A 72089-nucleotide genomic window follows, 5' to 3' on the forward strand; every position below is an offset into this window, starting at 1 on the left:
TTTTGGAACAAAAAAAACAACAAACAAAACCAACAAATTGAGGTAAATACACCTGTGTTCGAGGCGGTACGCATGAGTTACCCTGAAAGGGTGTGGAGGGGGAAGAGAGAGGCCACATTTCCTCGCCGAGATCCTAATATATTTATAATTCCCACAAATAAATGGAAATAATTGTTCAAAATCATTACTATGCACATACGCCATTATTATTTTGACTATGTCAAAAAGAGAAACCGGAAGAACATGCAAGGCTAAATTAACGCACAAACACACAGAAAAATATAAGCAAAAATCACCCAGATTTAAAATGATTCCGTGAAATAGATAAGATGTAACCATATCACAGCACAAAAGAACACATTGGAATGATAACGACGAGGCTTTTGCCACCCACTGTGTTCATCTGCGCTGTGACATTGTTCTAATTCCTTTCACGGAACTATTTGTGCTGTATTTGCATCTGACATCTGGCTTCGGCTGATTTTTACTGGATTTCTCTGATTTATTTTGTATTCATCTAGCTTTGTATGTTCTTAGATCTTTCTCTGTCATACATTGCCAACTAGCAATGAAGTTTGTCCGAAATAATGATTTGAATAAATCTTTCCCATAGTAAGAATCTTAGATCCTATGATCAAGAATCATAAATAAAGATCGTAATAGGAAATAAATTAAAGGAAAAGCAGGGTTAAAGGATTCTATTCAATCCTGAAATAAAATTATGCTTACGCTCTTGCATTGTTTTATACCCAGCTGGGAGTCTTAAGTTTTATCATTGCGTTATATTTTTATTTTAATGTGTTTGGTTCGTTGGTTATTTCGTACCACCAACGGCCCTCGCTGGGAAAAAAAATGCTGTACTTTAACAAAAGATTCCTTTGGAAAAAAGGTGTCAAGGAATAGTTTGTAAGACTACAAGACAGATATTGTAACTTTGTACAACACATGGCTATGGCTTTTTTTTGTATACATGAAATACGTTTCTCGAGATAATACGGAGCATTTCTTACGAAAATTTGTTCACAATTTAATATTTTAATTGATATTTCAGCTAAGCAACAATTTTTTAACTATGGAAAATATAGTCGAAAATTAAACAAATTTACATTATTTTGTTTTGTTATGCTTATTTGTAAGCTGTTAATCCTGGAAAGCTGTTCAGGGAACGGTTTACAGATAAATTTTACTGTGGAAATTACTGGGACAACGCAATGCATGAAGGTCTGGTTAAGAATCAGAATCTATTATTACTGAAAACACTATTCTTTATTGGTACTCTTGTTTCCATGTAAACGAATGAATCTACAAATATCTGAAACCAAACCAGTTTTTTTTTTCTTGTTGCGTTGACAAAAATAAATTACCTAGTACGATGCGAATTCACATCCTTGTCTCATCTGGGTCTTCAATCCAGACACCCCTCGTTTGGAAATCAGGCATCCATGCTAATGCTCTACAGAGTTCGGAAAACGCGTTAGTATACCCGCAACGTTAAAATGCATTCTTCTGCGAATCAAGAGCGTGTCCAAAGGACTGTGCAAGAAAGGGGGTAGCTGCCGAGTACACTCCACTTGCCCTAAAGTCATTCGACCTAAAATGATTTTCGGCTGAATGCCTGTTAGGGCGAATGACTTTTAGGCCAAGTGACTTTTAGGTCAAGTGACGTTTAGGAAATATGACTTTTAGGTCAAATGACTGAAGGATTATTTTAAAATTTTAGGTCAAGTGACGTTTAGGAGATATGACTTTTAGGTCAAATGACGCGCACCCTAGCTGCCCCCTGTCCAAATATATACATAAAAAAACACAAGAACAAACCACAAATATTTGAAAAAAAAAATAGTTAACATTTACTGGGTCTTTGATACTTTAAAATAAACAAATAGCACAACATAAATATAGTAAATATGTATAATACGAGCTTTGGTTATTTTTACGTATAAAAAATGCGTTTTTTGAAAGAAAAAAAATACTGAATATTCCTTCTCGCGCTTGCGGTAATTGATGCAGAATTAAAAAACATTTTTTGATGTGTTTTAGTAGCATAATTTTTTTAAATCATGAAAAAATATTTTGTTATATTGCTTACTTATGCGCGTAGATAATACTGTAAAGCAATTCAGGGAACGGTTTACAAATAACTTTAACTAAAGCGGGCACTGTGACAAAATATGTAGAGCATGAATTCCCGAGTAAGAATCAGAAACCAGTATTACTGCGAACAATTTTTTTTGCGTGTACGAATGTACAAATTTGATAAATATATGAATTTTACAGAAAAAAAATTGGTTGTGTGTAAAGTCAGTTTACGGACGATAGTTTAACGTGACAACGTCATAACAAAACATTAATGCAATTATTGCATACTTATATGAATAAAATTGAATCATTTTTATTGAATTATCACTATTTTCTATGGATACAAAGAAGGAGTGAAATGAAATCTACAATTTTATTGTTAAATTTATTTTTATTTGCAGTCATTAATTCAAATATGTTTATTAATTTAACGAAGAGATTACTTTAACTATAACTTTTGTACATGTTTGCTATTTAACTTCTTCCAATCTGTGTTATTCTGTTAAGGATAGGACGATGATAGGAAAAGTAGGAAACGAATGGGAGTGTTTCAAGTTTAATGTGCCTCGAAAAAGTCAAATCGATGGTTGTTCCAATCGAGTGGAAGAGAGATAGCTGCGGCGCAAGCGTACAATGAGCGTAACGGGACACAGCGTAACGGGAAACTTTTTTTTGCGTGCAGCCGGCGTTCATCGTTTTATTAGACGTTGTCACGTCAAAAAAAAAACTACAGTGTAAGAAATAAACTTTGCAAGAATAGTTTTAAATAAATATTTTTATTTTAATATATATATTTTTTAAAATGAAATGCAGACGGTGATCCGGAGTGTCGGGTCCCGCTACGCCGGGAACATGACGTCGTACGGAAGAACGGATGAGATGTCCTGGAGGATGTTCACCAACGTCTTCCTCACCACCTCACTTACCACGGGGCTGATCTCCTTGTGCACCTCCTGCCAGTTCTCGTTCAGGAACACGTTCATGTTGTCGCCTGCGATCACCGCGCCGCGTCTCAACCACCGACAGGCGAACACACGACTTGCCACACTGTTCAGAAGTTACAGTAGGTACATTCGACGGAATTTCAAACGAAGGATTTAACTCGAATCAACAAATAGTTTTTCGTAATTTCCAAATAACTGAATCTTCGTATGTATGTCCGGGCTGTCTGTATGTTTCGTTCTGAACGAAGGTGAACACACACTTGGACAAAATAACAGTGTTTTCAATGAAGTCTTAACCAGTTTTTTTTTTAATGTTATGTAAATATACATAATATAATCTTCTGGATTCATGTTCAAAGTAAGTGAACTCAGTTTCCGTGAACTTTCGTAGTAAACCGTAAATTTACGAATATCCCTGGATAAATCGTAACCAGCATTTTTCGTGATTTTAAGGTGAAATTTTTAACGATATATACTGTTAATAATTTTCACATTGAATTTACGAAGAACAATGATTTAAATCTATCTGAGGATCTTCGTAAATTTACCGCTATCTTCGTAAATTTACAGATAATAATTTTGTTGACTTCTTGAGTCTACTAAGGTAATCTTGATGAACTAGCGAAAATTTCAAAAACTTGTTATGATTCCGGAAAAAAATACTCTTTTTTTTTCTTTTAAGTGTGTATTTACCTTAATAAACAGAATTCAAAGACTTCGAGAATGTAGTTTCCTTCATGAGACAACATACAATAAACGAATATGTTAAAACGTTCACACATAGTGAACTTTTCAATGTATTTTTTTTTTTTACTTTTGGCACATAAAATATTTTTTTGGCGTATGTTTTTGATTGTGAAATTATTTTATTGTTTAAGAAGAAACAATTTATCATATGCAATGGTAATCTTTAATTAACTTAATTTTTTTGGTAATAATTGTGGCATTTTACCTTGTCAATTCTCCTATAAAACAAAATTAGAACAGTATTAAAAAAATTGGTTGTTTGTAAAGTCGGTTTACGGACGATAGTTTAACGTGACAACGTCATAAAAAAACATTGATGAAATGATTGCATACTTTTATGAATAAAATTGATTCATTTTTATTTTAATAATAAAAGAATAAATACTTGAAATTATACTAGTAATCAGATTTTTAAAATGCAAAAATGATTTGCCTTTATTGCCGAAATTGTTGATGTAATAAGCAATTAAAACCAGAGATTAAAATCCGTTGAGAATATTTTTGTTTTAATGTCTTCCAGTGCTCAAAATGATATGCAATTGTGGCCTCGGACACGAAATTTTATTTATAATTCATTAATAATAACGCCCCTCGCGATAAACAAAGGAAAATATGTATTAAGGAGTGCCTGGTTCCCGCGATAGCGGATAGATATCGCGATTCATTCGGTTCGCGTCCGTCAACGTAGATGACAGCACGGTAGGGGAATAATATTATTTAGTTTTTATAACATGATTTTAAAACAAATACGCATCCCAAATACACAAAACTTATTTATAATGTGTTACAATGTTTTTTAAAACATTGTGCAAAAGAAACCGGGTGTAATTTGAATTATTATGTGTAACTGTAAAACACCATTGTTGGTTAAAAACGTATTTGAATATTCAACATTACTTTTAAATAACCGTACCGATTGTGCTGAAAATCGGTGGACGATCGTTAAATTACATAATATTTATAATTCAAACGACTAAAATATGATTGAAAAGTCAAATCGATGGTTGTTCCAATCGAGTGGAAAAGAGATGCCACGCATACGTACAATGAGCATAACAGGACACATCCAAAGTGGGACATACGTAGTGGGACAATGTGCGTTACGGGACACTTTTTCGTGCGTGCAGCCGGCGTTCATCGATTTATTAGACGTTGTCACGTCAAAAAAGGGAAAAAAAAATTTCATACGTTTTAAGAAATTTTGAGCTTGAAGAATAAGTGCAAACCACTGTTCGTAAGGCTAAAAGTTTCAATGTTCTGTCTTCTTGGTTATGCAATAGTTCTTGAAAGAAAGAAATGAAGAAAAAAAATGAAGCTGTTACAGTACATTTCTACCTGCATTTATTTCCGTGCTCACCTAAAGCCTTGTCGCCGTTGAAGAGATTCTTGAACTCGAAGTGCGACCTCTTGATGGCGAAGTCGAAGGTGCTGTCCCTGAAGGACATGTGCTCCAAACCGTCGCTCAGTTTCGCCAGATCGAAGGCACTCTTAAATGTTCCATTAAAGGTATCTGGCAACATACGTAAATAAACAACATCAATTCGGCTCAAATGTCACGCCGATCTTGACGCCGCTAGAGACGTCGAGGGGTATATTAGATTATAATGTAGCGTCTACGGAATGAATTGGCGGAGAAAACGGGAGTACCCAGAGATAACCCACTGGCTCGCGGAAACGCCCGCCACGTTTCCCAATTGTGAAAAAAAAATACTGGTTGAACCCTGGCGAGAATTGAGCCTAGATCGCCTTGATGGTAGTGTAGTTAACAGACAACTTATTTAATGCTTGGCACATCGGTAATTTTTATGACCAACGAGTCATCCATCAATTTATTGACTTGTTTTTTTGAAAATATGACATGTCCTTCGACAGTATCATTTTTTGTTAACAATTAAATACATGGAACTTTACCTACATGCATTACCTGGGATTAGAACCCATTAACACTCGGACAGAAAGCAGGCGTTCATATAACTGCGCTACAAAAGGCTGGGTTCCCATCGATAGATTTTTAAAAAAAGTGGTTATTTGTTGCTACAGTCAATAATTCTAAACTGGTGTAGGTATTATTTATCTTCCTCTTGTGCCATCATTTTTTACGCCGTTTAAGGAATAAGACGATTGTGGGTTATAACAGGGCAGATCCCATCATGCATTCAGGAGTCTAAAACAACAACCTGATCCCAATTTATAAACTATGGCTTTCCACGTATGAACACTGTGACTTTTAAGGGGCAGGTAGTTTTCGCTAGTCATGAATGCCATAATTTTATCTGCGCAATGGTCTTACTCGTAAGGCGGCATCAACAATGATGGCACAAGAGGGAGATACTAATATACCATTCTAGCATCGTTGAATCTAGCAACACTTTCTTACTTTTAATAAGTAACAATGTCTGACCATGGAGAACCGACCTTATATGCACGCCTTATTACGGTGCGAAAGGTTCTGTGTTCGAGTCACGGGTAATGCAGAGTTGTAAACTTATGTGTGTTTTAATTGTCACAAAAAATGCCGGATTCAATGAAAACTGCTTGAAGGGACTGTCAATCTGTCAGAAACAAGTCACTCGTGGATCATTGGTGATGATAATCGCCCACCAGCCAAGAATTAAAATAAATAATTAAATTAATAAATAATTTGTAGTCTGAACACTCACATCCAGTCACAAAATGCCAGCTGTCTTTCCAGCGAGAAAGAATTTATGTCTCTGGTGATCTTGAAGAGTGCAAGAGTGAAGATGCGAAGAACGGACGGCTCGCAGCTTTGGGACTAATGGGATGACCTCTCCGGAAACCCTTTGAACCATGATGACATCCCTCACGTTCTCTACACCCAGATCACATTGATAGGACTTAAGGTTTTTCAGTGGGTGTACTGCCATCAGGGCATCTTATCCGAAGATAGATTTTCATCATATAATAAAGTCCTTAGTTACTGCATAAAATAAAACCTTCCCCATCATTATTTCAGTTTCATTGAACCATCTAACTCTCTCTAGAATATTTACTTTGAAAAAAATCTCTTTAGACCTTCGGTTTTTACAATGAAAATCATATACTTTAAAAAATTTTCATGAGTAAACATTAAAATTTCAAAAATATTCCTCTCATTTGGGAAAACTTTCGTAGACACGATGTAAATATTTTTTTTACTGTTGAATTTTTCTAACTGTTTTGATTATCAACGTGACATTTATTTTTCATATCATGAGACCGAGACACCTTAGATGGAAGTTTTTCGATAAATACGTGTTGGTTATATTTTTTATTAGTTTAACTTAAAACCCTACATAAATTGGCGTGGCTACAATGACTTTATCAACCGCGAATGTACGATGCCATATCTTTATTGTTTTTTACCCGAATAAAAAAACTCATTGAAATTTATTTGTGACACAAGCAAAAATCACGGAAAATAATACCGCTATGAAAACAGTATATATATATTTTTTCATTATAAACACTAAAAGATAGAGGATAAGACTATCCTACTTATAAACATTGATGTTCACAATCATAAAAGTAATTTTGTAAATCTTAAAGTTTCTTAAGAATAAGAATCATTGTTTCATGGAAATAGGTGTGGCACCTAATTATAATTTTTTATTTGACTTTTATGCCAGGTTGAAAATACAACACTCGTTTTAGCTTCTGTGTCACTGAATTTTTAAAAAAAGGTTGAACTTCATATTCACCATAATTATAAGTGGTGGTTATGGAGTACTCACCTAGTTTAATAGTCAAGTCACCGTCGCCTTTGATTGGCAGAATAAGAACTTGGCCATCTATTTGGTACTTGGACTTCAGGTACATGGCTTGACCTCTGACGAGAAACCTCGTTTCCAAATTTTTCTTTTCCAAGTCGAAGCTGTAATCATAAAGTTCCGAGAAAAAATAATAAAAAAATACTATTTTTGTTCACACAGAATTATTATAAAAAAAGTTTAAATTACGAAATACTGATTTATGTCACATGGCTTAGCAGAGTTCCGCATACGGCCAGTTCACACGCAACGTTTTGAGAAAAAATCTACCTGCGCAGTTCAAACCGTTAAAATAAAACTGTTATTTTCACTATATTAAAAAAACACAATACGAATGTTGCTTATCGTGGCCACCCTCCAAAGAAAACTACTGCTGCAGGCTTCAACCTTAATCTGGGGCAAAACCAAGGACTTTGCACTCTTCTAGGAGTCTCACCAGACTCGCCACACATAAACATAATTTAAAAAAAAATATTTTCGTCCATCTGTCTGACTAAACTCGACTATATTTTCTTGAAAAGGATGCAGGAAAGTGCAGTGAAAAAGCAACTGCAAAAACATAAACAAGTAGGGAACAACTATGGAGTAGCTAAAATAATAAAATTTAAATTCACTAAATGGCAATTTAATTGCTCTACTAAATATCATTTTTTTTGCAACCTACTATATAATGAATCGTGAGCAAAGGGGATCTAAAAACTAAGGCTCACAAACAAACGTATGACCTTACAAATCGACCAAACAGATTACAAAATAATTATAAAACTACAATTATAAAAAATTTATAAAAATTGGCTTTACCTTTATACCTTGATCAATATAAAATTATCTACAATTTTATAAACCATACTGAGCGAAAGATGGATATTGCAATTACATTAAAAATGATTCATTTATGAATTCTCAAAACAATTCCTAGCCAGGACATAAAAATTTACCAATAAAACTATTTCAACGGAACGGAAAACGGAGTAAGTGTCCATACGCACCAACTTAACTGCACGACGTATCGACTTGGGGTTTGAGCTATTTTGTTCAGTCTTTCACCTGTCTCCATGCTCCCGACTTTTCACAAGACTGTGTAGTTTTCCTGCCCACACGCCACGTCATGCCTGCAACATCGTGAACTGCGCAGGTAGATCTGTTGCCCAGAACGTTGCGCGTGGACCGGCCTTTAAGTAGAGACCGGAAAAATTCGCGAGTTCATTTTACGATAGGCTAAAATACAAATCGTTATACCTTAGTGCTGCCTCTGCTTTTGGCTCACAACTCACCTGGATGACTCTGGACCAATGAGAAACACCCAACCAAAGCTTTATCGAATCACAGGCTGCTTCACGGAACGTCTCACAAGACAACAGCCAATGAGTGGGTGGCATTTGACCGAGTGTACGTAGAACTATTGAGTTCATCCTACAGGTCATTGAACCCGCGAATTTTTCCGGTCCCTACCTTTAAGTAGAGTGGACCTTAAAGACAACTGTGTTATACAAACTACTTCAACACAGACATGGTGCTCACGAGTAGGTAACCGCGAAGAGACTGGTATTCCAAGACATAAAGTAAGGGTTACGGTGCTGAATATGCTACAACTTCTCCTTAACCACATTCCTAATGCAGCAAAGGACACGTCTATCCCCTTATTGTAAGGGAAAATATTTAGGTTTCCTATCGGTTGCCGATCTGTTTCCCGAATTCCGCGCATGCGCAGAGCTCGCTTTTTCGTTGATTTAGACCAGATGGCGGACTCGCTTCTGGCGACATTAACTCGCGTATTATATATTTTTTTGGTTCATCGGGGCACGTACCAAATTTTTGGTATCCCAAATGAAACTATATGATATCGAAACTATCCTGGAATACATTCAGTGCACTTTAATTACTTTAACAAGTAATAACCGCAACTTAAAATGTACTTGAGAAAATGTGGAAGGAGGTTTTTTTTTTGTGCGATGGTGTTGCTATCGCTGGTGTTTTTTCTTCCGTAACAACAGTACCGATGGTTGCGAAACATCCGCTAGAATGCGTTGAAATGAGTTTGTAGCCTCGCGCAGGGCACGATTTATTAAAACTGTTGCCGGTTTGTTTCCTCACTGGGATTCGGTTTGGACACGTTCTGGAATACGGCCCGCGAGTTAGGTTGCTGTTTATTCCCAACAAGGCAGTACTTACTCGCTACCTCACCCGAACGCATTTCCGCCATCTGGATGTATTCAACGAAAAAGTGAGCTCTGTGTAATTTGGGCAACAGAAGGGCAACGGAAAGGATAACAAAATCCGTTCCCTAAAAAATAAGGGGCGGGCCGTGTCCTTTGTTGCATTAGAAATACGTTTAGGGTAAAGGTGTAGCATAGGTATTCAAAACCTAAACTCTTGTTTTTGTGTCTTGTAATACAGGCTAATGCCACAAAACCCAAATTCGTTCAATGAGAACAGTTTAAATAATTTTAAACAGTGCTTAATTTTTTATAAACTTTTTTTAACGCAGAGTATCTGCCTTTTTTACATATCGTAGATCTTAGTGTTGTCTGCCAATAGAAAGAACGGAAAACCATGGTACATTTTGTGGTTAAAAGTGCATTTTGCCCAAAAATGGGCTTTATGTATAATGCCTCCGAAGTACAGATATCCATATCCATACTAATATCATAAATGCGAAAGTGTGTTTGTTGGTTTGCCCCTCTTTCACGCAGCAACGGAGCAAACGGAACGACGTGATTTTTTATTTTGCATGGAGACAGTTAATAGGCCGTTGGTATACATCTGGAGCTTTATTTGTATCTATGATAGAGGACGTTTGCATTGTTGATTGCGGTTATTGTTGAATTGGTCGACTAGTAAATATTTAAACTCAATTTTGATTTTTTTTTTTTTTTTTCGTGTTTAAGTGTTTGAATGCCTCGCAAACCAACCAACTGCTGATAGGCGACTGTTTATTAGTAGTCGCCGGTTGATGTTATTCCTGGTGCTGCAATTGTTTGCACTTTTCTGTCGTTTTATTAATTCTCTTTTAAAATTTGTTACCTTTTTTTTTCCCGTTGTTTTTCCCGTGTTTTTACATTGTTATTTCTTTACTCGTGCATTGTGCTTTTCTTTCAATTTGTTATCATGCAAGAGCGCAAGGGTGAGGCATGTATTTTATGGTTTTGCATTGCTGTATTGCTGTTTTGTATGTGTTACTTGTCCGATAGAGAATTTTTTTTTTGACTGAACTTGGTGACCACGGCGACGGCTGTTGTGTGGTCGATGCCTTCTGCGTCTGCGCAGCGTCGGGCATCACAGACGCGGCAGCGGCTGTGCGAGAGAGTGTTCCGCCTGAGGGACTGCCGTGGCGTCAAACCAGCGTGCGTGCGGGTCGTTACCTACAACGCCGAACGTACAATAACGCCGAATGCCAAATTGAACGCAACGCCGACATGCTAGAAAACACTGCTGTGTACCACAACGCCGAAATACAGTAAAGCCGGAAAATGTACCACAACCTAACCTAACCTAGGCTAGCCTAACATAGCCTAACCTAACCTAACCTAACCTAACCTTACCTTACCTAACCTAACCTTTGTGGCAGTCCTGCGATGACATTTTTTCGGCGTTTAACGTATTTTGGCGTTGTGGTAATTTTCGGCGTTGTGGTAAGCAGCAGTTTTCTAGCTGTCGGCGTTGTGGTCAATTTTGACATTCGGCGTTATGGTTTTCGGCGTTATTGTAGGTTCGGCGTTGTAGTAATTCGGCGTTGTGGTACGCAGCAGTTTTCTAGCTGTCGGCGTTGTAGTCAATTTTGACATTCGGCGTTATGGTTTTCGGCGTTATTTTAGGTTCGGCGTTGTGGTATTTCGGCGTTTCGGTGCGCCCCCCTCGGGGACTCGACTCACTCGACGGCCTGCAGGTCGGCGCTGTCGAGTCCGTGCACGCGCAGGTCCGTGAGGGTCAGGGAGAAGCGGACAGGTCCGGAGCCCTGGTCCACCACGACCCTGTCCAGATGCAGCGGGTTTAGCGGAGGGATGTGCAGCGACGGGTCGCCTGGAACATGGACACCTCCGGCCTGCAACTTCTTGGTTTGTAAATGTAGGCTAACTAAAAATCAATCACGTAAAATTACAGATGAATATAAATTTGTACATTTACATGAACGCAACTGCATTTCTGCACTGTTAAAAAAATTTTAAACTTTAATTTAAGATGATTTCTGGTTATATATTATCCAGGGGGGGGGGGGGGGCGACTGAAATGCTGCAACCTTCGAAGGGTAGCCCTTCAGGATTTTTCTGACAGTGGTTAGTTTGTAAAGTGACCTAACCTAACCTAAACTAAACTAAACTAACCTAACCACTGTCAGAAAAACCCTGAAGGACTGCCCATCCAAGGGGCAACAATTCAGACAACCTTTCAAAAACACCACTGTCAGAAAAATCCTGATGGGCTGCCCTTCCAAGGGGCAACAATTCAGGATTATAAAATTACGAAAATAGACAAATTTTAAGATACTCGAAGGGCTGCCCTTCCAGTCGCTTTACAAACTAACCACATTCAGAAAAATCCTGAAGGGCTGCCTATCCAAGGGGCAACAATTCAGACAACCTTTCAAAAACACTACTGTCAGAAAAATCCTAATGTGCTGCCATCCAAGGGGCAAGTTTTCAGGATTATTTAAACACTTAAAGAAACATGTTTTCAGAAATTGTATGGGCTGCCCTTCCAGTCGCTGTACAAACAAACCATTGCCAGAAAAATCCTGAAGGGCTGCCCTTCCAAGGGGCAACAATTCAGCTTCCCCATCCAAGGACTATCTCTGTAAAAATTTACGGCGGACTCTGATTTCACTTTGTTTTTTTGAATGAATCCAAAAGAATATTCTTGGAATATTAACAAGTCATACAAAAACTGGCTACGTTTTACAGTTTGAAACTTTATTGTTTTGTCCACGTGTGCGTGTTTTTATGTTTATAACGAAACACGCAACTCGGAAGTCGAAATACGATGGAGTTTCTACGAGGATACAGTTATTTCAAACGACGAAGAACAATTCGTTAATATTTAATGTTTGATTCTTCGTTGGTAAGTCTGTAAAATTTAATGAAATTTCTAACAGAGCAGCGCGTCATAGTTGAAGAACCTTTTTCCAGAGTCTCGGTCGACATGTGCAGTCGACTTATTAGAGACTTATTAACAACTATCGATAGTTATACTCATACAAACACAAAGTGTGTGTCATTTATTGTTTGAAAGAAGTAAACTCTGAAACCATTTTTCACTGTTATAAATCTACATTATACAAATTGGAAAAAAATCAGTATATGATTACAACTAAGTCAAACAATTTAAATACTTAAACATAAAAAATGCCAACACTACTGATCGATTTTGAATTTTTTTTTACTTTTATAAAACTACATTCTTTCAGGTATAATTTACGCTAATGAACGCTATAATTCATTTTAAGATTGAGAAATATTTTAAACTCTAACATGAGTTGAACGACGACACTAACGGCTTTCTTGTCTAATTAAAGCGTTACATATTTATATTCATCTTCCCGTACGAAGCTGATGACTGGCTTTAGTTTTAAATAAATACGTTATATAGCTATGAGATATTTTTTACATGGTTTTATTAATTTTATAAATAATAATTTTTTGAGTTTCTAGAAACTTAAATTTTTTTTAACGATATCTTTTATAAAACATTAAAAAAATGAATTTTTTCAGAGAGTCTAGATAGAATTCCGTTAATATGATGGTTTTAGAAGGTGTTTTTTTCGTTTTAATGAAATATGTCCTTAAAAGAACAAAGTGTTTTACAACAAAGAAAACACACAATTAAAATCTTTACGACAAACGATTTAATTATTTTAATTCATGCCAGAATAAAGCTCATTTAAATGTTAATTTAAAACATAATCTATGAACTTGTTTATAATTATAGTTAATAGTCTCAAAATAATTTTGGAAACATCTTAGCAAAAAATTTTAAAGAAGAAATATATAAAAAAAATAGATTTTATAATTAAAATAAGTAAGTCACCCAGCCTAGTAGGGGGTGGGGGTGCGGGGAGAGAACTTAGAAACGGATCTTCTAGTGAGAGACGATGAGACATAAGTCTGGCCATCGTTTTGCTACGAATATTTCCCTTAACAACTAAATAAAAAAAAGAAGGAACATGTACCTATCTGGCAAACAAATTTAATTAAGAACACAAAATGCAATGTTTGCCCATTGGAACGCCCGAAGGAAATGTTATGACTATAGGAACGATGGCATTGCAATGCAGTTAAATAAAAATCGCGACAGAATTCGGGACTTGACAGTTCTTGCCTGAACTTGACTGACGGATGCTACAACACTACCGAAACAACGGAGCGAAAAGGCACAAGCTACCACCGTAGTGTAGTTGGCTGCAATGCGGCTTTCGGCATGAGTGGCTGCGGGTTCGAGTTCAAGTTGCAACGCGGGTGTAAGCATAGAAAATGGAGGAAGATAAATAAGTGCGGCTATTACAGTGGAAACTAAAAAACGGTGTTTATGACCACACGGCCGTCGAGAAATTGACCATACAGTGATGTTATAATGTATACAAAAATAACACACATTCAGACTAGTATTTTATTTTAATTTGAAGGAATATTAGCATCTTCTGTTTGATACCGAGCCATATTTAAATTTCAATACTTTCCCCACCAGGAGCGCTAGTTAACACACATCGCTTACCAGAGGGCATCGCTACCACCATTTTTCAATAATCTATACCATGAGTGTTATCTGTTGGGTGGCCTCATAACTGATAGCGAAAAAAAAACTTGGATATTTGAGTTTATAATGTTAATTTAATAACTTGACGAATAATGAACTGTGTGATAAACACTTAACCCTGTTTTAATAACAAATAAGGTTTTATATAAATAAGTAGGAGATGCAAAATGTATTGTATGCCACACCATAAAATATTTGGGTACAAAAATAAAGCTAACTAAATTTTATTAGTTTGCATGAAAGTAGCTTATGTATTGCTTCTAACAATCAATATAGCTCTATTACTAATATATTATATAAGCTAATTTCTATTGATTGGGCCCAAAAATACTTCAAAAATAGGTCTCAGTCTCGGCAATTAAAGTTTCTCCCCCGTGGGCGTAAGTTTGTGTGGTCTTAGTTCGTACAGAAATTTGTCAATGAAACTGTTCAGAGAAACTATTAATAGTCACAAAAAGTAGCTAAATAAAACAGGCATTGCTGGCTTTTCGGTAGATAGAACACGAACCTCAAGATCCAAGTTTAAAATTGCTCTGGAAATACTTTTTACTTAATTTTGGGACACTTTCTTAGTGTAGGTGATGGCTGATTCTTCCTTAAACGTCTGTTACCGATTTCTGATTAACATGCTGTTGTTAATTATGTTTCATCGTTATCTTAAAATAAATAATTGTTATTTAAAAAGAAAAAAAGATAACACCTTACAAACATTTTCAATAACAGTTACTACACGGGATATATAGATAAATTAACGAAGGAACATCATCATGGGAAAAAAAAAAAATACATCACAAGACAATTCTCTACTACCATATAATTCAGAGCGAGAGTGTACAAATTTATAAAATATTGGCATTTATATGTGTATACATTTATACATAGGAAATACGGTAGTACACATTTCCTTTATGTATACCGTGGTAAAAAGTCTAGACGTGTTGTTAGTTACCACTACTAGGCTATACATTTCCCTCCTCAGTTCTCAATGTAGGTAGCATTAGCAGGTTGATGTTTAACATGGGAAAATCATACTCTATAAAAACAAACTTTCGAATTTAGACATCAAGATATATACCTATACATCTTAATCATTTAATAAATACTCCGCACGATCATAAACAATTTTCTTCGCTACATCATGTTGTTGACAAATTCGTTGAGCTTTCTTGTGTGCTTTTTCTAGGAAGCCTTTAATATGCGAAGGATGTTTCGTGAGACATAATATTTCAAGTGACGCACGAACTGGGATGAAGCTCGAAAGCGTTCTCGGAATGAATCACAAAAAAAAAAGTAACCAAGCGAGCGTGTCATCAAAAGCTTTCCTTGACAGACGTCACTGTGATCTCTGGCGAAAACAAAACACTTATCGCACAACGTTCCCGCCTCGCAGTATGCAAGGGTTAAAATTATCGCCTTAAAGCCATATCGTCACTCGTAACCCTGATGCCAGTTCACACAGGAGTGATTATTTAGTTTTATTACAACGTTTTAAAGAAAGTTAAAAAAAAATGGGCGTGTGTACTTATGTACGCGCGTGAGAAGTTATACTTCCTTGAAATCATTAAAAAGTAGTTTTTAATTGCATGAAAATATTTAATTCCAATAAAATAATTAAAGGGCTGGAAAAAGATAGTCAACACAGAAAATAAAGTTCAGTTCAAATTTGAAAAATTAAATAAATACAATTTATAGAATAATAAATATAGGTATATGACATAATTTGTACTAAATATTATAAGATTTTTAATTTTAAATATTTATTATTTATTATTTAATATTTTAAAAGAAAATAAATAATTGAATAATAAATTCATAAATCTTAATTGAAGTATATTAATTTTTTAAATATTTATTATTTTCTTAATTTATTTTCACTTTTCATTTTGATCAAAAAGTTTTCATTAAATTTGTTAATTTATTTTCAAAATTATTACATATTATATAAATAATTTATAAATAATACATATTAAAAATTAATATTTTGATATGATGGTCGATTTTATTTTTTATCACAATTTTTTTAAATATTTTATTAAATTTATTTCTTTATTTTGTTAATATTAAATAACCAATAATAAACATTTAACATTTATAATTTAATAATTTTTAGTACATATTAATTATAATAAATAATATTTTAATTTATATCAATAAATAATACATACGGACAGTTAACCTCAATTATATTGGAGCATTTGAAAAAGTATAAAGGCACAATTTTTTTTCTAATATTTAGGAATAGTAAATATTATTAATCAAAATATTCAATTAAAATCACAACTGAATATAATTTATCATCACATATATAATTCGCACTTGTATGAAACTAAAACACGTGTTGTGAATGTAGAAACTAGAAACATGTGGATAAATATTATAAATATGAAAACAGAGGCGACGAGCGTGCCAACATGCGCGACTAATAGAGGTTCTATTTCTATTTTGTTGGTAGCTTCTTTTTGAGACATAATGATAGGTTTAGCGGGCAGCTTCACCCTGTTAATTTTGTGTTACAGTGATGCGCGCGCATCTTAAAATTTCACTCTCATCATTTTTTCATATCGCCCCTAAAGAAGTATAACTTCAAAAAGCCTTATTCTAGAGCCACAAATCAAACTTGTACCTAAATAAAAAAAATATTCTGCAAATATGTTTATTATAATTTTCGTTGAAATAAAATATTATTCTTCAGGAAAATCATTATATGTGAATATTTAAAAGATGATAATTTATGTTTTCGACTGTTATATTTGCATATATGTATGAAATATATTTCAGTTACTTGTTTTTAATAATTTTTTTGAGTTGAAATTATTTTTTTTTTCAAATTAAAGCTCAGTTAATATTTTTTATAGTTTTAAGTTTTATCACATTGGAAAGAGGAATACTCGCAATTTTATCATAAGGACACAAATGCTTATTGTGAGTCTTAAACTCTGTTCCTAAGAACTAGAAGTCATGTACGCTGACCCCTAAACCACAGAGGATGTCTCTAGTAATTGTTGATCTTGGAAAAAGAAAGGGAGTGGGAACAGCGAGAACAGAAACAGGTACAAATAGCACAATTAGCACACAGACAAAGGCGCTTTAAAACTTTGTTTCCTATGTGGTTATTAAATACTTGCCGGCCTCTATTAAAGGTGTTTTGAGCTGGCCGTAAAAATATTTATGATTTTGCAGCTAGGTAAGTCACGTAAGATAATCAAGACCTAGTGAGAAAATTATCAATAAAAAGGGTTAAATAATAAAAAAATTAAAGTATATTATTTTAGTCGTACATTTACTTAATGTCATAAATATTAAAATGTAGTTTTACATAAAAAAATTTATTCAAGCCAAATACAGATGTACCTTAATAACCAGTTATGTAAAAATAATTAAATATCTTACAATACTAAAAGAGTAATTTTTTATTAGCATTCCCTGCTGCAAATGGAATATTTTGTAGTATATATATTCTAAATTATGTATTATATATTAGAAACACTTACTCAAACTAGAAATATTTTAAAGCACGAACCTCAGTCACATAGTAAATACTTAATTGGTGATAATAAGTCACATAGTATTTTTGTACTAGGGTAGACCTGTCTTAAAGCACTTTAAAAATATTTTTACTCGTAGAATAATAATTTGCTTGTAGAGTAATATTATTAATTGGCTATTAGATTGAACTCCTACGAAATGCAGATAGGTTTTTTAAATTTAAAATATTCTTGTTTGATATTTTGTAGCAAATGCTTTTTAGGCCTCCAAGTGTCATAAAATGTACCTGATTAATTTATATTTTTAACAATAACTACACTTTTGGTAAAGAAATTTAAATATATATATAGTAATATTCATACAATAATAAATTGTATATTTTTTTATACTTGTGCCATTGAAATAGCACATTTTATTTGAATATACTAAATTAGCTCCTGGTTCATAAAAAAAAGATAAAAAATTTTGTGGCCCAATATTTGCAATGCAGCTACAAGGGAATCTCCATTCTTGGTTTAGAGCCAGTTTGCCGAATTATGCTTAACTGAGTGAATTTGAGTTTTAAGTCAACACATTTGTCAGATAATGATGGACATTGGAAACGCACGTCTTTCATAAATGTGTCATCAAACTTATGCAAAGGACTTTTTTATTAGATTAAAATGCATTAATTTAATTTTAAAAAATCAATTAAATTTCTTAAATTTGTCGAGAAAAATTAACTGTTTTAATAAAATTGAAGTTTCACAATGTTTCAGAAATAAAATCATATAAATTTAGAAATCATTCAGCAAACAAACATAACGTGTACAAATGGTCGTTGTTACATGAACATGCGGGCCTAATTAAGCCTCATCAATGAAACTATCTAAATAATTAAGCAATGAATATATTTATTTTATTTTCTCCCACACAGTTCTTTATCTGACAGATGAACAGTGATCTTAATTGTTACACGAATCAGTCTAATAGCTTATAGGTATGACCGTGGAAATCAAGCTTTGAAATTTAAGACAGTTTACTGATTGATTTATGCGTTACATTTAATTTAGTCTTTAAAATTATTTTACGTTACATTTATTTGCTAAACAAAATCCCGAAAGGTATTAAGTGTCAGAGGTACATACATGAATATGCTTGTTGTATTTAACACGAAATCCATAAATTTTTATAATTTACCGGTGACAGCTGTCGAATGTTGACTGAAAGTAATTCGAATGATTTCTGTGCAGTCCTGAACTATACATTTTTTTTTCGTACAGTGATATCAAATCATACACTGTTAAAAATTTTCACATTATTTTTACGAGGAACGCTGGTCATAAATTATTCAAGGATCTTCGCCAATTTACGGTTATCTTCGTTAATTTACGGATACTAAGTTCAATTACTTTTTACATGATTTCAAAAGAATTTTTATTGATACATTAAAAAAAATTCCAAAACTGGTCAGTCTACGGTAAAACCACTCTTATTTGTCCAGGAGTGAGTTTACATTGGTTTATAACGAAACATTAAAAATTGGAAGTCAATGTACGACGTAGTTTCTACAAATATACAGTTATTTGAAATAACGAACAACTATTTGCTTACCTGAGACAAATAATTTATTGAAAAGTTCCCAAATTTATTGTAATTCCTAACATTGTACTCACAGGAACACACCGTTTTGAAGAATCAACTGGGTTACACGGAGAGTATAATATTAAAGTAATAATGTTACTTACCTTTTGACAGCGTTGGTAATGCATCCCTCGTACTTTTCAATGCACAGGCATTAAGATTCAGGGATTTCTTTGAACAGCCCTTCAGGTACGGAGCTAGAAAAAACGCACACGCACCAACGATGAATATTATTTCTACCACCCACAGTGCAACACAGAAATTTTCCTATAGTAAAAGTAAAAAAAAAAGTTCTAATTGGTACTAAAACACAATTTTAAAATCATTAAAAATATACCCAGTTTAGCTCCGCGCTAGAAATTCATAAACAAATTTTGGAAAAATGAAGTGTGCAGGCACAAAAATATATTCTTGCATAGGAGGTGCCTAGCTGGGCGGATAACATTCTGTAAGCAAGCAGACAATAAGAGTGAAACCGGCTAGCACATCACGTGCCTTTTCACCTCTACGCACAAAGCTACAATACAGTGTTGTTAGAAAAAGTTATTTTGAACGATTCATCGGAGATAAAAAAATTATTCCTGAAATAATTAACTGGACTCTGAAGAAAAAATTTCGAAGAAAAATAAGGCTATTAACTGTTTTAGTGACGCAAATTCAATGTATATTAAAAAATAAACTACAATTTATTTTTGAGTATTTATACTAAAAATAAAATCTTGCATAACCTATCAAAGCTTAATTTAATTAGTATATCGAAGTGTTTACAAGATGTGGTTAAATTTCACAAATCACCAGCTAAGTTAACAGTTTAATTGAATTAAACTACCGACAGGTTTCATTACAATGGCTAAAATTATGCATTTATATCTCACCTGTGAACCAAATTCGCACAAAAGTAGTGCAAGACAGGGATGTCTACTTTTCATTAACCCCGAGTCAAGCGTTCGAATAATATGCAATTGTGCATCTACATTTATTTTGTGTTTTAAAGTAAAGGTAAGGTGTTTCAAAGAAAATTCTTGCAAAAAAAATTCTTGAAATTTTTTTCTATGTTATTATAACTGATTTGAATGGTTACTTAGGTTACGTCAGTAACATTAAAGATACTCTAAAACCATATGGAATGAATTACTTTAGCCAAGTGGGTATTTTCATTACGATCAGAAAAGTTATAAAACTTAGTGAATATATATTAATATATTTAAATGTATTTTTGTTTTTGCTTAAACGACAAAAAACTTAACTTTATTGAGCTAATTAAAGTTTTCAGATTTAACAGTAAAATTTTCATCACGGAATTATTTTATCCAAGATTGCGTCTAATATATGCAGGCTAACAATTTGTTACGTCTCTATTGTATGATGATGTTGGCAATATCTCTACTTTTCAATGATAATCAAGGGTTGTGAAAATTGTAATGCCAGCATTTTAATGCATTTTTGAAGTTGTTATATGTGTTAATGAATATAAATTATAACGTAAAGTATTTGAAGATAGTTGTACTATTTAAAATTTTTATTTGTTTAATGCCAATTTGTGGTGTTTATTCCGTAATGTTCACGAAAACAATATATACGGATGAATCACATGGGTCCGCCATTGTTTATCGCAATTCAGTTTGTTAAAATTCTCCATATGTACTTGCTATATTCTTCGCTACTTCGCCATGCAGTTATCTTTCAAACGAGGTTTATTTTCGTAGTGCACTGTTTTCTGCGCGAAATGAATTTCATTCGATTCGTTTTGGTTAGCGCGTTTTGTGCAGTATCTGCTCTCAAATTAGGTGAGTCACCCATAATCGAACGTCCGAGAAACTCATTTCTACATTATGGAAGCACCGTTTTTACACATTTCCGTTCCAATAGACTTCCGTTCCATTCACGAAGTTACTCCTACCGAATGCCGTAGAAAAAAAATTGGTTATCTGTAAAGTCGGTATACGGACGATAGTTTAAAGTGACGTTATAACAAAACAATGATGAAATAATTGCATACTTTTATGAATACAATTGAATCAATTTTATTTTAATAATAAAAGAATAAATACTTGAAATTATACTACTACCTAATCAGATTTTTAAAATGCAAGAATAATTAACCTTTTGTTGCCGAAATTGTTGTAGTAATAAGCAATGAAAACTACATTAACTTTTTACTTTACTTTATAAACAGTCAACGAAACAGTTCACGTGTAGATGATTTGTAATTAATTTTAAAAACTGGCGTTTAGCTATAAAGTTTAAATATAATTATGAACAAGTTTTCATATAAATAAAGTGTAATCAAATATCTATCATCAATTATATGAATCGTCATAATTTTTTAGTCATTTGTAACATAACCTATTATTACTGCACTCGCCGACAGCGTAACGGAACACAGCCTAACGGGACACAGCGTAACGGAACAATGTGCGTAACGGGACACTTTTTCGTGCGTGCAGCCGGCGTTCATCGATTTATTAGAAGTTGTCACGTCAAAAGAAATCAAAACTCAATTTGAACGTCGTTCAGCTGTCCGACTCACGCAGTTTGTGGACGGATCCCGAAGCGGCGACGTGCAGGGCTGCCAACAAGGCGGCGAGGAGGGACGAGAAGCTGTTCATGTTTGTTCGCGTCGCTGTTCTGCGTGAAATGCTGGCAGCCTCGGTTCGCCCGCGGTATATATATATATACCGCGCGGGGCGGCCTCTAACCCAGCCGCCGGCCTAAAGGCTGCGCGCGAATTACCACTCAGGCTTCCGTCCTCAAAATTTCCGCATCTCTTCACGTGGGGTACGTAACTGGAGACAGGAAACTCATTAATGATGCCAACCTCATAACCCGAATAACCCTGCTGTAAAAAAAGTAAAAGAATTAGCTATTTAAAAAAGTAAATTTATGAACTATTCTTAACTTCATTATTTTCAACCTTCGACGAAGCCTTCTGGCTATTGGATTTTTTTTTTTTTAACTTATTTATTGTGCGTTCCACCAGGAACGAACATTTGTTATTACACTTTCTTAAGTCATTTTTGGCTAATGCGCAAATTACAACCTAACGTAGCTTTTTGTAAAAAAAATTCTTGCAATGAGGAAAAAGACTTAAAATGTTTTCATGAACATAACTGCATTTGTGCTTACAACGGCTCTCATAGAAATCAAAATTTTAAACCTCAAAGTAATAAGCATAGGCCCCCTATTAAAAAATAAAAACAAAGATTTTCGAAAAATAATAAGTACTAAAAACTAATTATCATTAAAATATTCCCAGTTTCGCAAACTTAGATTTCCAAAAAAGGCGAAACATTTTCACAGATTTTTGGTTAATGCTAATCTTTCTGAGATATAAGATTTTTGCGCAATTATAAGCATAGTTATTCGTAAGGAACCTAATAATGATGAATATAACTAATACAGTTTAATTTGATAACTAAGGCGTGTTACACTCATGTAGCTGTACATCAAATGTTACTCTATTGTTACACATCCGTTATCTATTTTATACTAATCTCTATGGAGTAGGCTAATATTTGTGCTTCATGGTACGCTTGTCTCCAAGGTATATATATCTCTTTGGCTTTACATAGTCAGCGAGTCAGTTATGAGCGTACATGTACATTAGGACATTCATGACAAACGCAAGCGATTTCACATGCTGCACATGCGCGAAACTAATTTAATTTGATTAGTTTCGGTTAGCGCGTTTTGTGCAGTATCTGATCTCAAATTGGGTGAGTCACCCAGAATATAACTTTCTAGAAAGTCACCTGTTACAATATAATGGCCCACGTAAAAAAAAAAAAAAAAACATAAATATATGCATGACTCGAATATACTAAGACCGGTTTATATTTTATAACATTTTAAAATCTTTCCTATTTTTGTTGCAAGCCACTTTTCAAACTGACAAGCCGATTTATAAGACGCAATGACGCTAAAAAATAGGCGAATTCATAAACACGCAAAGAACAAGACATCAGTTGTCGTCGAATGTATAGCATGCCTCCGAGGGAGAATTTTAGTAAAAATAATTTCAGCACAGAAAAACACATTGGACTGACAACAACGAGTAGTTAGAGCAAGAACAGGAAAACCAGAAGAACCAAAAGCTTGGATAAAACAGTGATGTACAAACAAAACCTTAATGATAAAAATAAACACAAAATCTGCACAACATAAACAAACAACACAACGATGTACGGGCAAACACAGCATGAACCAGTGTAAACCGGTAATGGCGAATATCTATAAAATTGCTTTTTATCACCAACATATTCTATTTTTTTTTAACCTGACGAACAAATTATTGTGTCACGAATTTTCCTATAGTAACGTAGTCTCGACCGGATGAATAACACTTAGCAAGAGTTAAAGTTCATCAGATTTTTTTTTTCTCTGTCACGTATCTGGTCATTTATTCTTTATTTTTGTTAAGTACCGCTTACTTGTAAGAGGATTTTAGGGCTACCAACTGCTGACGAGCATGCCCGAATTCAACCTCGGTGAAAAAGCCCGGTAAAGGTGCTTTGTCAACAAGCGACATGCTTGACTGCATTTTGCGGAAGGGAGTTTACAGATTTGAGCGGCCCCTTATGCCACCATTCTATTCAGAGACAAAATAAAATGAATTATTGTATGTTTCCAAACTAATGTTACTAACAGACAATTGTATATTAGAAATAAAGTTGGTATTTCTCAAAGATGTATTCCTATTGATTTAAATAAGTTATAAAATAAAAAGAACCCTCAAGTTTTATTTGAAAAAAAATTCAAAATAAACTAACACGAATGAAATTGGAATTATATCAAGAACAGCCGGAAAGATAAAGAATTTTTCTGAATAGTTTTTGCTGTGCAATCTTTTTAATTGACCTAACAGATATATTCCTTCAATGTAAAAAAAAAAATACTCAAATCACTAAACCCCCAAAAATATATAAAACGACTTTATTTGAACGAAATTACATTATTTACACAGTGAACCAGAAGAAAATTACGTAATTATGTGAATAAAAACAATTTTTTTTTAATTCAATATTTTAAAATCATAAATAAACCTGTTTCGATTGTCGTTTAAAGATATTTGTTAAATCTGAGAAAGGGCATACAATATGTAGACTGTAAAATAGTATTTATTACAAATATGATTAAATTATATAATTGATTCATAATTATTGCGCTATTAACTCTTATGATAGATTAAAAAAAATAAAGAATAATTATTTCCAGTGACATGTCGAAATTGTAATAATATACGGTTCCAATTTTATTCACGCTATGAACATTTGAATATAAAATTTTACCCTTAGGTTTAACGTTGGGTGAGCATCTACAGCGTTCGCATGTCTCCAGCGAGGCAGCTACGAGCAAACCTCCTTGGCCAAGGAGGCTGAGGGTGATATCCTTGGCCGAGCTATGGCCGCGCCGGCCACGGGCGCGTCACTGGGTCAAGAGCGACGGCGCTGCGATTTGCGGTCAGTTTCCTCCAGGGGCTACTGGAGTAAGGTCTCCCAGGCGGGAAGCCCGGTTCGCTCGCTCCTCGGTAAGACTAGCTCACACTGTGACGATCTCCAGCAAGGTTGGTTCACAATATGCATATTTCCAGCAAGGTTGGCTCAAAATGTGACGATCTCTGGCGAGGATGGCGCATTTTACACCAAACTCCGGTAATACTGGCTCAAACTGTGACGATCTCCGGCAAGGCTGGTTTACATTACACCGATATCCGGCAAGACTAGCTCAAACTGTGACAATCTCCGGCAAGACTAGCTCAAAATGTGACAATCTCCGGAAAGACTAGCTCAAACTGTGACGATCTCAGGCAAGGCTGGTTCACATGGCGCCGATCTCCTGCAAGTCTAGCTCAAACTGTTGCGTTCTCCAGTAAGTCTGGTTCACAAGACGCCAATTACTAACTAGACTGGCTTACACTGTGACGATCTCCAGCAAGGCTGGGCACATGGCACCGATCTCCGACAAGACTGGCTCACACTGTGACGATCTCCGGCAAGGCTGGTTCACATAGCGCAGATCTCCGGGAAGACCGGCTCACACTGTAATGATCTGCGTCAAGGCTGGGTTCAAACGGCGTCTCCTTTCTAGCAAGATTGATTCACACATGGCGTCACTCTTCAGCCACACTGGTTCACACTGCAACGCTCTTCTGAAAGGCTGGTTTCTCGCGTCACCGTTCCCACTGCGCGGTGCTGCCTTTCCGCTGTGAACGCGTCACTTCCTGTAAAGCCCTGACCCTCGATTGGAAACCAATCGTCATGCTTCCGCTGCATTTTTTGACACGGGAAGCGTAAATCTCTTACGTTTTTGATCCCAACTATGTTTTGTGCAAAATTCTGGCACAAATCTAAATCAAAATGCTCGAACTTTGACTTAAAACACTGTTATCTGGGTCAAAAGTGATGTGTTTGACCATCCGAAAGCACATTCATGACAAGTATTTACGTAACTATGCCACTGAGTGGGTTCCTGTAAGCGGGAGAGGACGGGAAGTTAGCAAGTCAACGTTGGCAACATATCAGCATGTCTTCTTGATTCTTTCGTACGTTTTCCCGTCATTAGCTGTGCATTAATGTACTTCGTACCTATCAGTGTTAATTTTTTACTACATTTTATGATGTTTTTGATCCCCTAGAAACGAAGAAAGAAATTCATCCAATGTATATCTCAAAACAATTAAAATAACATTTTGAACGACCGATGACGTGGTAAAACTAAAGTACTTATAAGTCAATTAGCTAACCACTCGACTATGCACAATCTTTAGGGTTGAAAAAAAAATGCAGTTGAACATTAGTGGCTTCTGCACGCTGAAGCAGTGGAGACGACAGCGTGGGCTACGTCATTAGCAATTCAGTGCCCAACTTGATCATGCACTTCGCCAGGCTGCGATGAATGACATTATTTCCTGCGACACCGCAACCTGCTTTGTTGCGTTCGGAGTCAATAAACAATAGTGTCGCAACCACTGCCGAGAGTCGCTGCGATTATCGCCAAGGTGGCCTGAGGGACATCGTAGAAGCTACACATATAGATCACATTATATAATTGGCTTATTTTCATTAGAACTGTAACGCAAAATGAACACTCGTGTTATTCAATGCGTTATTGTGTAATATTTGAAGTACTTATTCCATCAAGAAATTTACATAAATAGACATATTTCCTTGATTTGTTGAAAATTATATGAGCGAAGTAACTATAGTGCTATATATTTTTTTAACGTGAATAACATTGCTGATGTGATGAATCTAAGTTATTTCTGTAATATTTGTCTAGTTTATTATCTTTATTATTTAACATTATAGTATGTCCAACTATGGTTGTTTAAAATAAAAGATAATTTAATTTAATCAATATTCTTATTTATAGTTCATATTTTTTTAAACTTTGCGAGCTTACCAAAATCAACTTTTAAAGTTATATATATATATAGTTTTGATCTAAGTAGATCCTTACAAGTAGGTCATTAGATTAACTATTCTTTAAAATAATAGTTTTATGTTCCTGAAATTTTCACGTTCAAATATCAAACTTGCAGCCCATAAAAGTATTGCTAAGCATAAAAATGTATAAATGTCAGGACATAATGTACCGGATTACAAAACTCAACGAGAACACAAGAAACATTTTCCTTAGTATTGAAAAGATCTTACTTTTTTGAATTTTCAAGGAAATTTGTGAAATGTGTGAGCAATTAATTAACCAGAAATGTTAATTAACCAAGAAGTTATTAGGATAACATGTTATTTTATTATTTACACTTGCATGTTTAGTTATTAATTTTTTATTTAGATATTAAAAACAACTACTCTAAGTGCAATTTCAAAATTCAACAGGGTTTTCATTTTGTAGTTGGCATAGATGATTTCGTCAGTAATAAAGTGTTACAGATACATCAATGATTTTCCAGGTATGAGTGACACACAGATAATAACTGAGAGAGTAAATATAAATTATTATCCAATTTTAGTCATATGTACGTGTATGGCGATTATTTTGCACAATATCATATCTCTTTAAGTAGAAGTTCATATATTTTAACGTGAAAGTCTGACATTACAAGGTTAAATCATGTCTTACCTACCTTATAATCATAAGAATATGAATATTCAAATGATTCAGCAACCAACTTCATACTTCCAGCTGAACAATAGCTTGTATTCTCAATAACAAGTTTTATTTCAGATGAAAATAACTACGCTTGCAAAATGCCAGAATCTGTGAAACTAGCGACCTAGTGATTCTAAGGTAATGCAAAAAGACATTTTATACAAACGACACAGCCACTGGAGGCCGTTACAAGATGGCAACCGTAACCAAAAGTGCAACATTTGGGGATTGGGGTACAATATTGGAATACAAGATGGTGACTGAGGCCGAATGTTAAGGTCGATCTTATGTGATGAGATAGAGCGATGCTAGCACTCTCTAGGAGTAAACAGAGGAAACAAAGATGTCGGTATCCAAGATGGCGGTATCCAGCAGAATAGAAAAAAAAACATGACGGCTATGACATCATCCAAGTTGGTGGCCTCCAGCAGACAAAAAAAATGGCGGACATGATTTCAGAATAAAGAAGTGTCTATGACATCAGATCCAAGATGTCGGACATTTTATTAGAATTCAATATGGCAGGCTTAACGAAAATTGCAACTTTCTACAATCCAAGATGGCGACCATAACAATAAGTGCACTGTTGTCATACACATACAAGATGGTGTGCGTAACGAAAAGTGTAGTATGAGTGAGTGGAGCACTCGATTTAAATATGGCAGATCCAAAATGTCGGATCCAAGAGGGCGGAAATGACATCACTATTTAAGATGATGACCATTAAGAAATTTCCAAAATTTTGGGATTCGGGCGCTCGATATCAAGATGGAAAAATTAAAGGTCAAAGGTCAAGGTCATACAATATGGACGCCGTGACGTCAGAGGTGGCCTTGAGGTCAGAGGTCGGTCGGCACTGCCACCTAAAACCGAAGCCAGGCGCAGGAAATACATTTGTATACTACTCACTCCCTGCATTTCCAACGTAGATAGCGCTACCTATTATTAATTTAATATTTTGTTCAAAGATTTGGCGTGATCTAAATGGCAGAATTGTTTGAATAAACAGTAATATGCACAGTATTTATTTATGGTGTGAGTATTTCAACAGTGAGTAATAGTTATCGTTAATTAATCATTATTGATCTATAATAATTTATATCCTGATCCGTTATTTTGAAGTAAGTAATAATTTTGATAATTCACATTTATTTAAAAATTATAATTTTTTCTCTTTTTATTTTTTGCCGTATTACCCCTAACGATAGAATTACGAGATGAGGTTTGAATTTCCAAAGAAATTTCACTTATATCATGTGTACTGAGTTAAACGCGCTTTTTTATTATTATATTGGCGATTAATTTCTGCTTTGAATGATAATAATGTGTGCTTGCATATTTTTAAAATTAAGTATAACTTTTTTGAAATGCCTTTTCAGGTTCAGTTCTTTATATTTTTGGTCCAGTCGTCCCCCGCGTGGTTTTTTGCAGCAGTGAGACTACCCTCCGTGGCCTAGAGCGGTCATGACCATCCAGCAAATTTTCATGTTCTGCCTTTTTGCTAACTTTTCCAATAAATCGATCAGAAACGTGAAGACAGAATGATTGAAAAGTAAACTTTTGTCCTGATTATTTATTTTGAACATTGAAGACCCAAAACAATATAACCAATATTCTAATTTAATGGAGGCAGACATAAACAGAATTAATTTTGTTCTCGTCGGATGAACTCCGTCTGCATTTAATATTCTCTAAATTTCTTACCAAGACTGTATCTACCTTTGAATTTGTAGCTAAAAACTATATTTTTTTTCAAAAATAAATAATTGGAAATATAAGCGTGTGGATAATGGTTAATTCAACACTGCTAAGCTGGTCGTTGATGTAACATTATTCTATTTAAACTGAGCGTAACAGAATTATTTTTAATGGATGTAAAATGTGGGCTTTAAAGTAGATTTTAATCTGCATGTTAGAACTAAATTTTACTATAAACAAATGGTTTATTGATAACTTATTTTATATGCTTATACTTCAATTACCATCCTTGCCCCTGATATAAGCAATTTCAGAATACGGGTCGTTGTGAGTGTTGCACACCTGCCAGGCGTTTACATTTTTCGTTCTTAACTAGCTACAAGCGAATTCAGCCCAACGATGGACTAATAACACGCTAAGACAAAAATTTTGATTACGTTTAGTTAAACATCATCCAGACGTTAATTGTTAAAACTTAAATGTTTTTTTTTAATTATATAGAAAAAAAATATCAGTTGCTCAGTTCCAAATTTAAAAATGTGTACCAGCCTTGGGAAACACTTTAAACTTCACTCGTATTTGAGTTTTCAACTTTTTTTCCGCTATGATTCCACAACCAAAGTGTATAGATTAAATTCAGACTCATCCTGTAAAATTACTAATTTTACCTACCTAATTCAATTTCTTAAAAAATATATATATTTTTTTATTTTAATGTAGGTAAGCCCATTAATAATAATATTAATAATAACTCATGATTTGGTTGATCTTTGAGCCCAACAAAACTAAAATTTATTTGCTGTCCATTTAACTTATTTTTATTTGCTAGCCTTTTCCAAAGTATGTTACGTATTAATATTATAAAGAAAGTCCAAGCACTGTAACAAATTTTACTTGTGACATTGCAGCTACTTTGCTTTGTTTGTAAATCACCTTGAACTTCTGGTATCAACGGAAAATATATACCGAATGAGTAGTATATGAATGGGGCTCCGTCAGCTGGTTCCGGTTCGAGGTGAAGGTGGCGGCTTCCACTGCCTCGGGACCTACATATCCGACGACGTCACGGCGGCCATCTTGTATGACGAGGTGAACGTTGATCTTTTCTTTACGATCGCCATATAGGATTGTGACGTTGGGGTGGCCATCTTGGATAACCTTAACATTCGGCCTCATTTGCCATCTTGTATTATACAAACTTGTCATCGAGCGCCCCAATCCCCTAATGTTGCACTTTGTGTTACGGTTGCCTTATTGGATTGTGATGTCACGACGGCCATCTTGGATGACCTTTGACCTAATCCCCGAATGTTGGAATTTGCGTTTGGATCGCCATCTTGAAATCTAATAACATGTTCGCAATCTTAGAGCTGATATCTCAACCACTCTTTTTTAGATTCTGACGACACAGCCACCGTCTTGTTGTCGTCTGCTGGAAGCCGCTATCTTGGTTGAAGACACGACCACCATCTTGTTTTTTTTTGTTTCACTGGAGGCCGCCATCTTTGATACCAATATATTTGTTTCTGCTGTTTGTTCCTCGAGAGTGCCAGCTTCGCTCTTTCTCGTGCACATAAGATCGATCTATTTTCCATTACCTGCTAATATTATTGTGTCCTTACCGACACAATAAATTTAATTTTTTACAAACTTTATTAGCAGTGATGTGATTAGAACCATAACAACTCGGACCTCTAGGTTGGAAAACTTACGCCTTTGACTGCACGGCCATAGAAACATTTACTAGACCTAGAAGTAATAAGGTATATATAATAATAGCATACATGCAGACTTTGTATTTTTTATTTTGAAGGAATATTAGCATCACCTGTTCGATACCAAGCTACATATAATATTTCTACTCGAGTATTTTTTAAGTTTAAATCTATAAAATGTATATGAGAAATCACTGAGATTTGTTGATTCACTGTAAATTTTCTAAATCAAATTTAATTTTTAGCTTCAAAAATGTTTGTCAACTTTGAATTATTGAAATTAACACCAAAACATATAGGATAGTTGTATTTGTAACTATATTTCTGGATGCGAATTACACGTAGTTTCCGCACCCGCCGCTATATTTCGCTGCCGGAGCAGATACTTCCAACTATTAAATCATTTAATTTGCAGAGCGAAATTTGTAAATATATAATAAAACTGCTCCAATAAAAGCAATAAAAAGTTTGAAAAAAATATTAAACCTAGGCTTTTGACCTGATTTTCGATAAGAAATTTTATTAAAATACTGCCCTTCTTGTTAAAATTAAATACACAGCTAATGATGTAAACTATCCCTTTAGATTTGTGAATTTTAGTTTGCGTCATCTACCAGAGATGGTAGTACCGTTGTTACACATTTCGTTCTATGCAACTTCGATTCCAAATCACGAAATTACTACTACCAAACGTATTCCGAGAGCTAAGACGTTACGCAAAAAACATTGTACGTAAGCGTTTATTTTTATATTTATTTTGCGCCGCTTATAAGGGGAATGATCATAATGACGCGATATTTAGCTGTCACGTCGCGTTCTAAGCTGTCACGCTGCTCTGTTTTAATTCCCACATAATATGTGAGTTCAAGTGTGCTTTTATTGCGACTGTAAGTCTATTCGTTTCAGCGGTTACTTATCTTTCTTATTTTATGTTTTTTTTTTAATTTTTTTGGCGAAGATATTTGTCCCGACTTCAAAACACTTATTTTTATCTGAAACAGTTTATGTCAAAAAGTAAAAACATTGGTTTTCTGTAAAGTCGGTTTACGGACGATAGTTTAACGTGGCAACGTCATAACAAAACATTAATGAAATGATTGCATACTTTATGAATAAAATTGAATTATTTTATTTTAATAATAAAAGAATAAATACTTGAAATTATACTAGTAATCAGATTTTTAAAATGCAAGAATAATTAACCTTATTTGCCGAAATTGTTGTTGTAATAAGCAATGAAAACCACATTAACTTTTCACTTCACTTTATAAACAGTCGAGTGGAAGAGAGATAGATGCGGTGCAAGCGTACAATGAGCGTAACGAGACATAGCGTAACGGAACAATGGGCGTATTGGGACACTTTTTAGTGCGTGCAGCCGGCGTTCATCGATTTATTAGACGTTGTCACATCAAAAAAGTATTGTTTAAAGAAGTGATTCTAATATCATTTAAATATTGCCACATAAAATGGAAACTTCAAGTACTTTTTGGGAAAAATATCATTGGATTACTTTGAAAAAAGCAATAAATTAAGTCAGTTTGCAGTTAGTTATGAAGACAAAACAAAAAACTGATTTAAAAAGTTTGAGACGAAAATATTTAAGGTTTTTGGCCCCGAAATTGTGCACATACGCTTAATAACATACGACCTCCAAGATTATAGAGAACTCACAAGCATTTGGTTATTTATTCGGCGCATATAAATTTGAGGAAAGTCAGCATTGAGATTGAACTAGTGACACTTACTTCATAAGTGTAAAGCATTAGGGACCAAGGACGCAAGTCAGCGTTCTTCAATTTTATTCCATCCAAGGACATCAATTACTGAAACCATTTTGTCATTTAATTTTCCAAAAACAATTTAAATGTTTACTCATTTTATGATTGTAAATTATTTATCAGATATCTAATTTACTCTCGACGTAATCACATCAAGTCAAATAACACATTTAAGTTAATTGTGTTTCTGTTTCCAATTGTTTCCTTTCCAACACAATAGAAATACTCAAAATCATAAAGGATTAATGTAGTGTACTAAAAAGGTATACTCTAGTTTCATACCTTACCACATAATATATTTCATTCAATTAAAAATCTCCATATTTTAAGTATCGGTTTATTGTGCACTGCAATTTAAGATAAAAAACCTCTTTTTCTGCTGAATAGCTAAATTTTAATAAAAGCAACTGATTTATATCTGCTGAAACAATGACACACTTTGACTTCTCTGACAAACATAACTTAATTTTTAATAATTTTAACATCTGTTATAACACATATTTAATGGTATATTGTGACACCTATGCCATAATGGCGGAGTAAGGATGCACTGGTGTTCAGGTTAGCATAAAAAAATTGAAAATAACGTATATTGTGTCATGACTTATAACTAAGTACCGTGGCCTAAGTAAGAGTAATTTACGCAGCAAATAATATCACCATTTTAATTCGGAAAAATTAATTCTCAATAAATTAGTAAATATGGCATTAAAAAATATCTTAGAAAATCATTTTTTGTTTCTGAACTGCCATTCTCTAAAACGGCTATAGTGATTTATTTTAAATACACACAATTATATTTTTCAAGGATGAGAAACAGATAGATTTATGTCTCAAATTTAGAAGAAATAAATTTATTATACATTCATATTATTTAAAACACTAAAAAGGAAACAATCATTACACGATTAAATATTTTAATGTATAATGAGTGTGTGTTTTAATGTACAAAAACAAAAGCAAAGAAAATATGACAAAACATAGATATATTGATATTATTATCATGAATGAACCAAATCATTATTTAAATTGAAACATATTACCATATTAATATTGTAATTACAAGTACAATTTTTCCAAGCAAAGCCCTCCTAAGGTCTGTTCCAGTTTAAATGAAAATTTTCTAAAGTTCTTCTCACAAGACCTACTTCTGAACAGTTGTATAACCTTCCACAGGAAGTAAATTTCAAACACTTCCATGTGATTCTTGTGGCTGGAAACATAAACTCGCGCGAATGGAAGCAGTTATGACTTTCAAGTCGCAACTGAAAAATAAGTAATTTTTGTATTTTTATTTAAATGACGTAGAAAAACAACGTTTGATTAAAAGTTACAAAAAATGTTGGCAGCAGATTCCTTGAATAAAAATATATCCAAACAGTCGAGATGGAGCATGTAATAGTGAAAGTAAATCTTAACAAACTGGACCGTTTCAAAGAGACGACTAAAAGTGCTCTTTCTTTTAATTTTTTTTTATTATGACAAAACAGAATGTGAGTGAGTCTTCCAGTACTTCGCCAGTGATGCGCAACATCTTATCTCAGTAACGAGCTAATAAACGCAAAATTGTGCTTTAAACTAAATTTATTTGTACGCGAATCACACGTAGTTTCCGCATCCGCCGCTATAACTCGCTGCTGGAGCAGATACGTATAATATTGAATCATCCGATTTACGGCGAGAAAGATTAAATTGTGCAATGAAACCGCTCCGATAAAAGCGACAAGGGATTTTCACTAGAAAGCTGACCATCTTGTTAAAATTCACTAAAACGTTCTTTCGTGAACGTTGGCTCGCGCCATCATCCCCGCACAGATGGCAGCACCGTGGTTGTTGTTACACGTTTCCGTTCCTTGGTTCCGGCCAAACGCCGTGTACTGATAGCTAAGATGTTACACATTATAAATAAAAAAACAATACGAAGAGACATCAATATGGCGCAACTTTCCTCGCCGGCTTGATGAAACCCCACTGCGGCCCGGAATCAGCGATGACTGGAAAGGCGATATTCGCTTGCGCGGACACCACAGCTAGTGTTCGGCGGGGGAAAGCACACGAGACACAACTTTGGGCTGACGAGGAGAGGGAGAGCCGCCCTTCAAGGGTCGAAGATGACGTCGTAGGCGACCTTGTCGGTCACCTTGGAGATGATTTCCAGTATCAGCGTCTTGAGGACCTCGATCACGGCGTCCTTGACCTCCTTGTACACCTCCTGCCAGTTCTCGTTCAGGAACATGTTCATGTTGTCACCTGCGGGGCAGAGAACACAGTACTCGCCAATGATTTCTCGACGCGAAGCATACGTAGTTTCCGCACCTGCCGCTAGAATTCGCTGCAGGAGCAGATACGTGGAATATCAAATATTAAATCATATAATGAAACGGCTCTGATAAAAGAGAAAAAAAGTCTTAAAAAAAATACTAAATCCCGGTTTTGGACCTGATTAGTTAAAATCCATTAAACTCTGTGAAATTAGGTTCGCGCCACTAGCCACAGATGGCGGCACGCGGTTTCACATTTCCGTACCATGATAGTTCCGTTCTATTCATGAAATTAATTCTTCCAAATGCCGTATACCTAGAGCTTAGATGGTTACAGGTCAAAAATTTCCTTTCCTTTTACAAAAGATTCCTTCGGAAACCAGTTGTCAAGAAATCGTTTGTAATACTGCAAGGAACATAATGTAGGTTTACAGTAGCTTTGCTTCTGGGTTGTAGCCGTATCCTTGGCGAATATTTAACCGACGTTTCGGTCGACATAGCAGTCGCCATCTTCAGGGAGCAGTCATTAGGCAATTGCTCCTTTATGATGGCGACTGCAATGTCGACCGAAACGTTGGTGAATTATTCGCCAAGGACACGGCTACAACCCAGAAGCCAAGCTACTTTAGACAATGGCCGTGAAAGCCTACGAACATTAATATTGTAGGTTTGTTCAACGCATGGCTATGGTTAATTGATTCATATATTGAATAAGTTTTTCCAGATGATAATGGATATTTCTTACGATAATTGGCGCATAAATTTTTATTTGAATTGATAATTCATTCAGGCATATTTTTTTAAACCGTGAAAAAATTAATCCAGTATTCAACAATTTGACTTTATTGTGTTAAACCGTTTTTACTAACATGCGCAGCTAATAATGGAAAACTATCCAATGGCTTACAAATAACTTTAACTATTGGAGGTACTGGGACAACACAAAGCACAAATATTCGGACAAGAATCTGAACCCAGAATTACTGCAAACACTATTTTTTAGTGGTTTACAAGTTAATGTACAAATTTACAAATAGATGTAATTTTACGTGAATATTTTCTTTCCATTTAGAAAAAAAAGCTTGGAACACGTTAAGAGTTTAGAGTTATTCACGATTAGCTAACGCTACTAACAGGGCTTATTCCTGGTGTAATTTGGAGAGGAGTTTGTCACATGAATGTGGATCCTATACTTGACTAAAACCATCATGGCCCTGCCTCAACAATTGGTCAATCATGTCAACATTATTTATAAAGAATGTGCCGTTACTCAAAGTCAAGCAGAGAAGAGAGCTGATAGAACGATTAAATCAAGGTTCTGATTAAAAGATTAAATTAAATATTGTCATTTTTTTCAAGTTATTGCCATTCATTTTTACGTTTAGAAATCAACACCATGCACCAAATAAGTATTTTTTGTGACTACAATTTTTATACGAAATCATAAATAACCCTAGTAGCCTATTTATTGATAACAATTCAAAATAAAAATAAACATACCATACTATTAAAAAATAAATAATTGGGTAACTTTTACTAAGTAAAAACATTTACCCTGCTAAAATGCAATTTTTTTTTTACTTTAATGAGTCTTTTTTTTAATATCTTGTTAAGTTAGCGAAGTAAATTTGATTACAGTAATACTAATAAAATTTAAGCGATGAAATTATTTTTGCCGGATATTTATTTTCTCAAACCTACAGAATGTTTGATTTTATTTTGAAATGTTATCAATAGTTGGGTTATTTAGGATTCCGTTGAAGTATTTGTGATATGGTGAAAATTAAAATATATATATATATATTAAAAAAAGCCGAACTATGACACTTATCAAATTTGGGTTGTTGGGTTCAAAATTGTGATTTACTGGCCTATAAAACGTTATAGGATTGACGTTGAATTATTGGACATTCCGTATAAAGTAAGCATTCACTTGGGAGGGTTCTTTCAGAATTTAACATTTAAAAGAGTATAATAGGATTATAAATCAATATAGAAAAAAAATAATGGCACATCAATCTGCTCGTATTCTCAAGATACTTGTGGTACCAGCCGTCGCACTCAACATCGCTGCGATGATTGATACGTACGTAAGTCGATGTCGCAGGTGATAATTAGACTGCTTGCACTTGTATATAAACTTTCGAACAGTTGTAAATATTTGACTTAAATGAATGTATTAGACAAAGATACGCAATTACTAGTCTACCCCTGTTTAAATATATAAAAAAACACATTACAACCAGTTTAAATAAGCAAAGGCTTGTGTCCAATATACGTTAAATGAATCTTTCCCATTGCAAGTGTAATTCAATAAGCGTAAAGTAAAACTTCAGTGAGATTAGTGTAATCTAGAAGTTTGGAAGTTAAAAAAAGTATTAATAATATCATATGTTTATTTTGCATCAAAATTTATTTCCCCTTTCGTTTACTCCCTCATATTTAACCACAGAAAATTTAGCGTTTGACAAGAATGCATTATGCGAAAACGTCTTACCTACACATTTTCCACAATCCAGCCTTTATATATTTAGATTTATGTACTTTTTGATGATTTCTACTGAAAATGAATATCAGTTTAATGTTAAAAGGTTCATGACTTAAAAGGAATGATAATTTCAAATATAATTTCACAAGCTAAAAAGTCATAAGAAATTTTCACCGATTTGCTGCGTAGGGAATTTTCTTTTTAAACATTTGTGTAAATATGCTGTTAAGTTAATTAATGCTCTCATGTGTGGTAACAATAATTTATTAACGTTAAGGTAAAATAACTTAAACTTTTATACTTAATGTTACCTGAATTTTATGTACAATTAATATTAGTTACAAGTCTGCGGCTAATTACTAGAGCCACATTTACGTGCCTTTTACGAATTCACTTCACTCCAAGCTTACACGTGATAAAGCCTTTTCGGAGTGCTCATTGGTCAGTAATAAGGTCATATCCTTTGGCGGGTCACACGTGATTGGGTAACCACATCTTCTCTGTGTGTACAACCGGCTGTGGGTTGTCAAGGAACTGTCAAGAACACTGTAGTCCAATGATCTACTTGAAGTAAATGTAAAGTGTCTTCAAGTCCACTTTGCTGCCCAATGAATCCGAAAAAAAATTATACGTGGCTCTATCAAATACTTATGAGGCATTCTTTCAATAGAAGTTTTTTATTTTATTATTTTTTTAAAATTTCAAAATATATATATTTTTTTTGCAATGTCATACAAACATCTTTTTTCTTTTATCATGATATTAATTTTTTATTTTTATTTATATTATTTATCTTCATTTTATTTATCTATTTCTATTAATCTTGATATTAATTTTTTTTATTTATTTCATCTAGGGTATTGTTTTCGATTTATTGTGAATATGTTTTTTAGTATAGCATGATTTATACATATTGTTTCATAATCTTACAATAATTTTCGTAATATTTTTATGTTAAATTATAAACATGTTCTTAACCTAGCTATACATATTAATAAGAACGGAGAGTAAAACGCTTATTTCCCTCACAACACAGGCATTGTACTTAATGATTTGATCAGAGTTAGATTGGTAACGTGATAAGGTTATTCACTTTCAACCACGGTGATAATATACGCTAGATCTCTGTTGAGACTTCTGAGTTTTATCAGAGTACTCTCATTTCTTTAACCTATACGTTCCGACACTGCCTCAGAGATAAACAGAAAAATGTGAAGGACTCTACTTCCATAAATTTTGATAATAAGTTGTTTTAACCCAGCCGTCAGGTTTTTTACTCAAACACACACTCACACACTATATTTTTGATGTGTAAACATCTCAGCTCTTGGTATACGGCATTTGGTAGGAGTAATTTTGTGAATGGAACGGAAATCGTATGTAACGGAAATGTGTAACCACGGTGCTGCCATCTGTGGCGGATGTTGCAAAATCAAAATTCACAAAGCCTGTGGGAGACTTCATAGTTTTATCTGTATAATGATGTTTAAAATGATGTGCCCTATTTTATAACATTATTTTTTGAAAATCAGATTCAATGTCGGTGTTTAGTAATTTTTTTCCCCCCAGTCAATTTTGCTTTTATAGGAGCCGTTTTCACTCTGCGAATCGAATGATTTGATAGTCGACATAGATGCTCCAGGAGAGAATTCTAGCGGTGGGTGCAGGAACTTCATGTGGTTTAAATTCAGAAATGCAATTCGAAACGCAATTATGGTTTAAACATTGGGATTATTTTTAAATGATTTAAAGTTAAATTTCATGTTCGAGCAACATTTTACGAGTTTATTTGCAACAATGAGAACACGCGAATTCGCTCGTAACGGAGATAAGATGTTTACACATCCACTGGAAAGTACTGAAAGACGCTCTCACACTTTTATTTCTAGTTAGTTCACAGGTTGTAGTGGTTCGTATCCGAAGTGCAACAATCACGCAACTCACCCAAAGCCTTGTCCCCGTTGAACAAGTTCTGCAAGTCGAAGTACGCCTGGTCTATCTCGAATTGCAGCTCGCTGTCCTTCAGTTTAATGTACTCCAATCCGTCTTCGTGCTTGACGAGATCGAAATTGGTCTTGAACTCACCTCGTGCATTATCTGGAAAACAAAATATTCAATTATTCTGGGCGAAAAATTTAACTTATAATTTACGTTTAAACACACAGGGTATGATTCAGCATACAATTTTTTTTTTTTAATTTTATCTCCTGTAAAACACTTTTTTAATTATTTAACTGTGATACAAACACTCAGCGTATACATGATAAAAACTATCTCTAAAAAATAATACCTTACTACGCACACGTTTCATGAAACAAAATAAATTAAATGAGAGTCGGATTAAACGGGAAACGGTTATAAGAAATTTAAAAAAATATGTGTGCACGTTTTAATGTTGCAAGATTTCAATTCAGTGTATTTCTTAGATGTTACCATTCTCTTTATGAACAAGCTTTCGTTTGGTATTAATTGACCTACGTTTTCCCCTGATAATTTAAATAAATACTCGAAATATTTCTTCCAAATTTTCCTGATTGCATTTCAGAACCGGAAATTAAATGACAAATACATCCACTACACAGTTTTGTACACGCGCGTACGCAGAAAGAGTTTATAGATAAACATACTCTTGAAAAGACATGCTTTACAAATGCAATCATACAACATTTAAAAATATCTAATTCTTAATAGCAGGGTGCATAAATACATCTTAAGTTTTATGCATTTACTTTTTCTTAATACTTATGCACATAAATCGATAATTGATATACATACTCTTGAGAATACATGCTTCCAGAAAGCAAAAATTGTACTATTAATAGGGTCTTAATCTTAATAGCTGTGTGCATTAGTACATTTTAGGTTTTATTAATTTACTTCTTTCTTATTACTTGTGGCAGAAAGTGTTTATGGATAAACAAACTCTTGAGAAGAGACGCTTCAGGAAAACCACAATTCACTATTAATTAGGGTCTAAATCTAAACAATTGGGTGCAATAGTTCATTATAAGTTTCATATTTGCTATTAATTTTAGCAGAAAGTTTTTTTTATGAATAAACATGCTCTTGAGAAGACGAGATAACAGACAGAAACAGTGTATCATTAATTAGAGTCTAAATATGAACAGCTGGGTGCATTAGTTACATTTCAAAATTTTGTGATTTCAATTCAAAAACAAACACCGTTGGATGGAAATATATTTATTTCATAAAATAAAAATATACTTCTGTTAATACTCACTCAAAGTTAGATTAAAGTCACCTTCTCCCCTGATGGGGATAAGTAAGATCTTCCCGTCGACAACATACTTTGAGATTAACTGCAGATAATTCTCTTTGATTTCCAGCTTCACGCTCACAAATTTTTTGTTGAGATCAATACTGAAACAAAAAAAAAACAATAGTTCATAAAAATATCAAGAACTATAGCGTGTTCCTTAATTTAACTGTGCTGTCTAAAATTAAAATAATATCTGAAGTAGCTTGGCTTCTGGGTTGTAGCCGTGTACTTGGTGAATAATTCACCGACGTTTCGGTCGACATTGCATTCGCCATCATCAGGTAGCACTTACCTACTGCTCCCTTGATAGTTTTAGGGTCGAGTCGCGACCCACTGTTTGGGAACCGCTGATCTATTGAATAAAATCATGAAAATATTGTTTTGTAATTTGGAGCAAGAAATTTTAATTTGCGTGTTCTTTTTTTATATACGCCAATTTGTGCATCCCGAAGATGCCCGAGTGAACTTCGGAAATATTTGGGCATGGCTTCGTTCCCTTTTAATTGTAGACTCCCCGCCAATTAAAATTCATCTCGCAATTTACACACAGTTCAAGATCCATTAAAAATTTAAATCACTGAAATCAGACATGGAAAAGGAAAAAAAACTGTTTTCGTACTTGAAAAAAAAGCCGATCAAATGTTTGAGCGTTTGATTCTAAAAAAATGTTTCTTTCCTTACGGTTAGTACATAATTTATTGGAATTCTGTAAAGTCACTGGCGTCTGGTACTTAATTCATTTAATGATCAAAATTGAATGAATACAGGCAAAAGGCACTATGCCATGGTTTTTGAAATTTTTTTTGTTTAATCCCTGCTGTTAAGAAGGCCAAATTTATAGTATTTTAAGTCAGAAAAAATTTTTATGGCAATAAAAATATTTTTGTACTAATATTTCGTATTTTGGTTTCTGTATCTACTTAATGAAACTCTAACACTGATTGAAGACATCGTACAGCTTGAACCAGTGACTCTAGAAGCATGGAATTTCGCATAGGATTTCCTTATATAGTGTAGATTGAGAAATTAGAAAGGATTTTTGAACATTTATCCCCTAAGCGGGTAAAATAGGGGATGAAATTTGTATGGAAGTGTGCAATTTTTGAACTCCTAATAATTGAAATTGATTTTTAATATCCTGTCAATAAATAAAGGTCAGTTTTGTCAGCTTTTTTTTGGTAGTTCATCAAAAATTGAGGCTGGGGAATCTCATCTGGTGCAAGGCTAGTCTCTAACATAAAGCCCGATTCAAACATAAACGTAAGGGAAGTGAACGTTGGACCCACTTGATTTGCGTCACCTCCGCTTGCTTCACGCCGTACACGGAAGCCTTGTTGAGGGTGAGAGTGAACTTGACGCCTCCCGTGCCTTCGCTGACCTTCACCTGCTCCAACTGTAGAGGGTTGAGCACGGGTATGCGCAGGTAGCTGTCACCTGTAGGCAGAAATAAAAAAAAAAATAATAATTGTGAGCGCGGAGTCAGAAGACAGAAGAGACAGAAGAGACATAAGTGAAACATTTTGCTTTTTTTAGGTATAGGTAGAGATAAATAATTTTTCATTTTCAATCAAACAATCCACATAAAAAATAAATTGGTTGTCTGTAAAGTCGGTTTACGGACGATAGTTTAACGTGACAACGTCATAACAAAACATTGATGAAATGATTGCATACTTTATGAATAAAATTGAATCATTTTTATTTTAATAATAAAGGAATAAATCCTTGAAATTATACTAGTAATCAGATTTCTAAAATATAAGAATAGTTAACCTTTATTGCCGAAATTGTTGTTGTATTAAGCAACGAAAACCACATTAACTTTTCACTTCACTTTATAAACAGTCGAGTGGAAGAGAGATAGATGCGGCGCAAGCGTACAATGAGCGTAACGGGACACAGCGTAACGGACCAATGAGCGTAACGGGATACAGCGTAACGGACCAATTAACGTAACGGGACACAGCATAACGGAACAATGTGCGTAACGGGACAATTTTTCGTGCTTGCAGCCGGCGTTCATCGATTTATTAAACTTTGTCACGTCAAAACTAATTATAATTATAAACTCAAGATTAAAATCAATGACTCTTTTCCACACGAATAAATAAATCGTAGTTTCTTTAAATAAAATAAAACAATCATGGCAACGTCAAACGTCAGCCGTTACGAAAACTAAGGAGTAGACCCACACAGCGTTACGAGAATTACGTAGCATCACCGCTGCGTCATTTCTACCTCTCCCCTGCCGTCCCACCCTCCGGCCATTACAACTAGCATGTAGCATGCTGCGCTACGTACATATCCCTCCCCTCCTTTCGCCGTCTTACCCTTCGACCGCTAGCGCATGCGTTGGAGTGGCGTCGCCGCTGACGCACTCTCCTCCTCTACCGGTTCCCCCACCACGTACCCTAAACTTTTCCCCTCATGCGATCGGAATTTCAGTAACACTCGAAAATTGTTGCCTCCTCATTAAAGAAGTTTCACTTAAAAATAATCTCATCCACACTCATGATTACAGAGACCTGTGAATATTCGTTGCCGTGATATGGTGTTTATGATTGGTCAACATCCTAGCTCTCTAAATACGGCGCTTGGTAGAAGTATCTTAATTAATAGGTCAGAAGTCACATAGAACGGAAATAAGTAACCAAAATGCGTGCCATCTGTGGTGGATGGCGTGAAAAATAAAGGTTAACAAAGCCAAAGGGAAACTTTATAGCACTAACTGTTTGATAAATTTTTATCAAAATGGTCAGCATTTTTATAAAATTCCTTGTCGCAAAACAGTTTTGGTCTGCTGATCAAATGATTCAATAATCGACGTAGCTGTTCCGGCAGCAAAATGTAGAGGTAAGTGCGGAAATTATTGGTGATTCGCGTCCATAATTGTAGTTTAAAACCCAATTTCCGTATATTTATCACGCTAGGTATTATTTTTAAGAATTCTACGTTAAATTTCGTGTCCCAGTTTCGTATTATAAGTGTATCTGCAACATACGAACACATGAATTTGTTCGTTACCGAGGTTACATTTTTACCCATTTCTGGTGAGTACTTTAAAGAAATACTCGCTCACAATTTAATTCTTTTCTCGTTTCTTCTCTTGCACGTTTGTCTGGTTCATTCGCAGCAATATTGACATTCAAAAAGCCTCTTTAAGTTTGAAAGAAGTAAACTTATGTCCAATATGAATCCAGCCAATCAAGAGACACACATATCGCTACAGTGTTTTGATTCCTAATTAGGACGGTGTCACGCAATTCGTTTCTGCCGCTGTAGCTAAAAGAAGCTGCACAAGAAGAAGAGTTTTAAAGAACCCACCAAAGTGAATGATTTGTTTTCTTATTCATGTTTCAAGTCGTAAGGAAATACACAGCCTAAAATTACAGCGGTCAACGAAAGGACACACACTAAGAGTAGTTGAAGAATATTTTTTAATGACGTGAAGATCTTCATCAAATAAACATGTTCTTTATTCAATTCCCGGTGGGATATAAACCAGGACTTTGTTTTTTTTCGCGAGCTATAAAACATGGCACGTGTTTGAAGTAGCTTGGCTTCTGCGTTGTGGCCGCGTCCTTGGCGAATGATTGAGGTGAATTATTCTCCAAGGACGCGGCTACAACTCAGAAGTCAAGCTACTTCAGACAATGGCCGAGAAAGCTTGCGAACATTATTAATGGCACGTGTTTCTTTGAGCTATGAGGTTTTCCCTGGATACTCTAGTTGGCCCAACCCATTTATTTCATAAAATCTTTGACCACATATCATGAACCCTCATCATCTCTAAACCGTCTTATCGTTTAAACTTATGTTCGCTAGTGCCACTGAGTCATTTACAGACTCATTCACAAGAAGGATACACTTTCACTGAAAAGACTTGATTAGTATGCAAGCACCTGGCCTGTGAAACTTTACTATAAATTAGCTGGTACGATAGAGAGTGTTGATTTTAAATTAATGTCATTAATGTTTTACTTTTTAAGAATTCATTTATTAATAACACCAACATATCTGAAACATAATAGTTTTAGGAATTTAAGAAAAAAATAACGTTTATGTATACCGGAACTTGTTTCAGAGTAGTTAATATTTTAAAGAGATAATACTTTTATTACTGACTAGCTGCCCGACCCGGCTTCGCACGGCTATACTAATGGGAAAAAAATTAAGCCACATCTTCCATTTACAGTAATGGTAAAAAAAAAGTTCAGTGAAAATTTATTACAATGCTGTATAATGTACCGGAGAGAAAATGAATAGCACCGATGGTTTCCCGACTCGTGCACGCAACGTACAACTGATGTACCCGTACTTCGCTACGGCAGTCTACAGGCAGATCACTCTTGCGCCGCTCATTATACATGTCCCTCCTTGTGGGTACGCCACTGCCGCGCGATGCCCGTTGCCATGGAGACGCAGAAGGCATGAACAATGCAAAATCCTGTTCTCATGCAGACAAAGTACCCACTGTTGCCTGGTTTTAACCACCCATGGGATCTAATTTTCGGGAAATGTCATCCTGCGTAACATAAGGAACATTACTGTGAAGTTTCAAGTCTGTAAAATATTTATACTTGAAAAAAAGGGCAATAAAAAACAAATTGAACACAGAGAGAGAAAAAAAACAATAGTTTAGGTTTGCGATTTAAAGCAATAAAAAGTATTTAAATACTAATTGAACTCTTATGAGGGTACTGATTGCTGCATTGTTAATATCACACGGGTGTTTTTTACTTGTATGGGAAAATTAAGAATGATAAGGCATCTAGTGCGTGGCAAAAATGTTAATCAGCAATAGGAAATAAACTTCTAGCGCCTGCGGCATTGTCAACACACACTTTGTACGTGTACTGCATGTTGTATCTAACCCCCTCCAACGCATTTGATTCTAAATTGGACTTTTAGTAAGGATCCCTAATGTTATTGATAATAAAATATAGCATTTAGCCTTCCTCGATAAATGTACCATCCAACACTGAAATAATTTTTCAAATCGGACTAGTGGTTCCTGAGATTAGCGCGTTCAAACAAACAAACAAACAAACAAACAAACAAACTCTTCAGCTTTATAATATTAGTATAGATACTATTTTATTGCTTTCACGAAATATGTGACGATATGGTATCGAAACATAATCTCTGGATATGATATTATTCATAGCTATCACTCTGGCTTGGAACACTCACCTTTGATGAGGGTGGGTATCGCTTCCCTTCCGTTCTTCAGAGCACATTCGTTTAGTTTCGGATCCGACCTGGAACATTTCTTCAGATACGATGCTGTAACATTACGACCAAGATACAATCAGCATAAAGACATTTGCTTTATTCGCAGGTGAAACACATTACCGTACTCGGTAAACTTCCAAAAAACAATTTCTAGCTTTGTTTATTACAACCACAGAAATATTTTCTGTAACAATGAACATACAAAAAATTAAAATTTACCTTCTTTTACTATCAAGGAATGAAACTAGCAAGAAATTAACTGAAGAAACAGTCACTTACTATGGCAGCGGCAATATTGTTTTCTAGTTTTATTTCGTGTTTCGGCACTCAGTTTATGGTGTGCACGTGACAGTTATTGTCTATCCAACAATTAGAACAGCTTTTTTCGAGTATTCTTAAATTGATAATTATAATATTTATTTATTTTTATTTTTTTGAACCAAATAAAACACTTGGATATACAATGCAAACAGTTTTTATCTACGTTTATTGCGCTATCTGTATCTGCTATTTAATACTTATCGCTGTAATAATAATAATATTGTTTTCTCTCTGAATCTTTACGTGTGATAAGTCATGCCAATATCATTTAGTCATGGTCACAAGAAGGAAAAATACAAAGCAAATCTTTATTTATTTAATCAGCGGTTACACTTAGCATAATACGTAATAATTTTCCTCGTAGGTCACATTTAAAAATTTGTCCAACTTACCTATTACAAAAGTCATATAATTTAATGTGTATATTAGCAGTGGCTTACAAACTAAAAACCAAAAATCTAGTTTATCCATGTACCAATGGTTTTAATTTAGATAACGATCCCACGGCAAGCAGGAAAAGACGTTGATCACTACACTGTAAAAACGATTGTACTTTTTTAAAGGAAAATCCTTGGAAACTCAGTTGCCAACAATATCACACGTAAAACTGCAAGGCAGAGCTTTGTAAAATTACAAATGATACAAAGCTCTGCCTTGCAATATAAAAAGTGATATCGTTGACAAGTGAGTTTCCAAAGGAATATTCTTGTAAACGAATAAAAAAAATTACAGTGTATGATGAAAGTCCAATGGCATGAAGTCAACAGACAAATAGCTATTACATTACCTAACTTAAAGGTTTCAAGTTTGCTTAGATTTTAATGTTTAAAATATTTCTTGGCCTTCCCAAATAAACAAACAGAGCTGCAAGTAATATTGACATGAATAATATATTTTAAGGTAACCTGTCAATATTTCGCAAAATAAATTTTTACTAGTTGGTTTTCGTTCGTAGAATTTTGTTCACTGGGCAAGGAAAATATTCTGATGAGCCATTTTGAACAATATTGCTAGTGCAAATTGCAATTAGATTCTTAAAAATTTTTTTAATTCAACATCAACACAACGTGTTACCGAATGATTAGAAATAATCTTACGTCCGTAGAATGATATTATTATCAAGAAGACTGTTTCGTTTTTATTTTGCCTGTTAAGTTGGCACACTCATAGTTAATACAATAAATAGGCCTATGTCTGAGCATACCTATCGAAATAGATTTATTGTGTTTGTATAAGTAAGAAATAAATATACGTTAGCTCCCGTAACACATAAATGTAATTAAGTCATTCATAATTGTTTCAATGTGGAGCCAGACAACCTTGAGTAGTTTAAGAAAGGATGCTTGAGTCTCGAATTCCACTTAAATATAGCGAAAGCAGTCCTCAGTTAAAATGATTACAAAAATATTATTAGGATATGTTCTGAATTTGCAGCCAGATTTGTATCGTATAATTCAGTGTGCTCTAAGATGTAAAAACCTGAGTACGATTTTGTTAAGAAATTTAAGACCTTAACTCGAATAACTTACTATTAAAACAAACATTACAGTAAATAATGAATCATTGTTACCAACATTACTTCTGGTTTAAAAATATTTTGCTAATTAGATTTCTCATATTGTATGAAAATAAATTTAAAACAACATGAACTAGATGATCAAATATACAGAAATTCCTAATGAAACATAATATTGTGAATAAAATGTGACAATTGCATAAATCACAAACCAATTTCTTTTATTTGATTCTCAGTAGGTTTTATTTTTTCATCGTAAAGTTTTGTGGTTCTACGTTCAGCGATAAAATAATATATTTTTAATGAAGGATTTTATATTTTTGTAGAAACTCTGTGAGATCTTAAATACGTCACAAAAAATAAATTCAAATAACTGCTTAGCTCTCCCCTCAAAAAAATATCTAAAAACGTTTATAAGCAAATGAATAAAAATTTAAAATATATTTATGTACAGCATAAGTGGGCTATGCAGGCTCTACTCTTAAACCAAATTTAGGTTTATTTAGTAGGCTAAATCTATGCAATGAGTTTTTCAGAGAAATTTTATCGCGGGTGACATGTAATTTGTGCACCTTCATGCAGATAAATGCAGGGAAAATGGAAAGAAAAGGGTGTAGGTAAGTCTACCCCCGCTTTTACTACGTCCCAGGTGTTAATACTTACGAAGTTTGAGCGAAGCAGCGCACGAGAACCCGCACAGCGCCGCCAACATCGCCACGTGAATCGCCCACTTCATCGCTGTAAAATGAATTTTTTTTTCTCGGGTCCCCTTTGGTGATACTGCACTGACCTTCCCGCTGTCACCTTCAAAGCTGCAATAATCACGGTCGAGTCTTTCGGGTGGGTTTATATACCGCCACGTGGCGATACGCCTCGGCGATAGCAAGGGAACCAGTCGAGAAGGAAAAGAAACAGGATATGCGGAATAAAAAATAAGAAATAAAATGAAGAGAAGAACGAGTTTCACGATCGCAGGTCCTCATGAACATACTCGCAGGAGCGGTTCTGGAATCGACGCCAGCAGGTAATAATGGCACTTGCTCCACACTCGCTCGGTCTACGCACGGCTGGAAGGGGAAGGGAAGCGGGGGGGGGGGGGGGGGTTGGGGTGAGGTCCCATGCCTGCCTTAACTCTCCCCAAGTTTAACGGGACAGCCTCTCACAGCCAAGGTCATCTGGCCGCGAGCCTCAGCCGCATTGCCTGTTTGCTACGCGGAGTTGCGTTAGATCGTTTTTTGACGTGACAAACGTCTAATAAGCTGCACGCACGAAAAAGTGTCCCGTTACGCACATTGTTCCGTTGCGCTGTGTCCCGTTACGCTGTCGGCGAGTGCAGTAATAATAGGTTGTTACAATTGACTAAAACATTATGGATTCATATATTTGATGATAGATATTTCATTACAGATAACTTGTTCATAATTTTATAATGATTCATATAATTGATGATAGACATTTGATTACAATTTATTTATATGAAAACTTGTTCATAATTATATTTAAACTTTATAGCTAAACGCCAGTTTTTAAAATTAATTACAAGTCATCTACACGTGAACTGTTTCGTCGACTGTTTATAAAGTGAAGTGAAAAGTTAATGTGGTTTTCATTGCTTATTACAACAAAAATTTCAATAATAAAGGTTAATTATTCTTGCATTTTAAAAATCTGATTATTAGTATAATTTCAAGTATTTATTCTTTTATTATTAAAATAAAAATGGTTTAATTTTGTTCTTAAAAGTATGCAATCATTTCATCAATGTTTTGTTATGACGTTGTCACGTTAAACTATCGTCCGTAAACCGACTTTACAGGCAACCAATTTTTTTTTCGGCAAGCCACAAACTTCCCCGCCAACAAGATTAAGTTATATCTACGGAAAACCTTTTTGTGTCGAGAAATTTCTCCTACTGGGCGATGATAAATTTCTCACTCTAATGTCGAGTCATGGACGTCCAGCGGCACAGCAACATCATCTTCTCAACTGGTCTACTATAGCCAAATTGTGTGAAAAAATTTATCACCAAAAGTGTCGAAAAGGAATTTTAAATAATTTATTAATTTTCCTGAAAAATTAAGGTGTCCATAGTTAAATGTGCTAACACTATGTCTACAGACTGCTAGAAAACAAAAAAATTCTAAATGGAAACCCTGTTTGCAGAAATCGTGACAAATTATTCACAATTATTATAATGGTTTTGAATATATTTTATCAAGATTTATTTGATAAAATATGATAATTTTAACTTTTTTACCTGGTTCAAGCAAATTTTGCATGGTGCGTCCGTAATTTGAATTTCAGGTTTGTTCTTAAAAAAATTCTTACAAAAAAAACATAAAATCAGGGTCCATTTTCAAGCAGGAAATGCGTCCCATAAAAAAAACCATTGATTGCTCTCATGTAGCATTTCGTTACTAAATCACGTCGTTAAATTAATTTTAATGTTGTTAATTTTTTTGTATTAATATTTGTGCCAAAAACTAGGTGTTTTTTTAATAAGATCATTTTTTTCGTCACGTAATATAAAACAGAAAATCTTCAGCTGCAGGTTTATCAAAACAAAATTATTTGAAAACTTATATACGATTTATAATATTAAGTGCTTCCGAGGGGTGGTGTACGTCTCTTGAAGTTGGAACCGAAGATAATTCTATCAAAATATCAGAGAAAATATTTTAGTTCAAATTAATACTAAGAGTCTAAATTCCGTTTAATTGAATTAATTACGGCAACTGATAATTTTTTGCCGAAATAAATTATTAGTTGAAATAATTGTCTATTGAACATGGGATTATTTTGTAACAATTTTTTTACAGCCACAATATTTCCGGTGGTTGCAGAACATCATACAATTAAACATATTTCAGGCTTTTAGTATTCCATCTTAAACACTTGACCTACTATTAACAATAAATAATTTTTTAGCTTCAACTTCAAATACGTTTACCAGTCTTGGTAAGGAATTAAGACCATAAGGAGTATATATGTTTTCAAATTATTTTGTTTCGATTGACCTTTAACCAAAGTTTATTTCGGTATAATTAAGATTAATTATTTATGGTATTTAAATTAAGAAAACAGATGTGGACACTTGCATGCCTTTTTAACTAAGTCTTCTAGGAACGATTTTGGTTTTGAAGTACTAGGAACTCCTAAATTGTGCTCATAATTATTATAAACGTGGCCACTGGCCTTCAGCATTCCCGGATTTTATTCAATTACATAAGATCCTTTAGCGCTTACAGCTATCGAGATTGTACCGTCAGTCACATGATGTCTTTGAGTGAGCGAACCGCAACTTACCTAACACTTCAAAGCTTTCTGCCAGTGTTTGTTCACCAATAAGTGGGTATATATTATCATCAAATTTATTTGTGAAAACGCTTTTCAAAAATGTGTGCTTGATATTTCTCACCATAAAAAAAATATTTTAACTCAAAACGCAGATAATAATTTTGTTTTTGCATTCATGTGCCAAAATTGTTTGCCTAAATGAAAATTTCGACGACGAAAAATCTTGTTCCGTCTGCTGTCAGTATGAGACCAAATCTATATAGTGAAAGAATGGAAGTATGAATGGTGTCTACGTTTCATGGACATCTAGGCTACATCATTAAAGATAATAATAGGTGATGATTTGAAAATTGAGCTTGATTATTGTAAGGAGGGGGGAGGACTAGGAAAAATATACTTTGTTTATTTATATTAATGACAGAAATTCTAGCGGTGGGTGTGGAAACTAAGTGTGATTTGCGTATATATTAATTTGCTTGGCATTATTTTAAAGAATCCTCGTTAAATTTTGTGTCCAAGATTTACATTATCAATGTTTTTGCAACATGATAACACATCAATTTGTTCGTTACCGAGGTTACATTTGATACGTCTCTGGCGAGTACCGAAACAATCGCTCATATAGTTTTGCATGTAAAATGGTACTATGCGAAAACTATGATCTAAAACTGCTGCCTTTGTCTTCGTCGCTTTGCAGTGCCTACCACGTGGGTTCCTCAACAGGATTGCATTTGTGACAGGTGCAAACGTGACTAGGTACGTATTAGCCAAGCTGGTAAAGAACGTTAATTTCGAATAGCTTGAAGGACAGTTCTTGTGCCAAATGAGCGTCTGGCTTAAGGCGTTTCTGCAGGTGCCACTTATCAAGATTCAACACAGTTCAGTAATTGCGACATTTATTCAAGGCGAAATGGAATGTGTTCCGGGTGGTCAAACACAGTAATCGAATTCGTTATGCCAGAAAAGAAATAATTCTTTTCACTAGAGGATACTGGCCTTTTTTTTTAACAGGTTTTTGGAACTAAGAATGAAAATATGTTGAAATAGTAATAACATTAATTCATAGAGTGATTTATTATTCTCTTAAAAACGTGGATAAATGTGTTCAAATTTAATAAACAAAAGATATAAATACATATCTATATGCACATAAATTTTAATTTTTTTACGTAAACTATTTGTTTTGCATGCCAAAAACAAAACAAATCTTAAGGAAAGACTGATTGTTTGAAAAAATAGTTTGTGCAATACTTATTGAAAAACACAATATTAAAAAAAAACAGAAGATTTGTATATTTAACCTGACAATTAATTTATTGTAAATTATTTTTAAACATCGTTCAAATCAACAATCACGACCGAAACTTTTTAAACATTCAATTCATCCGCTTCAATCATAACTACTAATCTGTTAGCTCAGAATCTGGAACTGTTAATTTCAGCAAAATAACCTTCACATTGCTATGCCAACCTGGGTACATATATAGGCCTAAGTTCTGCAGAGCTTCAGAATAAAATATTCACTCGTTTTTAAAAACTGCTCAATATATCGGAGTTGTGTCTGTTTACGAAAAGGCATTTAAGAAAACACTTTTTTTGTGAGTAAAGTTGTTTAGTTTCAGGGCTTAGAGTTTTTAAACTGCGTGAGGTAAAATGAATATTTCGCCTGTTTACAGTGTAATATTCAAGAGCATGAAACTGCCAGTGCAGATTCTGGAAATCACTCAATAGACTTGCAGTTCACCTTTATATTAAAACATCACTCGAGAGACGTCATCAGCAGGCTCCGAATCGAACTATCGAACTGATAGCGACTCAAAGCTCAATGCTCTTTTTTTTTTCACACGCCACGTTCGTGTACTTCATGTACTTCAATATGCAAGCTTTGCAAACATATTTCGTTAGGATAAAAATTTTAGGTTCCCAAACGTATAATAATGCTAAGTGTGATGTATATATACGGAAAAATGTAGGCCATTTATTATTACACATTCGGTGTGACTGTAACTTCACTGTGGTAGCAAAACATAGGACCAAATTTCTGTATTTCTTTAATTGACTTTTATTTTGGTTTGCTTAGTGTTTTATGTTTTCTTTTTTTATCTTGTTGTTATATGTAAAATTTTGAATAATTAATTAGCATACCACAAAAAATATTCATCCTATGAATGATTTTTGAAGACCTGGCATTGTCCAATGTATACACACTTAATTTGAATAGTTGGTGTTACTAAAAATAACAATATTTCTTTTAACACTTTCATCGAAAACTGCTCTTTCTGAATTGTTATTTATGTGACTAAATTTTACTGATTTAACACTGGTTTCCTAAGGTTTTGCAATATATTTCACTACTTCAAGTGGTTTCTCTGTGAAGTCGACTAGTTCATCAGTCATTAACAGAGTGCATATCAGGATTTTCAGTTACAGTCATTTCCCTGTGTCAAGTTTATTATCCAGACGTAGAGTTTTATGGCGGAAAACCTTCCAAACACTGAAGATCCTGATTTTGTGGTATCTGGTCTTAGCCTATGAGGATGGAGGTGGCACTTATGTTCAAACGCACAATAATGACTTACGTTCTACAAACTTTCTCTAAGCTTTGGGTAGGCCAAGTAAGTATGAAATTTGAAATTTGAAATGCCCCTATCTACCTACACTCTTCTTACAATGAAAACACGTGCTTTAAAGAAACGGGTTCAAAACACATCTTGTTGAAATAAGGTTAAAGGTTTTTCGTTAGCCAGTTCTCAGAGGCCAAAATGAGCTTAGTGAATATCTGCAGGTCAACTTGATAGAACTTCTTCGCTCGGATTTGTTTACGCCTGACACGCAGAATGATCTAATTGAACAGACTTGCCGTAAAATAAGGCAGAAATACTGCGATGAAAATCTGACAGTACATGTAAAGAATAGAGGCTTATTGCAAACCAATATATATATATGTATGTATATATAAGTATATATTTGAAACTAGATAATTTATTACTGCTAATGCTGCTTTATTATTCAGAAAAAATAATTATCCACTCGATTCTAAACACAACACGGTAGTGGAAAGGGCGTTGATTTTCTGAAAATAGTGGTTTCAAAACTATCATAAACGAAAAAATTTATATTGAAGGTATATTTTTTTAATCACCGGTAAAGATAATAATTTAAAGCGATTTCAGTAAATTTCCTTTAGTTTGTACAAAGTTTCCAAAGTTCCAGTTGGATTTTAAAATACATTTTTCTGATAATTCATACATACAAACGACTTTACAGTGTTTTCCATGTCGTTGACATAACCTAATAAATCCTTCACTTAATTTATGATCACCTAGAAGTACAATCATATAGCTTCCTAAAAAAAACTAGATAAACGATATGCACAAACGACGCAAATGTAAAATAACTTAAAACACACAAAACCTCACATTTTATGGTGTCCACTACGGTTGATTCGCATGGCAAGATGTCATTAAGGTTTGTCGGGAAAAAAAATTATTTGCACCTTGAATACTTTGAAATATTTAAAAGCTCGTACAAATTCGTATGAAAAATGACATTACAAAACCACTATAGGATGCATCATTACATACCACGACTACTATTATGAGCATTAAAGACCTAATTATTTTCTTTGACGTTTTCAGTTACAACGAACCAAGCCCCAATGGTTAAACTTTAATTGTATCCTTTTTGTTAACACAAACCAACGAACGAAAAAGTAATAACCAATGAGATGATAAATTTATACGTATATTGAAAATGCTTAAAATTTTGCACACCATGTAATAATAACATAAAAACAACTATAACATAACTGCTTATAAACACACATCAACGATGAACAGATCTAATATGATTCATTTAAATGCTATCTTAATTAATTAGAAACCAATCGGTTTCACTTAATTGATTTTATTTTGTTCACGTAATGCCAAAAAATTACGAAAAATATATCGTGGTGCTTAATATAGCGAATTCAAACAAACAATTGTTTTCAGTTAAAAATCCACCTGTAAGTTCAATGCTGCTTCGGAAAATAACGAGGTACTGACTTAAGATTTAAATAAAATTCATTTATTTTAAACAAATAATTTAATTTTTATAAGACGTAATATCGAAATTTAACAAACTGACCTGATATCAAATTTTGCAAACGAAAATTCGAACGTCACTCAGTTTTACAGAGCGCGGCAGAAGCGAGTGAGAGCCTGCTTTGTTTCCATTCCAGGCACTTCTTGATCCGGAAAATCCGATTTCATTAATGGAAGCAAAAACTGGGTCTTCATGAGAGTTTTTCAAAATATATTAGTGGCATAACACGTCGCCAACCAATCTTTATAATCAGTTTTTTTTGTAGATCACGCGGAAAAAGTAAAAAAAAAAAAAAAAAAAACACGATGTGTACGCAATGACGAATTAAGTTTTATAAAGTAGCTTGGCTTCTGAGTTGTAGCCGTGTCCTTGGCGAATAATTCACTGACGTTTCGGTAGACATTGCAGTCGCCATCATCAGGTAGCAGTCAGTAGGTAACTGCTCCCTGATGATGGCGACTGCAAGGTCGTCTGAAACATCGGTGAATTATTCGCCAAGAACACGGCTACAACCCAGAAGCCAAGCTACTTCAGACAATGGCCGTGAAAGCCTGTGAACATTATGAAGTAGTCTTGCAAAGTTCTTACAAATACTTATGTCGATTGCAGGCTCTGTGAAACTGCTTGGTGAGCGCATTACGATGAGAATCTCTATGCATGGAGAAAAACTGGCAAGTTTTTGAGCTATGGGAAAAACTATATTACATACTTGGTTTTTGCCTTGCAGGAAATCTTATTTGAATGATAGAGCAGTTTCTTAACCAGCCAGACTGAAGGTTAAATAAATACGAGGGAAACAAAACCACCACAAGTTTGTAGCTTTTAATGACAGCAGATACCCGCCTTCCTTGAAGACTGGTTTTCATGTTATGAAATTTATAATGGTTTACTTCATCAATATCAGATGACAAAATTACCATATTATGATAAAGAACTATTTAAAATACCAACAATCAAGATAAAAAAGGAATACTAACTGAAACACTTAATGGAATTTCTCGCCAAAAACTGAAATTTTTTATTTATTGTTCTTTATCGACTCTTTTTATTTTCACTCATAAATTATCTATGTTTGTTGATACACAGTTTCCCTGGCATACGTATCAATCTTTTCGTCTATTTACAGTTAACTACCCCCCCCTTGAAATTAACAAGAATTTCAAGGAGGCTTAAAGTCAAAAATGAAAATTAAGTTAATTTTATGCTTCTTACTGCTAAATGAGCGGAACTGAATTTTAGTCCGTGCATTCGTTATTAAATTGTGGAGAAAACGTGAGTACCTTCTGCTAGAAAAAACACGGGAGCGCTAAACACACGGGAACGCTTAAACATCAACCACACACCTAGCCAGAAATCGAACCGAAATCACCAAAGTACTAGAAACTAGTGATCTGACCACCCACAGTATAATGATTTTTATTTTTTAGTTATTTTGACAAGGAAATTATTTGGGAATAAGTTCTGCAAGAATTATTTTCTTGCATTTCTACAGAGAGATATTCGTATTATTTACAGTAAGTACATAAACGTGGAGTGTAAAAACCGAATGATTCAGCTGAAAAAAAAGTATATATTGTCTCCCCAATTGCGAATACTTTAGAATTACGGCTTACATTTATGTTTGTATTGTATTGAAAACAGGTTTTGTTTTAATGAAGAAAATAAATTATCTATTCACTCATCAGACTGCAATAAGGTATGCCCACGCCAGCGGTTTCTTCCTTGTCATTGGCAGCCATCTGCAGAAGAAACCATTGCCTTTCTTTGCCAGGCCATTGTTCGCTTCCACACTGAATGGTTATGATTCGTGTATCGATAGTAGACATTTGCCTTTATGAAACTCAACCAATCACGGAACACTGATGACGCTACAGCACATTAAGCGGCGTCCATGAATTATGTGAGGCGTTTGGTGGGGGAGGTTTCTCGGCCAGTATCACGTAATTTTCCCCCCGCAAGAAACAGTGTAAAATTGCGAGAAAACTGGGTAAAATTAAGTAAAACGTGTTTCTCCGCTAAAATAAGGTTAAATCATACACAATAATATTTATCGCGGGTATGTGAACGCCATAAAGTCATTTTTGATACCACACATGAGTCCCCTTGGACTGAATTATAATGAATATTCTTTTACGAATTTTAGTAGTTCCTGGTTAAGTATTTCATTGTTTGATTTTCTCACTGTTATTCTAGACGTACTGTCTTAAATACTATTCTGAACTAGTCTTAAATAAAAATAATTAAGTAAATTATGTTTTTTTTTTAAATAAATACAACGCAATAAAGCACAGATTAACGTATTTACAATAAAAATTCGCATTTTTAAAAATATCAAGTTTGTTTAAGGGTTGAAACCAAATCTCACATCTCACCAAGTTGGTAGGGGGTGTGGGAAATCGAAAAATTGCCAAAATCACCTCACGTAATTAATGGACGCCCCCCTTAACACACAGTTGGCCTCGAATACTTTTTGCAAAATAAGCATTCCCCATACGTTCTAGGAATGTGTTTACTAAGCTAATCGTCAGCAAATAATTTTGTGTTTTCTTGTAATTGTTTGATCAATAAATAGCTGAAATCCATGCCCTCAAATTAAATAATTTTAAAATATTAAATTTATGGTCACCTAAAACTTTTACAATTCAAATAAATACAAGTAAATTATATATATATATATATATATATATATATATATATATATATATATATATATAACAACACCTCCATTCCTTTTACTTTACCAACTATAGGTTAGTACCACGGCCGAGACCTCATAAATAAATTTCAATATGTACTGCATATCAGCCCTTATATTTTTTATAATCAAAAACCTAGTAGTAATAACTGTCAACACTGGAAAGTTAGGGGCGACATTCCGTCAAACACACTAGTGACTGACATCGAACACATCTATGCTAACAACCCAGGTGAGAGTGGAAAAAATAACCCAGATACAAGAGCGAAGTTATAAAAAAAATTCGAGAATAATTGTTAAATTGCATTTTTAATTATCTGTTGTCATATGTGATTCATTATTTTTAATCAATTAAGAACGTTTTCACTCGTAAACTTGTTTAAAAATTATAATTTTTTAATGAGATAAAAATATATTCGTTGTCATATGTATCAAATTTATATATTGTTCATACTGTCTGCCATATATCGGACTGACGTAAAACAGCGTCAGGTATCCACACACTGACTCCTTTGGAGCTATCCGGTGTTGAGCCCTCATCGCACGATGGAAGTTTCCTTGGAAGGTTTTCCATGGCAGCAGGTATGGATGGTTTCTGTGGAAGAATTAGCAGAGAGCTAGCTGTTTTCACAGAAGGTTATTTTTTTTAATTGGTCGTGTTCGCACTTGATGTGGAAGGTTTCGTAAAAGTTTGAAAATTCTATCCGATCAGAATGAAGTGGTGGAGTGACATTAGTGTTGAAAAACGGTAATTTATTTTCTTTATAAATGATTTGAAACGCGGTGAACACGTGGTGTGTTGAAGCAGTTAACAGTATTGAGCGACAATTATGAGAAGCGTCCACGTTTACACAACACAAAATGCATTAAGTTTCATTACATAACCAATTCGCACAAGCCAAGCCTACGTCAGTCACAGTTATATGTGCCTTATTCCACCAGGACATTCAGAAAAGTGTGATTGCTTGCACACTGAAGGGTTATGATTCGTGTACCGATAGTAGATATTTGCCTGTACGAAACTCAACCAATCACGAAACACTGATGATGCTTCATTGCAAAAAATTGACCTCAAATCCTTATATTACAAAAAAATGGATGTTCCATAAGTTTTAGGCATGTGTTTACTAAGCTCCTCGTCAGCAATTAATTTTTGTGTTTGGAAACATCCATGCCTGCAGACACATCCATACCTGCAGACACATCCAAACCTGCAGACACATCCAAACCTGCAGAGATATCCATACCTGCAGATATATCCATACTTGCAGAGACATCCATACCTGCAGATACATCCATACTTGCAGAGACATCCATACCTGCAGAGACATCCATACTTGCAGAGACATCCATACGTGCAGACACATCCAAACCTGCAGAGACATCCATACCTGCAGATACATCCATACTTGCAGAGACATACATACCTGCAGAGACATCCATACTTGCAGAGACATCCATACCTGCAGACACATCCATACTTGCAGAGACATCCATACCTGCAGATACATCCATATTTGCAGAGACATCCATACCTGCAGAGACATCCATACTTGCAGAGACATCCATACCTGCAGACACATCCAAACCTGCAGAGACATCCATACCTGCAGACACATCCAAACCTGCAGATACATCCATACCTGCAGAGACATCCATGCCTGCTGCCATGGAGGCTTGGCTGGCAGTTTTGGTGGAAGCTTCTAGCGGTGCCTGTATGAAACCTTCCATCGTGCTTTAGTCTCTATCGTATTTGATTCAGTCGCCTGTAACTCCCAATGGCCTTCCTGGTTCGAAGCCCCCGTCTAGCACCCATCGGGATACACTATGTATGACATTCTCGGGACTGCTTTCAGTAAGGAACAATTATGAGTTAATAAGATTGAATATCCAAAATAACCTATTAAAAAAAAAAAATAACAAGTATCATCACATCTTTTTTTTTGAACATTTACTAACGAAATGCGTAAAAAAAATTATATTTGTTATATTTTTTTCATTAAAAATATTTATCATTCAACTATGCTGTATAATGCGTTGTTCGTCTGGCAAACGTGTGCAAGATTTCAGTGTAAAATTAAATCATTTATATACTTGGTATGTCCATCGCAAGTACAGGAAATTATGTGTTACGTTATATGGCAAAAGATGATTTGAAATTATGCTACCATAAAGTCCTGCATCTCTGGAAAAAGAACATATTTTCCAACGGACATTTCTGAGTTCATCTTAATAGTGTTGGATCTATCAACGGAGTGGAAATACGTCACGCGTTTCTGTTTAGAGCTGTAAATTCTAAAATAATCAGGGTGTACCAACGAGCCCGGATAGCTCAGTCGGTAGAGCATTAGGCTTTTAACCTAAGGGTCCAGGGTTCAAGTCCCTGTTCGGGCGAAAGGCTGATTTTTTTATGAATTTTAATGTATCCAATAAGCAGATGATACTATATAAAAATCTTAAAAGTTTACTAGCCTTCTGCCATACTTGATGAATTACAAAAAATATAATACTAAAACCTAATTACCATATTTCTAACTTTTATCACCTATAGAAGATTCCAGTTCAAAAATCTTTTCTAAGTGATCATCTTTGTTGTACAAGGAACTCCTATGCAGAATTTAATGCTTCTTGACCTATAGGTTTAAGCTGTGTGTTGTTTGTCAGTCCGTTTTAGAATTTTATTAATATATTATCTTGATTTAGTTTTCACAGTAAACATTGGGATGATTTTAAGAGGAGAAAATGAACCGCCCGTGTTAATAAATTTACTCCTAAATGTATAAGTAATTATAACAAGTATTCTGCAACAATTTGTATGTAGAAAAATTAAATCAAGCGTATTTCATGTGTTTCCACGTAATTAATCTGTTATCTGTGTGCTTGTTACGTTGCGTGGAAAACGCAATAAAACTGGTTACAAAACAAAAAAAAAAACAAAAAAACTCTAGACAGGTTTCTCGATGCTGTCTTTCGTAATGTTCAGAGTTAACACCATATTAAACTCAGTGTATACCATAAACTGGCATCACATGAAGTCCAGGCAGCTTCACGAACATAAAAGCACTTGTATGAAATGACAACTGCGAGTTCTGGAATTAAATCGTGACATGCACAAATGGGTAAAATTAACTGTTGTGATAAAGGAGAAAAAAAATATAAATTTATTAAATAATAATTGGTATTTAGGCACTAACTGATTTAAGAAATGTATTTTTCTATAGTCGATGCTGTGTAGTAAAATTAAATTTGAGCGTGAACACTGTTTTTTATCTCTTCTTTAGACTGTGCTATTGTATCGAAATGTTAATTACTAAATGTTTTGTAAAACAAACATTGTTATTTCACAGATAATTTAAAATTTCAAAAACTAATGTAAAGCAATACTGTTAGAAAGATCAAATGTTAATGAAAGGTAAAAATGTAAATTACTTTACACCAATATGTAATCAGTACAAATGAAAATATTGCAAACAAATTATGCACAATAACATGAATTACTTTATCGTTGGATTAGTAACAGAAAAAAACATTAATACATAGGAGGTTTACCTTTATATGTCTTACCTAAATTCAAAAAGTGTTCACGTTGTAACGATAAGTGATGTCACGAAGCAGTTATTTGAAATATAATATAAACACAATCATAAAAGTTTGTTTGCCAGATTATTTTTCTGCTAGGAATATAAATTTTGTAATGAAAAGAATTGAATTTAAATATAAGTAAATTTCTTCTTACTAATAAGTTCAATAACTAGATAATAGATGACGTAACGATACCTACACTTAAATAAAAAAAATTATTCCTTTGTTAAACCAACAAAATTAGTTAAATCAATTGTGTTCAGAAACAGATGGTAGACTTGCAAAGTAAAAAGACACACTTGTCACATGTGGTGATCTTGAAAAAGAAGATGCAATTTGGGAACATGAATGTGACTGTCAGTGTGTTAAACTTTTGGTGTGCTGTATCCATTGATCGTGTAAAAATACCAATAGTTGGGCCTTTGTTGGCTCCGAGGAAAGCAGTACAGGCTATCATTAACCTGGCAATACTTGCAGTTTATGAAACACCGCAGCCAAAAAAAAAAAAAATGCATTCGAACAAGCCGATTCTCATATGTGCAAAATATACTAATTTAAACTTTCTATGATTGTTATTTTGAACAAGACGAAACCATTCCGTGAAATCCTCAATTACTTGATGTCACAAACTTCAAAGGGATGCCTAAAGGACCATGTGTGCATAAAAAAAATGCGGTCGGATAGTTTCGGGACACGTGCCCGTTGGTTTTAAGTAAAACGTCTATGTCAGCCAGTCGCTCTTAGTGTAATGGATTGAGAAGAAAACGAGAACATTGTCTGCGCACTAAAACTTTTATTACAAAACATCATTGAATGGTACATATTTATACACCAGCGGTAGAGGTACACCAGTGGTAGAGGTACACCAGTGGTAGAGGTAATCCAGTTTCTGAGGTACACCAGTGTTAGAGGTACAACATTGGTAGAGGTACAAGAGCGGTAGGAGTAAACCAGCTGTAGAGGTACACAAGTGATAGAGGTACACCAGCGGTAGAGGTACACCAGTTTTTAGGTACACTATTTGCAGAGGTACACCAGTGGTAGAGGTACAAGAGCGGTAGGAGTACACCAGCGGTAGAGGTACACCAGTGGTAGAGGTACACCAGTGGTAGAGGTACACCAGCGGTAGAGGTACACAAGCGGTAGAGGTAAACCAGCGGTAGAGGTACACCAGTGGTAGAGGTAGAAGAGCGGTAGGAGTAAACCTGCGGTAGAGGTACACCAGGGGTAGAGGTAGAAGAGGGGTAGAGGTACAACAGTAGTAGAGGTATTCGCGAGTTGGCACCGATCACTGAGCGCGCCGTGGCGCCTTATACGCTTCAGAAGCAGTCTCGCTGCTCGGCGCCAGACACTGGGGCGTCTGTGCGTGGCCCACGGCCTCCTCTTGCCAGCTATAGACGTGATTTATATTTTCAGCTGTCTCTTACAACGGGCCTAACTCTGAACTATTGTATTATAATCCGTTTTATAGGCTTCTTTTACATTTTTACTTTCAAAATTGTCCATATACACTATTTTTTGGGTTATATCGATCGATCTAAATAAACTCTACACACAAACACACGAATCACCGCGCCATCACGTATGCGTCGTGAGCTGCGCTGAGTAGAAAGGAGCGGTTCCCCTTCCCCTTCCGCCCACCCGTCCGCGACGCAGACTCAAGGTCGTATCAGCGAACTGACTATATACAATGAATAATGATACCAAACTTACGTCTTTAAGTATAATACTTAGGAAATTTTTAAGGGAAGACGATGTAGACCTTTTCGTTACAGTACAAAGTTCTGTTCTAGTACGTAATTTTTGGGTGTGATTTTAAAGAGATTTACGTGAAAAAAAATAAATTGTCACCCAGAACTTGAAAAGCCAGAATCCCTTGACGTTACAGTTTCACGCGAAAATTTTATTCTAGCCAATCATGATTTACACACATGTGATGTCGAGGCAACAGAATTCGCGGGCTTGACATACTTTACGATGAGAAATTACTTATAATTTTACAGCGACGTGCGCGAAACGTTAGAGAAATAACACAGAGTTTTGTCTCATGAAGATTTTTCGCCTGCTGAATAAGAAAAACTTTTATTGTTAGTGATTTCTTTAGATCGTTTTAAATAATTATTCATCTTTATAATTGTGAAACGTGTTTGCACACAGTGATCATTTCCGAATAAGAGTAAAATTCGTATGAAACATATTTCTTTCAAACTTGTCACTAAAATAAAACTTATAACACATTAAGGGCTGTCGATTATTTAATAAGTATTTTTTACGGTAATTTTTTTGTATGTAATCATTTATTATTGTTTGTCGCGCAGGATCTTCGCGTCGCTTACTTCGTGCTATTGCGATTCTAGCATAGTTAGCAATAAAAACTACACTGTAATTGTTTTTGTACTTTTACCAGGAAAGTCTTTGGAAACTCAGGTGCCAACGATATGACTTGTAAAACTGCACGATAAAGCTTTGTACCATCTGTAATCTTACGAAGTTCTGTCTTGCAGTTTTACAAGGGATATCGTTGGCAAATGAGTTTCCAATGACGTTCCTTGTATAAGTACATAAAAAGATTACACCGTATGTCTGGAACGAAATTGTTTTTCGGCGGGTAGTTCTTTGTGTAAAAAATGGGGCACAGTATAAATATATATTAAGTTTATATTTATGTATCTTACCTTTATACAATCATGATTAATTTTATGATTCTATAGTCGGGTACTGGGGCCGATCGAAAAATCGACATTACTAGGATTTTGTAAGGCGCCTAAGGTGCCTGTTGAAAAATGATGAATGTAACAAACACTTAAATTTAATATAGGTTCACGCATTTTTGATTAAATAATAATTTTTTTTTTTTTAATATTGTGTGTGGCGGTACATCGCGAAGACATCTACCGCGATACGCCAACCATGCGGCAAACAGCACCGGCTGTCCCGTCAGTGTTTGTACACCCCTGGGTCAGAATACAGCGCACCCTCCAGGAGTCCCGTTAGCCCGGATGCCAAGGGGATTATCACCCCTCCTCCGTGCGGGCTAGCAGGCTGCCGAGGAGGAAAGAAGAGACAGTTTCTTTCAGTCTGCCTCTTAGCACGAGTAGGCTGTTGTGCACTGTAGATGCATGTAAATTTCTTAGCGCACTCGACAGTACAAATAAATAGTGTGCAACAGTAGACCTATTGTTTATTCTAGCATGGCCTACCTGCCCCTCCCGAATAATCAGTAGCCTCCCGGCTACAGTGGTGACCCCGACGTGATAGGGGCAAGGCTAGTATGCGTTCCGAAATAAGTGTCACGCGATATTCATATTTTGCGTAATATAAGCAACCTGTCGCACCGCACGTTACGCGCGTCGCACGTCGCCCGCAAGGCACATCGCTCGCGCCGTTATTCATCCGCGTTGCACGTCATCCGCGACGCACGTCATCCGCGACGCAAGTCATCCGCGACGCACGTCATCCATGTCGCAAGTCGTCCGCGTCGCACGTCATCCGCACTGCCGCGGAAGTAGAGGAAAAGAACAAGTTCTGTGACACTTCCAGCACATACTTCGGACTTCCGAGACTCGTTGTGACACGCAAGTAGGAGTTATGTTGATGTTCGGCAACACAGTCCAGGCAGTTGCATCGTGCTCCAGCACATAATCGCACCTCGTTTTTTTTAGTGTGTTAATATCACCTTATAACACTTCCGCAGTTATGGCTGAACCCCCATCATCAACCATCTCCACCGAGCGTGTTGCGGTACGCATTCCACCCTTCTGGGCTCCGGACCCGGAAATGTAGTTCGTTCAAGTGGAAAACCAGTTTGCCCTAGCAGGTATCAAATCCGACGAAACCAAGTCCAACTATGTGGCAGGTAATTTGGACTGAAAATATGCGACCGAAGTGCGCAATATACTTGTCCATCCCCCGACTGAGGACAAGTATGGCCGACTCAAATCAGAACTTATAAAGAGGTTAAGTGCTTCACAGGAACGGAAGACGAAACAACTACTGGAACACGAGGAAGTCGGTGACCGAAGGCCTTCGCAGTTTCTACGGCACCTCCGCAGTTTGTTAGGAACAGTCGTTCCAGATGACCTTCTCAAGTCATTGTGGCTGGGTCGTTTACCACCACCAACGCAAGCGATCTTGGCGACACAGACAAATTCTTCATTAGACTCATTAGCCGAGCTTGCAGACGCCATCGCGGATACAACTCCGAGACCACAGATGGCAGAAGCAGCCTCATTGGAATCCATGTTAGAGAAAATGTCAATCCTCATGACTGCCAAAATAGGAGAGATGGCCACAACACTGTGACAGGAGATCGTAGCTGTAGCATCCCCTACTCGTCTTGGCCAGCACGATAGTCGCTGCGACCGCTCCCCATCTACATCATGCCAGCAACGCTCCCGCATCAGGAGTTTGCAGGGAATCTGCTGGTACCATCGTTGCTTTGGCGATGGGGCACGAAAGTGTGTTCAGCCCTGCGAATACAGCTCGGTAAACATGCTGGGGTCTCACTGATGGTGGCCAGTGATTCAACCCAGACTTCAGGCAGCCGCCTCTTCATCTCGGACAAGGGCACAAAGACACAGTTTTTGGTTGACACGGGTGCTGACATTTGTGTGTTTCCTTGCACTAGACTGCCTGGAAGGCGACCCAAGTCTAATTATGTCTTGTTCGCAGCCAATGGCTCAAATATTTCGACTTATGGCTTCCTTACCCTAACTTTAAACTTAGGACTCAGGCGTGATTTTGTCTGGCGTTTTGTGGTGGCCGATGTTACCAAACCAATCAACGGTGCTGATTTCCTCCACCATTATGGCCTGTTGGTAGACATTCGGAATCAGTGCCTAGTAGACAGTACCACATCTCTTGCCTCTGTCTGCCACAAGGCTACAAGTGACATCAGTAGTGTCAGGACTCTGCCTCAATCATCTCACTACCTCGAACTCCTCCAAAAGTATGTATGTCTTACCCACCCATCTGGTACCCCACATCTTGTCCAACATTCTGCAGTACACCATATCCACACTACAGCTTGGCAGCCTGTGTTCAGCAAACCACGTCGTTTGGCACTGGAAAAACTCACGATTGCAAAGAGGGAGTTTGAATCAATGCTCAAACTTGGCACTGCTCGCCCTTCTGACAGCTCCTGGTCTTCACCTCTGCACATGGTACCCAAAAAAGGGGAGGAATGGAGGCCCTGTGGGGACTATTGGTTGCTCAATGCACACAGAATTCCAGACAGATATCCAATTCCCCACATACAAGACTTCTCTCACACTCTTTGTGGAAAATCAATCTTCTCAACTATTGACCTTGTGAGGGCCTACAGCCAAATCCCAGTTGCACCAGCTGATATTCCAAAAACTGCCATTACAACTCCCTTTGGACTATATGAATTCCCATTCATGTCTTTCGGCCTTCGTAATGCTGCTCAGACTTTTCAGAGGTTCATAGACGAAGTTCTCAGAGGACTTGAATTTTGTGTGTCTTACCTTGATGATATCTTGGTAGCTTCCATCAATGAGGTAGAAAATAGACAGCACCTCGAGGAACTCTTCCGATGCCTTGCTCAGTATGGGCTACTTATTAACCCATCCAAATGTATATTTGGCCAATCACAAGTGAAATTCTTAGGACATAATATCTCTGCAGATGGGACCACACCTGTTCCAGAGAAGGTTGATGCTATGCTCCATTTCAAAAAACCAGTTACTGCGAAGCAGCTACACCAGTTTACAGGAATGCTAAACTTCTACCGGCGTTTCATTCCCAAGGCTGCCCAGTTGCAGGCTCCCCTTCACGAACTTCTAAAGGGTGATGTAAAAGGCAAAGCCCTGTTAACATGGACACCTGACAGTGACAGTGCCTTTGAGAAGTGCAAAACTAGCCTTGCTGAAGCCACCCTGCTCGCCCATCCAAGTTCGTCCGCACCCGTAACAATAATGGCAGATGCTTCAGATTTTGCAATGGGAGCAGTTCTCCAAAAGCTTGTGCAAGGATCCTGGCAGCCATTAGCATTCTTCTCCAAGAAATTCAACCCTGCTCAGCAAAAGTATGGTGCCTATGATCGGGAGCTATTACCCATTTATTTAGGGATCCATCAATTTCGCCATATGGTCGAAGGCAGACATTTCTCGGTTTTTACCGAACTCAAGCCTCTCGTTTATGCCTTCCAGCAAAATCCCGACAAGTTCTCACCTCGGAGATCCCGACATCTTGATTTTATTAGCCAGTTCACCACAGACATTAGGCATATCACGGGGTCCCATAACATCGTGGCAGAGGCCCTGTCTAGAGTGGATGCTGTCACCGCAACCCTCGATTACCAAGCCCTTGCGGCCTCACAGGCTGAGGATGGAGAGCTACAAAGGTTTCTACAACTAGATTCTGGCCTGCAGCTGCAGAAGATATGCTTGCCAGTTTACCCAACAGAAATCTACTGCGATGTCTCCACACCAACAGCACGACCCTTCGTCATAGCCCCATTTCGCCAGGATGCATTCAACTTGGTACACCAGCTGGCTCACCCAGGCATTAATGCATCTGTACGGTTGGTCACCCAAAGATTTGTATGGCCCTCTGTCAAATCGGACTGTCGAAGATGGGCCCGTGCCTGTCTATGCTGCCAGCGCTCAAAAATTTCTCGCCATGTTTCTTCCCCTGTTGGCTCCTTCATTCCACCATCCTCCCACTTTGACCATGTCCACATCGACATTGTGGGACCCTTGCCTGTCTCACAAGGCTACCGTTATTGTGTGACCATCATAGACTGCTTCACCCACTGGCCAGAGGTAGTTCCAGTGGAGAACATTGAGGCTTACATCATAGCTCGAGCATTTTATGCCAACTGGGTTGTACGCTTTGGAACTCCCCTACAAATCACTACCGACCAAGGGCGCCAGTTAGAGTCCTGCCTTTTCAGGGACCTCAGTAACTTGACGGGAATGACTGGCTTTCGGACCACTGCATTTCATCCTGCCTCCAATGGAATGGTGGAGCGAATGCACAGACAGCTCAAGGCCGCCATACGTTGCCATATGACAGAGAACTGGGTGGAAATCTTACCCACCATACTCTTAGACATCAGAGCAGCATGGCACGAGGATCTATGTGCTTCTGCAGCATATTTGGTATATGGTCAACCACTACGCCTACCCGGCGAGTTTCTTGTCGTCCATCCTGATGCAGGACAACTGGAGGCCCCAGGACTTATCCAAGAGCTTCGGCAGCACTTTCGTGAACTCCGACCAGTTGGTGGCCCAAGACACAATAACCCGAAAACATTCGTTTTCAAAGATCTTGCCACATCCTCTGAGGTCTTAATTCGCCACGATGGTCCAAAAGGGTGCTTGCAACCTCCATATGAGAGGCCTTTCCTTGTTGTTAGTCGCTCAGGAAAAACTGCGACTATCCAAATGCATGGTAGGCAGGCTACTGTTTCCATCGATCGCCTCAAACCTGCATACACCATCCATGACATCGTTCCAGAGGACCACGACATACCACGTCCTGCTACTGGAATGGCCGCTCCAACGAATCATCTGGATGTCAACTTCGTTCCTCCCCAAACTGCAACACGTCGATCCAGCCGCCAAGTCCGCTTTCCTAACCGCCTCCAAGGTGGTTTCTCGTAACTTGTGCGGAAGTCACTGGCACGGGGGTACTGTGGTGGTACATCGGGAAGACATCTACCGCGATACGCTCACCATGCGGCTATCAGAACCGGCTGTCCCGTCGGTGTTTGTACACCCCTGGGCCTGAAGGCAGCGCGCACCCTCCAGGAGTCCCGTTAGCCCGGATGCCAAGGGCATTATCACCCCTCCTCCGTGCGGGTTAGCAGGCTGGCGAGGAGGAAAGAAGAGACAGTTTCAGTCTGCCTCTTAGTACGAGTAGGCTGTTGTGCACTGTAGACACACGTAAATTTCTTAGCGCACTCGATGGTGCAAATAAATAGTGTGCAACAGTAGACCTATTGTTTATTCTAGCATGGCCTACCTGCCCCTCCCGAATAATCAGTAGCCTCCCGGCTACTTTGTGCATATGAAAAATATTTCCCATAAGTAGCCTATGTAATGAAAAATAAAGTTTTGACAAAAAATTTATACTTACATTTTAAGTATATCTGTGCTATTTACCAATAAATAAGTGACCCAAAAAAGAATATAATATAACAATTCAAAAGGGCGTAACTACAAAATTAAATCTGCCGAAAAACACGTTTGGGCATGCAAACGTAAAAGACAAAAAATACCAAAGCTATTATAAACCTAAAGTATTGTTGCGATTGCGCTTGGCTGCAGTGCTTGGCGTCGCCGCGCTCGTTAGGCCTGTCTGCGCCCCCTTCCACCCGCATCCTCTCCCTGGTATCTCGTGTCATACTATCTCGCGACATCCTGACCTTCGCTGCGCGCACCTGCCTCAGATTGAGTTACGTAAAAGAGGCCGCACTGCGGCATAAAAGGACTCAGACATGTTTATCGGCGCGTTTTATGGGAACCCGATGCTTGTTGCGTTTATCAGCGTTCTTTGAGCAGCCGCCGCGTCCTTCGACAGGACTCACGACGCGATTCTGGGCATTTCGACGGCGAAGGTCGCACCATATCTCGGAGACATTCCCGATTGTTCTGGATGGGAACACAAGGCTATATAAGGAGGTAGGGCCGGCCTTCGAGTCAGAGTCTGAGTGAGTGAGTGGAGTCGGGAGTTCTCCCGCGGCGGAGTTTCCGGGCGATAGTGCCGCGGGTGCGGCAGAGTGGCGAAGTCCTTGGACGAAGGTTCCAGGGCAGGGAGTGAGTGAGTTCAGTGGAGTCGGTGGATCCGGGCGATAGAGTCGCGGGCGCGGCAGAGTCCCGAGTGAAGTTGCGAGCGAGTCGTCGTGTGGGATCTCGGCGAAGGGTGTGACGGCGGCGGCGAAGGACGGCGGCGGCGGAGTGCGACGACGGAGTCCCGCGGCGGAGACCCACGAGGGGTGCTGCGGCGAGAGTTGCGCCGGTAGTGCGGCCCAGCGAGTTGTGTGAAACGAGTGACTGGGGATTTGAAATTTTTTTACGTGTAATTAATTATCTGCTATTTTAGAAGATTATTTGTAAGTGACAAGTAGTGGTAATACATAAAACTGTGTGTGTGATAAAAATCTTTAATTGGGCTATCCTTTACGAACCCGCGGTAAATCGTAACAGTATATAAGCATATTAAAAAACAAAGATTTTTTAAAGGGCATCAGTACAAAATTCATAATATCAGAATATTTCCAGTGACAAATATTTAAATTTAAGAAAATGAACATTTGGAGCTTAACTTTCTGAGATATGTGCTTCTTTTAGTAATTATAAACATAGTTATTCGTAAGGTGCCTAAGGCACCTTTTGAAAACGGATGATTATAAAAGTAGTTTAATTTAATAACTAAGACGTTTTACACTTATGTAGCTGTATTTCAATTTTTACTCTATTTTTACACTTCCATTTTATTTTATTTTATACGCATCTCAATGGATTAGGCTAATATTTGTGCTTCATGATACGCTTGTCTACAGGGCACACGCACATATCTCTTTGGCGTTACAGAGTAAGTGAGTCAGTGATTAGGGTAACTATATGTAGGATTGCGCTGTGCATCAAGGATAACCGTCTGGTCACGTGGTCAAGACGTACCGATGTCTAAAAATATTACAACCAGGAATCACTGGTTCGTGAAACTGTCGGCCGAGGTAAGCGGCAGGCAATCTTGTTGCAATTTGCGGAATGCAGTATCCAGACAACCTCCACTACCTCTTTCTAGGCCTTGGCATCTCGTACCGAGTTGGGAAATAAAATTTTCTTGTCGTTATTATTATGGGGAGACCTACACTGTAATGTTATCGCTATAGCTCTGTTACATTTAATGATACCTTGCTATGCAAATTATTAACGGGAAAATTCCTCAATGAATAGAAATAACAAGAAAAGTTTAGAACTAACTCTGTGTATTAGACGCAGCTTTAGAACAGAACATCTTGTGTTGCTTCTGAAGGTATAGATATATTAGTCTGAGTAGTGGGTGAAACATGGTATATGGTTGGTTCGTTTAGTCTGTGGAGTGTGTGTGCATGATACAAATGTCAGCAAAAAAATCAGTCAGCAAAACACAACCTGTAGATGCATTAAGGTTAATAGTGGGAGTTCGTTCAGTATATTTAAATGAAAACTTCGGGAACAATTATATAAACGACATCTTGCAGCTAATAAAAATCGCACAGGGATCACAATTAAACTTCTAGTAGCAATAAAAGTTCCGTTACCCATAAAGAAAAGGAAAGAGGTGAAAGTTGTCCGTTTATCTTCAATTATTATGACATACGTTTGCAAACATTAACCCCTTAACTTTTTCTCAATAGCTTGGCTATGCATTAGCTAGGTTTCTCCAAATATCTTGCTCTTATTTGTTTTAGTTTTCGTGTTGTCGTTGTCACTTGTTCGTATTGTTTTCTTTTATTTTTTAACATGAATTCATTTTCACAAATTTTGAAAAAAAAAATTACAGTCATATTCTGGTTTTATTACTTACATACTGATTTTAATTTTTGCAACAAACATTAAATGATTTACTGCAAAAAACGTCAGAACTGTCAGATAAAATGTTTAATTTATTTCGAAT

At 35.8% G+C, this 72089-nt stretch overlaps 1 protein-coding gene and 1 non-coding gene across 2 annotated transcripts; one reads left to right on the plus strand and one right to left on the minus strand.

The window, feature by feature from the left end:
• Positions 1-2918: 2918 nt before the first annotated feature.
• On the minus strand, positions 2919-48633 carry LOC134532292 (uncharacterized). Its single transcript, XM_063368711.1, has 11 exons — positions 48464-48633; positions 45922-46014; positions 42015-42162; positions 40690-40829; positions 39393-39545; positions 34800-34949; positions 19498-19590; positions 11410-11557; positions 7502-7641; positions 5128-5280; positions 2919-3070 (listed from the first exon to the last, which is right to left on the minus strand). Exons 1-11 carry the CDS (start codon positions 48534-48536, stop codon positions 2919-2921), a joined length of 1443 nt encoding a protein of 480 aa, XP_063224781.1. The 5' UTR covers positions 48537-48633.
• Positions 48634-60199: 11566 nt separating this feature from the next.
• Positions 60200-60272, plus strand: Trnak-uuu (transfer RNA lysine (anticodon UUU)). The gene has a single exon. It is a non-coding gene; the product is annotated as a tRNA-Lys (tRNA).
• The last annotated feature ends 11817 nt before the right edge of the window (positions 60273-72089 follow it).

Source organism: Bacillus rossius, chromosome 5 (assembly GCF_032445375.1).
Source record: "Bacillus rossius redtenbacheri isolate Brsri chromosome 5, Brsri_v3, whole genome shotgun sequence".
NCBI classification, from domain to species: Eukaryota; Metazoa; Arthropoda; class Insecta; order Phasmatodea; family Bacillidae; genus Bacillus; species Bacillus rossius.

Bases quoted from the DNA above. Each gene is read 5' to 3' on its own strand.
- LOC134532292 (XM_063368711.1), bottom strand. From the start codon at position 48,536: ATGAAGTGGGCGATTCACGTGGCGATGTTGGCGGCGCTGTGCGGGTTC. The intron at 19,591-34,799 runs GAAGGGCGGCTC...CGTTTTTTCTAG, and splicing joins CGACGTCATCTTCGACCCTT to CTCCGTACCTGAAGGGCTGT. The intron at 7,642-11,409 runs GTGAGTCGAGTC...TTATGATTACAG, and splicing joins GCCGACCTGCAGGCCGTCGA to CTTCGACTTGGAAAAGAAAA.